We start from the raw sequence: 72089 nt of genomic DNA on the forward strand, positions 1-72089 counted from the left end.
TGTGGGTTGTTGCCTAGTCAGAGATCCCACATGCTGAGGGGCAACTAAGCCCATGAGTCTAAATTTCTGAGCCAGAGCTGTAGAGCCCAGGAGGTGAATCTACTGAAGCCAGCACACTCTAGAGCCTGGGCTGCAAGACAAGAGAAGCCACTGCAATGAGATGAGTGAGCATCGCACCTAGAGAGTGGCCACCACTTGCCAGAACTAGGGAAGACACTGAAGCAATTAAGTCAGAGTACAGGAAATAAATACATTTTAAAAATCATAATGTGATTTTTATAATTAATTTTAGGTATGCACTTATTAACAAAATTTTAAATGTATTATTTTATTCCATTAAGAAAATACTGAATCAAAATTAGTAAAGTTGGAAAATTCCCTCATGGTCCAGTGGTTAAGATCCCTACTCAGTGAACCAAGACCCTGTAAGCTGCATCATGTGGTCAAAAAAGAAAAAAAAAAAAAAAATTAGTAAACCTGATTTTACAGTTTAAATTAGATGGTCTAACAAAACACTCCCTAGCCCTGACATCTCTTTCTGAATGTCCTGTTCCATTCCCAAACACTTAAGCTTTCAAGGAGGTACTCATTTAGTTTTAAATGTACTATAAAAAGTCAGAACTGATTTCCCCTCATTGGCCTCTTTTGCAGAATTTACCGTGTACTGTACATGTTAATACCTGAGGTCCACCTACAGCTTCTTTACCCCGATTGACAGAGAGCAAACAGAGCATCCACATGGGTCTTAAGCAACCCCTGCTGCCCAACAGCACCGAGACCCCGTCTCCAACACGTGGGTGAGAAGCCCTGCCCAGGACGGTGCCCAGGGGAGCCTCCTCACAATGGCCAGGTCACCAGGTCATGGGGAGATGGGATCTAAGTGGAGACACCAGGCCCTGAGGGAAGGCCCCAGGTGAGTGTGCGTGTACAAGAGTCAGACAGGATACTGCAGAATCAGACATGATTAGCGAATCCAGAGAAGGGCAACTCAAGAAGGACAGACTGAGAATCCACTCAGAATATGACCTTACCAAAGAAAGAGCCATGCCTGACTCCTGTTCTTTCCTCTTCTGGGCTTCTTCGTCCATGAGTCTTCACAGTTCTGTCATGAAAGTGGAAAACATGCTGTTTAATGCTTAGGGACAACACACCCCCTTCCTGAGCCCCAACCACACATGCAGGGAAGCCGTCACCATGAGGAACAGACAGTCCTCCGTGCCCACTGTCTGAGGAGGGACTCAGGACGGTCAACTCCCATACAGAGTCCAACATGGGACTTTCCCACACTTTCCCGTGGATCACACTCCCCTCCCGGTGAGGCATCATGCACACAGCAGCAGGGGGTACCACTGCTCACCCCACGATGCCCTTCAGGTCACACAGCAGGCCCTGGTCCAGCCCCACTCAGAGCAGAACGCCCTTCCCTCCCCCAGGGCCTGATCTTAGTCTCAGAAGTGGAGGCTAAGACCCCTGGTGCTCAATGGAGGATCCAGATCAGAATCATCTGTGGCTCTGTGCACATTCCTGGGGTGAGGCCCCACACAAGAACCTGAGGAGTTTGTCTGATGAGGGAGGGGTACAAAACATGCCCGGACCCCCAACACATATCTTTCAGTAACAGCATTGCAGGCGGATTCTTTACCAGCTGGGCTACATAGCTCAAAACAGGTTCCAAATCTGGAAGAGCATCACATAAGGCCTCAGTCTGTTTATTTGTAGCTAGGCCCAGAACCTCAGTGTTTCATACTGCAGCGTCTATTAAGTCTTTTATCTCAGTTATAGAGTTAATCTGTTTTTTCGTTTTGTTAGTATCATTTTGTCATAAGGGTGGCTTCTTTGTCCCTCAAAAATCAGAGTGGAGCCTAATTTAACTAGTAAGTCACTTGAGTTAAAAGAGATGTGACACTCGTGTGGTGGATTCATGTTGATGTATGGCAGAACCAATACAGTATTGTAAAGTAATTAACCTCCAATTAAAATAAATAAATTTATGTTAAAAAAAAAAGAGAGAGAGAGAGGTGACAGGCACAGAAACTGATGTAGAAACCACTGGCCATTGTTGGAGCACAAAGGGGGTTCCTAGAAAGCGGGCTCTGTGTCGGTGCTGAAGTTCCCATTATGTATTTTTTATGGTTATTAAAATTTCCAGCCCTTCGGGTTAAGATGGAAAGGACTGCACTGGTGTCCGAGGAATTCCATCTCGACCCCCGCTTCAGTGACCCCCCGAGCTTCAGCACTAGTTATATGCACGGTGCTGTAGACAGAGCCACTTGTGACCTCAGGGCCCCTCAGTGTTGGGAAACCATCCAAGGCTGAGGGGCCTCATGGAATTCAGGTGTCTGGGGCATTCCCTCCTCCAGTACCCTGGCCGTCTATAAAAGGGCAAGTCTGCCACAGTCTCTCCTCCAGTGCCCTTCTGTCCACACAGGGCACCCTGGGTTGGTCTGGGTACCTGTGGGCTTTGTGGTCCATCATGACCAGCTTGGCCTGCAAAGGCTGACTTCCCCTTTGGTGGTCTCTAGGTGGACAAAGCTACAATCATCATTTCAGCCCTTTGTGTATTTCTCTGGGAGTGTTCAGCCTTTTCAACCATGCCCCTATTATAAAAAACTGAATAAGCCACTTGGAGCAAATCGCTCAGAGGGGTCTGAGGACTAGCAGTTGCTTTTTGAATCTCACTCCTGATGCCTGTGGCAGGGTAGGCTTAGTTGCCCCCAAAAGGGCCTGTCTCTCGAGGGAGAAGGGATCCACACTCCTATATATATATGTATGTGTGTGTATATATATATATATATTTTTTTTTTTTTTTTTCCCGTCTATGCTCTGTCTTTGTTGCTGTGTGGGCTTTTCTCAGCATGGGCTTCTCACTGCAGTGGCTTCTCTTGTTTCCGAGCGCAGGCTCTAGGGCCTGGGCTTCAGTAGTTTCAGCTTCCGGGCTTAATTGCTCCATCAAACATGGGATCTCCCTGGATCAGAGATAGAGCCCATGTGTCCTGCATTGGCACATGGATTCTTTCCCAGTGAGCCACCAGAAAAGCCCCTGCTATATTTTTTTTGAAGCTGCTACCAACCTCTCTTGAAATGCTTTCCAATTTTCATCTCACCCCTGTTGTACTACCTGCACTTTTTCATAACGGACAGGTTTTACTGTAAGGGTTTTCATAACCTCTGTTAAACAATCATGCAGCCACGGATCTGCCTCAGGGACAGTGGCAGTGCCCCCCACCCCGCGCGTGGCCCTGTTGGGCTCCGGTTGCCACTGGGTCAGCAGGTACCCTAGCTGCCTGTGGGAGAGAAAAGTCTGCAAATCTCCCTATGGATGAGATCAAAAGATCTCATTAACTGGGTAAACTCCCATCTTGGAAAGTTCAGTTCTCAGCAAAATGTATCAATTTATCTTCTGCTGACTATGGACAAGGAGATGGACAAGGATAAAGGCAGAGAAAGACGGACGTGGAGAAAGGCGCTTCTCACAGAGGCGGAGCCATGGGGCAATTGGTCCGTAACTTACATGCTGCAGGTGCTGTCTGGGCTGAGATTTGGCCCTTGGGCAACTCGGGGTACAGAGAAGGAGCTCCTGAATATAGTGGGCAGTCTCCTCACCCTTGGGTGCCCTTGACTCTGGGCTAGTGGCCTTGGCTGGAACCCCGGCCGAGACAGTCCTTGCCATTCCCATCCCTCGAGCAGTAGTTAGCTATGCAGAAGTTGCGTTCCTGTGTCGCACTTCACTGTGCAGTTTAATCAGGACTTGTGCTTACAGCTTTAGATGTTATCCCTTCCGAGTAGTCTCTCAGTCAGGTGTGAATGGCTGAGAAACTGTCCCAAAGGAATAGTACAGAGTGTGTGTCCAGTGGCATTGACAGGGAGCTTTCAGGAACTGGTCTGGCTGCAAATTGGAAGTAAAGGGTCAGGGGAGGAGGGTAAATCCTGGAAGCTGATTCCCTTCAGTATCCTTGTGCAGGATGTTGAGAATACCTCATAAGAGGCATTTATCCAGGCTGGACACAGTCCTTTAAATGATTTTTTTTTTTCTAGAACATATAATCCCTTGGTTATAGATTATGGGCATCTGATCTGCATCCAAAGATAGCTTACACTGCTGAGCTTCAGACCCAAGCCTAGAATATCTTCCTAACAACTCAATTAAACTTTACAATAATAAGACAAAAGCGCTATTTAAAAAGTGAGTTTTAGACAGTAGATACTGCTCTCAGCCAAACTAAAATTTAATATCTATTAAAACATAATTCCTTTCTTCTTAAATCACCCTCATTTGTCCCAAACGTAGCCAAGTTAAGATTAATTTGCTTGTAAAATGAGTCTGGTTAATTGATAACATAGGCTTGTAAAATTTGTCCAGGAAAGTGAGTGTCTTGATCACTAAAAGTTGTACAAAGTATACCCCAAGTGAAAAACACATTTCAAAAATATTTATTTATTTAATTTTGGCTGTGCTGGGTCTGCGTTGCTGCTCGGGCTTTCTCTATTTGCAGGCATGTTATTGTTTGCTGAGGTGCACTGGCTTCTCACTGCGCTGGCTTCTCTTTTGCAGAGCACGGGCTCTAGGGCACGTGGGCTTCAGCAGTCGTGGCTTCCAGGCTTTAGAGCACAGGCTCGGTAGTTGTGTTGCATGGGCTTAGTTGCTCCACAGCATGTGGGATCTTCCCAGATCAGGGATTGAATCCACGTCTCCTGCATTGGTAAGGGGATTCTTTACTGCTGAGCCTCCAGGAAAGCCATGAGTTAATTTTCTTGCTGACAAACTTTACAACAAATATACTTACTGACTTTGAGTAAACCTGGGTACCATAAAAACGTTGTGCTTAATAGTGATGTGTCTAAATGACATGTCTCTATTAAATTACAAGCAAACAACAAATTTTAATGCCACATGTTAATTTAATACTAAAAGTTTCTTGGGTCATATGAATCCAAAATCCGTTTAGCTTAGTTTCTGTTATATTTAGACATGTTTAATTTGTAAGCACTTTTTAAAAAGACAGTTAAATAGAGCTCACCTACAAATTAACCTGAGCAATACATATATCCCAATAGAGATCTCATAGTTTCATTTTAAAACTTAGTCACAAAACAGGCATTGCAATGCAAAACTTACCAGCTTAGAGATATTTGAGGACTTCCCTGGTGGCCCAGTAACTAAGACTCCATGCTTCCAATGCAGTGGGCCAAGGTTCCATTCCTGGACGGGAAACTAAATCCCACTTGCCACAACTAAGAGTCATTGCAGCCAAATAAGTAATAAATAAGTATTTATTTTTTAAAAATACACAAATACCAGGTAGAATACCTAAATTTACAGACTTGAGTTTAAACAGGGTTAGACTTAAAACATAGGCGAAAAATCCCCAAGTTAAGAAGAATGTCAATTTTCAGATCCTGTGAGCAGCACTCAGACAGGAAAGTTTCTTCCTCCTTACATACCATCTACCCTGTCTCCTGTGCTAGCAACAAGATCTTTTCTGTGTCTCTAGACATCTATATCATATTTCTATGGCAGCCTGTGCTGATTGAAAACAAATAAACAAAAAAAGATAGGACACTTGTGAGGCTTACAAGCAGAGGGGGAGAGGGTGCTGGCCAGAGTAAATAGTGGGCTACAGTTTTATAATAAAAGGAGAAGTGGGGAGGGGAGAGTGTCCTTCTCTCTCTTTTCTGCTTCCTCTTCTTGAGTTGTTGTTCAGTTGCTCAAGTTGTGTCCAAGTCTTTGTGACCCCATGGACTGCAGCACACCAGGCTCCCCTGTCCTTCCCATCTCCTGGAGCTTGCTCAAACTCATGTCCATTGAGTCAGTGACGCCATCCAACCATCTCATCCTCTGCCCCCTTCTCCTCCTGCCTTCAACTGTTTTCAGCATCAGGGTCTTTCCTAATGAGTCACTTTTTGCATCAGGTGGCCAAAATACTGAAGCTTCAGCTTCAGTCCTTCCAATGAATATTCCAGGTTCATCTGCTTTACGATTGACTGGTTTGATCTCCTTGCCTTCCTAGGGACTCTCGAGAGTCTTCTCCAACACCATCACTCAAAAGCATCAATTCTTCAACACTCAGCCTTCTTTATGGCCCAACTCTCACATCCATACATGAATCCTGGAAAAACCATAGCTTTGACTAGGTGGACCTTTGTGGGCAAAGTAATGTCTATGCTTTTTAATATGCTGTCTAGGTTGGTCATACTTTTTCTTCCAAGGAGCAAGTGTGTTTTAATTTCATGGCTGCAGTGATTTTGGAGCCTAAGAAAATAAAGTCTCTCACTGTTTCCATTGTTTCCCCATCTATTTGCCATGAAGTGATGGGACTGGATGCCATGATCTTAGTTTTTTGAATGTTGAATTTTAAGCCAGCTTTTTCACTCTCCTCTTCCACTTCAGTTCCTCTTCACTTTCTGCCATAAGGGTGCTGTCATCTGCATATCGGAGGTTATTGATATTTCTCCCAGCAATCTTGATTCCAGCTGGTGCTTCATCCAGCCTGGCATTTTGCATGATGTACTCTGAAGCTAAGTTAAATAAGCAGAGTGACAATATACAGCCTTGACGTACTTCTTTGTACTCCATTCCCAATTTGGAACCAGTCCATTGTTCCATGTTTGGTTCTGTTGCTTCTTGACCTGCATACAGGTTTCTCGGGAAGCAGATAAGGTGGTCTGGTATTCCCATCTCTTTAAGAATTTTCCAAAATTTGTTGTGATCCACACAGTAAAAGGCTTTAGTGTAGTCAGTGACACAGAAGTAGATGTTTTTCTGACATTCTCTTGTGTTTTGGATGTCGGAAATTTGATCTCTGGTTCTTCTGCCTTTTCTAAATCCAGCTTGAATGTCTGGAAGTTCTTGGTTCATGTACTGTTGAAGCCTAGCTTGGAGAATTTTGAGCATTACTTTGCTAGCATCAACACTATGAAAAGGCAAAAAGATACGACACTGAAAGATGAACTCCCCAGCTTGGTAGATGCCCAGTGTGCTACTGGAGGAAAGCAGAGAAATAGCTCCAAAAGGTGTGAAGAGGCTGAGCCAAAGAAAAATCAATGCCCAGTTTGGATGTCTCTGGTGGTGGAAGTAAAGTTCGAAGTTGTAAAGAACGTATTGAGTGGGAACCTGGAATGTTAGGTCCATGAATCAAGGTAAATTGGAAGTGGTCAAACAGGAGATGGCAAGAGTGAACATCAACTTTCTAGGAATCAGTGACCTAAAATGGACCAGAATGGGTGAATTTAATTCAGATGACTATTATATTTACTACTGTGGGCAAGAATCCCTTAGAAGAAATGGAGTAGCTATCATAGTCAACAAAAGAGTCCAAAATGCAGTACTTGGATGCAATCTCAAAAACTACAGAGAATGATCTCTGTTCATTTCCAAGGCAAACTATGCAATATCACAGTAATCCAAGTCTATGCCCCAGCCACTAATCCCAAAGAAGCTGAAGTTGAACAGTTCTATGAAGACCTACAGATTTCATAGAACACCCAAAAAAAGATGTCCTTTTCATTATAGGGGACTGGAATGCAAAAGTAGGAAGTCAAGAGATACCTGGAGTAACAGGCAAATTTGGCTTTGGAGTACAGAATGAAGCAGGGGAAAGCTAACGATTTTGTTAAGAGAACACATTGGTCATTGCAAACGCCTGTCAACTACAAAGTGGCACTGACCAAGAGCACTGCCAGTGACTGAACAACAAAGGTGTTTGCCGTCTGCCTCTACAGAGAGTGAACCCCATGATCCTATAGCTGTTGCCCTTCAACAGCTATGGAGTGAGGCACTTCACACTCCAGGGAATCTGGTGAGATGGGTCTTTAGACAGCTGGATTTTTTTTTTTTTTTTAATGTTTTTAGGAACAGATTTTATGGTCTTAATCATTGCATCTCCTCCTATCTAGAGTAGCCCTAAATCCCTTTATAGTGACATCATATCCTCATGACTAACAAAAAACCTTTTGTAAAATAAGTGCTTCATGGTATTGAACTTCCCATTCACCAAAACCTTATATATTGACCTTCCCCACTGCCACTTTGAAGCAGTCTCTCAGAGCTATCTGAGATGCTGCCTCCCGGGCTACAGTCCTCATTTTGCCCTCATTTTGTTTGGTGTCATCCTAAAATGTTCTAAGACAGCAAAGATTTTAGAAATTATCACTGGTATTTATGCTCACCAATCTATAAAATGCTAATATAAATGTCAGTTCTTGGCAGTCAAGGTGTCCTCCCGGGGGAGGCAGCATGTCTCAAGCATTCGTGAACAGCAAGATCCAGTCTGAGAAGTTGGTCGTGTTCATCAAGCTAACCTGCCCCTACTGCAGATGGACTCAGGAGCTCCTCAGTCAACTGCCCTTCAAACAAGGGCTTTTGGAATTTGTCGATATCACAGCCAACGGCGACACCACTGAGATACAAGATTACTTGCAACAGCTCACAGGAGCCAGAACGGTACCTTGGGTCTTCATCGGTAAAGAGTGCATAGGTGGATGCACTGATCTAGTAAATATTCATGAGTGAGGGGAACTATTGACACGGATAAAGCAAATTGGAGCTCTGCAATAATTACAGAGCAGATCCAGGCTGATATCCCCCTTGAAGACTGGATGGCACTGCCAATAATGACAGCAGTTTCTGAAGGATGGACCTGGGGCAAGTTTACCCAGTTACAGCAATGGTTTACTTAAAATTCTGAAATATGTTAACCTCAATAAAAAGGGACGGGGGGGGGGGGGGGGCCAAAAACAGATTTTTTTGACTCAGTATTAAAAATGGACCAACCTGCAAAAAAAAAAAGTCAATTCTTGGTTGCTTAAGGAAAGCACGAAGTGTGTTTTCAGTAAAGAAGGTATAAGGAATGGAATTGAATTTTGTGAAGGGAAAAGGAAGTAAGCCTGACTTACAGATGGCTTTTTAGGATGGAAGAACAAAGTAATGGGTACAGAAAGTAATCAGGTTTGTGAAAAGTGAACCATGAGAAGTGAGTTTTGTACATGGTTTAAAATAAGTGTAACATAAATTTAATTAAGTTTGCCTTTTAAATAAAGTAAAACTTATCTAGCTTTGAATTTTGCTTTTCTGTCTGTTGCAAAACTTGAATTTAGCTTTTCTGTCTGTTAAGATGACACCTTTTCTTCAGATGGTGAACTGCCTTTGATAACAGATTTAAATTTCTTTATCTCTTAAGTGATCTGTTCTGAAATCTTTTATTGTTACTTTAGCTATATGAAAAGCTATTGTTTCACAATGACCTATAATCCTATCTGGCGGAGTGTTCTAAACCTTTTTGATTTTTGTTGACAAAACTTCCTAAGTCATTGTAATGAAGAACTTGATTTCTAGCTGACTTTGGGATGCTTCAGAGGGCCCCTCAAACACCCCAAAGAGAGATATTACACTAATTAGGCTCATTTTCTATACAGAATGACATGGGAAGTATTCTCAAGTGAGTAATAAGTCTCGGGTTATATTGTATGGTAAATGTTACTAATACAGATATCATAGAAACCATACGGCACTCCTAAAATTCTGATATGTTTGGGGAAAATGTTATCAGGCATTATTCTAATTACTATGTCAAAATATTGTGAGCGCACTAATCAAGTTTCACAAAAATACTTGCTCTTCAAGAAGATGTACAGAAATGACTTTCAGATAAATACCACTTTCTGAACTGGGTAAGGATTCTAATGGAAAACCTGATGACTTCACAAAGCTTAACAGAAGGACTGATGAATATGCTTATAACTTTTATGGTTTGTGTCTGAAAAATTGCTGGTTAGAATATGTGCTTTCCAGGTGTAAGGAAAAAAAAAAACCTTCCCCTGAAACTAATTATGACAGCAATTTGGGAAAACTATATTTTATACACAAATTGAAACATTTATCTTTTCTCTCTATCTGAACCCTTCCAGAATGCAAAAGTAGGAAGTCAAGAAACACCTGGAGTAACAGGCAAATTTGGCTTTGGAGTACAGAATGAAGCAGGGCAAAGGCTAACAGAGTTCTGCCAAGAGAACACACTGGTCATAGCAAACACCCTCTTCCAACAACACAAGAGAAGACTCTACACATGAATATCACCAGATGGTCAACACCGAAATCAGATTGATTATATCCTTTGCAGCCAAAGATGGAGAAGCTTTATAGTGTGCAAAAACAAGACTGGGAGCGGACTATGGATCAGATCATGAACTCCTTATTGTCAAATTCGACTGAAATTGAAGAAAGCAGGGAAAACCACTAGACCATTCAGGTATGACCTAAATCAAATCTCTTATGACTATACAGTAGAAGTGACAAATAAATTTAAGGGACTAGATCTGACAGAATGCCTGATGAACTAGGGATGGGGGTTCGTGACACTGTACAGGAGATCAGAATCAAGACCATCCCCAAGAAAAAGAAATGCAAAAAAGCAAAATGGCTGTCTGCGGAAGCCTTAGAAATAGCTGTGAAAAGAAGAGAAGTGAAAAGCAAAGGAGAAAAGGAAAGATATACCCATTTGAATGCAGAGTTCCAAAGAATAGCAAGGAGAGATAAGAAAGCCTACTTCAATGATCAGTGCAAAGAAATAGAAGAAAACAATAAAATGGGAAAGACTAGAGATCTCTTCAAGAAAATTAGAGGTACCAAGGGAACATTTCATGCAAAGATGGGCTCAATAAAGGACAGAAATGGTATGGACCTAACAGAAGCAGAAGATATTAAGAAGAGGTGGCAAGAATACACAGAAGAACTGTACAAAAAAGATCTTCACGACCAAGATAATCACGATGGTGTGATCACTGATCTAGAGCCAGACATCCTGGAATGTGAAATCAAGTGGGCCTTAGAAAGCATCACTACGAACAAAGCTACTGCAGGTGATGGAATTCCAGTTGAGCTCTTTCAAATCCTGAAAGATGATGCTGTCAAAGTGCTGCATTCAATACGGCAGCAAATTTGGAAAAGTCAGCAGTGGCCACAGGCCTGGAAATGGTCAGTTTTCATTCCAATCCCAAAGAAAGGCAATGCCAAAGAATGCTCAAACTACTGCACAATTGCACTCATCTCACATGCTAGTAAAGTAATGCTCAAAATTCTCCAAGCCAGGCTTCAGCAATATGTGAACCGTGAACTTCCTGATGTTCAAGCTGGTTTTAGAAAAGGCAGAGGAACTAGAGATGAAATTGCCAACATCCGCTGAATCATTGAAAAAGCAAGAGAGTTCCAGAAAAACATCTATTTCTGCTTTATTGACTATGCCAAAGCTTTTGACTGTGTGGATCACAATCAACTGTGGAAAATCCTGAAAAAGATGGGAATACCAGACCACCTGACCTGCCTCTTGAGAAATTTGTATGCAACAGTTAGAACTGGACATGGAACAACAGACTGGTTCCAAATAGGAAAAGGAGTACGTCAAGGCTGTATATTGTCACCCTGCTTATTTAAATTATATGCAGAGTACATCATGAGAAACACTGGGCTGGAAGAAGCACAAGTTGGAATCAAGATTGCCGGGAGATATATCAGTAACCTCAGATATGCAGAGGACACCACCCTTATGGCAGAAACTAAAGAGGAAATAAAAAGCCTCTTGATGAAGGTGAAAGAGGAGAGTGAAAAAGTTGGCTTAAAACTCAACATTCAGAAAACGAAGATCATGGCATCTGGTCCCATTATGTCATGGGAAATAGATGAGTAAACAGTGGAAACAGTGTCAGACTTTATTTTTTTTAGGGCTCCAAAATCACTGCAGATGGTGACTGCAGCCATGAAATTAAAAGACGCTTGCTCCTTAGAAGAAAAGTTATGAGCAACCTAGATAGCATATTGAACAGCAGAGACATTACTTTGCCAACAAAAGTCCGTCTAGTCAAGGCTATGGTTTCTCCAGTGGTCATGTATGGATGTTAGAGTTGGACTGTGAAGAAAGCTGAGGGCGGAAGAATTGATGCTTTTGAACTGTGGTGTTGGAGAAGACTCTTGAGAGTCCCTTTTACTGCAAGGAGAACCAGCCAGTCCATTCTGAAGGAGATCAGCCCTGGGATTTCTTTGGAAGGAATGATGCTAAAGCTGAAACTCCAGTACTTTGGCCACCTCATGCGAAGAGTTGACTCATTGGAAAAGACTCTGATGCTGGGAGGGATTGGGGGCAGGAGGAGAAGGGAAGGACAGAGGATGAGATGGCTGGATGGCATCATTGACTCGATGAATGTGAGTCTGAGTGAACTCCCGGAGTTGGTGATGGACAGAGAGGCCTGGCGTGCTGTGATTCATGGGGTCACAAAGACTCAGACACGACTGAGTGACTGAACTGAAAGAACTTATAGACACACAGTTAGAATTAAAACATATTGAGGAATCTTACTCTCCTTGGAACTCTCATATTTTTGTTATGAAAAAGAAATCTAACAAATGTCATCTCTTAACAGGCCTTAGAAAAGTTAATGCATCCATGAAACCCATGGGTGCACTACAACAAGGATCCCATCACCTACTACTATTCCTCAAAATTGGCACATTATTATTACTGATTTACAAGATTGCTTTTTAAATATACCTTTACACCCTTTAGACCGAGAGAGATTCACTTTCTCTCTTTCTTTTCCTAATCACATTGGGCCTCATAAAAGATTTCAATAGACTGTGTTACCTCAAGGTATACTTAACAGTCCTACTATTTGTCAAAATTTTGTAGCCAAGGCTTTACATCCAATGTGACAGCAATTCCTTCATGCATATATCATTAATAATATACTGTAACTACCAAAAGTGGAAGTGATATTTTTGACACTGAATGGCCATGATATTCTTTAGACTCCAGAAAAAACTGATTAAAATAAAATCTTTTTTGAAATTGCAAAACCGGTTCTTCTTACATGTGCAGTTAGGAAAAGGTTAACTTGTTAAAAAATACTTTTCTGGAGCTCCAATTATGCCTGGGAAGCAAAAACAGGCCTAAGAAAAAACCTAAAGTTAACTCTTATCATGTCCTTGGGATACACAGCCCACTCTATCTGGGACTCCAGCCGTAAACAAATTGGTGGAACTCAGGAAAAAAAAAAAAAAATATATATATATATATATATATATCAAAAAGATATTTTAAATTTCAAGTGGAAAACTATATCTATCTGTCTATCTAAAATTATCTATGTTTCAATGTATGTCTTTGCTTTTGGATAATATGAAATTAATGAACTCTACTTAAATTCAAGTTCATGTGAACTGAAAAATATTCAATATTAAATATAATGTTTATTTAAATATAATTGTTTACTAATCTAAGACATGTCTTAAATCATCATTATATAATACTTTTATTGAGCCTAGATTTAAGGTAAACTAAGTTTGTCAACAAAAAAGTAACTCTTTATATATATATAAAAATATACAAATGAGATGAAAACTTTTAGATAAACTAATAAAAATAATTATATTTTCAAAATGTCTATCTAAAATAATCTCTTAGGATTGGGGTAACTTAAATTCGTAAAATTGTACTAAACGAAATAATACAAGTTTATTAAATAGCTAGGTCATTTCTAAATAAAGTAAGATTTTAAAACATTAATTACTGAACATTAACTTCCTCTTACAAAAAGTTTTTCTTACAGAAAAACTAAAGAGATTTTAGACTATTAATAAGTATATAGAAAAATATATACTTATATAAAAATAAATATATATTATAATAAATATATTCACCAATCTATAAAATGCTAATATACAAGACACTTCATAGTTGCTAAAGAAAAGTAAGATGTATGCTTTTAATAAAAAGATATAAGAAATGGCTAATAAAATGATGAATACAAACATATAAAAAAGGTTTCTGACAAATGAAAGAGAATTTTATGGCAAATGGATGTAACTCATTGCTCTGAACTTTCTTCCTCGTCCTTCTTACATGTCTCAATTGATACAAATTCTTCTCTTACATAGGCCACACCTCTCCGAGGTGAAACTACATGACATGTTATAATCCACCTGTTAGCTTACTTTGCAATAATGAGAACACCTAATTCTATAAAAACAGACAATGGCCCTGCCTATATTTCTAAGCAGTTCAAACAATTTTTACATTCATTCTCTATTAAACAGATTACAGATATTTCTTATAATCCACAAACACAAGACATAGTTAACCAAACACATTACACACTGAAACTACAAATAAAAAATTAAATAAAGGGATATACACAGGAACACTTTTATCTTCCTTATCCAGAGCAGACTTTACTAGATTCCAATGAAATATATTCTTTAAGCCTATAACTACTGTTAATATAGCTTTATTTGTTTTAAATTTTTTAAACTTAACGCAAGGAGATATCTTGACACGAGCAGAAAGACATTTAGAGGAATTGAAGGACTCTCTTCCTCTGCCCATTTGGTACCAAGACAGGTTGAATAAACAATAGAAATCTGGGAAATTAATCTTATAGGGAAAGGGGTATGCTTGTATTTCCCTAGATGGATCCAACGAACTCACATGGCTTTCTCTTTGGAAGATCCAACCCAAGGGGGCCCCCGGCCTTCAACATAGAGGCGAGACAACAAAAACACCAGGAGGAAGAAATTCCAATACAGGCCATGGCGGCTCTAAAGATCTCCAGAAAGCACCGCCCTCGGCGCCATCAACCTTATGATCTCCCCTCTTGGGGACAAATAAAAACCCTTACTAATCAAGCTGAAAATCTAGTTTCTCAATAGAGAATGCCTCGGAGTCCTGAAAATATTTTTTTGCCCTGCTTGCTTTGCTTGCTTGCGCCTCCCCTACTGCCCCCAACCCCCAACCCCCTCCTTCCCCCCGCCCCCCTGCTCAAGCTGAACTAATAAATCACACTTACTGGGCTTACATACCCAACCCCCCTTTACTTCAGGTTGTAGAATGGACGGAGAAAGGACCAAACCTATTAACCAATGACTCCATACATATGCCTTCTCCCTGGAGCCTTAAAGGGCCATCACACCCTGAATAAGAAGGGAAACTAATTAATATCTCTCTAGGTTATGAAGTCCTTCCTTTGTGTATGGCCCAGCAAAATTATGCATAAAAGTTAGCAGACAAACTTGGGGTTTTGCCCTGCCTCCAAAAGAGGACTTTCGGACGTTGCTTAGATTATTTACTGCCCTTTCTTTGTCTGTGAACCATGTTTATACTACTGAAACTTTAGGGAAAGAGTTAGGGAAAGAACAAAGAACACTATGCAAAGGGTTTACTAATAAGAACTTTAAATATACTCTGGTTCATTGGGACAAATGTCAGGCCAAATCAGGAAAATTAATGTTTGTGGCTAATCATACAATTGTCAATTGGGGACCCCATGGTATGTGGTTATCTAACTGCTCAGATGATACTAACAGCACTATGTGTGATTATGCTACTCAAGAAGCATAGGTTAGTAACACTACAATGGAACATTACCATGACAAAGGACTTCTTGAGTGGCTTGACGGTGGAATGGCACCCCCTCGTCCTTGAATCGTCCTCGAAAAACAGATTGGGCCTGAACAATGGGACACCTGGAAAAACTTGGGACTTGGACTGGACATTTCACAGGGACCAATCTTAGTCATAGAAACTATTTCTTTCGTTATAATCAATCATATTTCATACAAGCTTGTGTTCCCCTTCCTTTTGTTCTAGCTATAGGAAGCTTACAATTCAATAAGACTTTACGTTCTGCAACTTGAATAAATTGCAAATGTTATACTTGTCTTAACACTTCTGTTTCCTTAAGAAATGAATCCCTTTTGATTCTTTGATCTCGACATAGTCTGGTTCCCAATAAATCTCCAGCGGCCCTGGGAAGAAGGCCCCATAGCTGGACTTGCTTCCCGGTTACTTATTAAACTGCTCCAGTGATCTAAACGATTCTTGGCATTTTGGGATTAATAGCTATTTGCATCACTGCTGCCATCACTGGCATTGCTTTACAAACCTCAATTCAAACACATAATTTTATCCAAAATTGGACTAAAGATGCTCATACTATGTGGGCTACTCAGGCTCAGATAGATGAGGATATTCAAGATGAAATACAGGAACTAAAAATAGTCATCAAATGGGTTGGAGATCAATTAATAGATGTACAAAAATAGGTGATGCTAAAATGTGATTGGAATTCTACTCAATTTTGTGTTACTCCTGTTCAATTCAATAATAGTACCTACAACTGGGAACAAATCAAATTTCATTTACCAAACATACATGATAATGCCTCTCTGAATGTACAATTATTACAAAAATAAATCTTTGAAACCTTTTCTAAAAATCTGCCCTCTTCCACTAATTTGGAAACTTTTGCTGAACAACTAGCTGATCAATTATCTGGGTTAGACCCTCTCGGATGGTTTCAAAGCATTACTCACAGTACTGGGTGTGGAACTGTAATATTGGTGATTGTCTTGACAATTATATTTGTCATTCACCATTGCCTTCATGCAAAAATTGTTAAAACTAAACAAACTCAAATGGTCAGAACCCTTTTCACAAATATTATAAATAAGGGGGAATTGTCAGGGAATGTTTAACAGGATTCCAATGTGCTGTTCCTCATAAATCCTCTGTTCCTTATCAGTTTCTGTAGTCAGAAACAAGTGGAACGGCATGCCGCTCCCAGGACTGAGGTCATAGGATGAGACAGGCTTGAAATGACGTCAGTAAACATTCTCCTTACGACAAAACTGCTTAGTCTCGATCCTCTTTCTTGAGATATGGATTGTCTCCTGACCTTGTGACCATTATTAATCCCTTGTTCCCTTCGTAAGGGTTGCTATATGTTTGCTTTTCTGATCTTTATCATCATCGAAAGAAATTTCTTGTACAACAGCCTATATATACACTCACAGAAAGATCATTAAAGCACCTTTGCTCCATCAGTGCTTGGGTCCTTGTGTCTTTCTTTCTCTTTCTCTCTTTCACTTTCTTATCGTCGACTCCGGAGCACCAGGTTCCGGTCCATTAAAGGACCCCAACAGATTCCAACGCAATATATTGTTTAATCCTATAACTATTGTTAATACAGCTTTCTTTGTTTAAATTTTTTAAATTTGCCACAAGGGGATATTTTGACAAAGCAGAAAAACATTTTGAGGCATTGAAGGATACCTCCCTTCCTCTGCCCATTTGGTATCAAGATGGGTTGACTAAACAATGGAAATCTGGAAAATTAATATTACAGGGAAAGGGGTATGCTTGTATTTCTCCAGATCGACCCAACGAAATCAGTTGGCTCCCTCTTCAGAAGATCCGCCCCAGGGGAGACACCAGCATTCAAGATAGAGAAGAAACAGTGAAATCCCCAGGAGGAGGAGTTTCCGGTACAAGCCATGGCGACTTTAAAAATTTCCAAGAAATGCTGCACTTGAGGTCATCGACCTTATGATCTCCCAACCTGGGGACAGATAAAAACCCTTCTAATCAAGCTGAAAATCTGGTTTCTCAACAAGCAATGCCTCAGAATCCTGAAAATATTTTTGTCGCTATGCTTGCTTTGCTTCCCCCACTCAGGCTGACTTGATTAATCACACTTATTGGGCTTATATACCTAACCCCCCTTTATTGCAGGTTGTAGAATGGACAGATCTAAGACCGGTTGATCCACTAATGACTCAGTCCATATGCCTCCTCCTTGGAGCTTGGAGGGGCCCTCTCATCCTGAGGAAGAAGGAAGATTGATTAACATTTCTGTAGGCTATAAAATCCTTCCTTTATGCATGGGCCCAGCAGAATTATGTATTAAAGTTAGTCGACAAACGTGGGCTTTCATCCTGCCTCCAAGAAAGAACTTCCACACATTGTTTAGACTGTTTACTGCCCTGTCCTTTCATGAGAACCCTGTCAATACTACCAAAACTCTAGGAAAATGACAAAAGTTGGAATCCAAGGGGTTTACTTCTAAGGACTTTAAATATACTCCTGTTTAATGAGATAGATGTCAAGCTAAATCATGGAAATTAATGTTTGTGGCTGATTACATCATTGTTGATTGGGGACCCTATGGTATGTGGTTATCTAACTGCTCAGATGATATTAACAGTACTATGTGTGATTATGTTACTCAAGTAACATGGAAGATTACCAATTGTTCAATGGAACACTTGGATGACAAAGGACTCCTTGGCTGGCTTGATGGTGGAATGGCACCTCCTCGCCCTCAAATTGTCCTCAAAAAACAAATTGGGCCTGAACAATGGGACATCTGGAAACTTGCTCCAAACACTGAAAAACTTGGAACTTGGACTGATATTTCACAGGGACCAGTCATAGTCATAGTAACTATTCCTGCCATTATAATCATTCATATTTTATACAAGCTTGTGTTCCCTTTCCTTTTGTTATTGCCATAGGAAACTTACAATTTAATAAGACTTTATGTTCTGTGACTTGTATAGATTGCAAACTGTATACTTGTCTTAATTCCTCTATTTCTCTAAAAAAACGAATCCCTGTGATTCTTTGATCTTGACGTAGTCTGTGGTTGCCAGTAGATCTCCAACAACCCTGGGAAGAGGGTTCCATGGCAAGACTTGCCTCCCAGTTTCTCACGAAATTACTCTGATGATCTAAGTGATTAATTAGATGGTTGATTCTTGGCATTTTGGGGTTAATAGCCATTTGCACCACTGCCGCTGTCACAGACACTGCTTTACAAACTTCAATTCAAACACAAAACTTTATTCAAAATTAGACTAAAGATGCTCATACTATATGGGTCACTCAGGTTCAGATAGATACAAAAGTTCAAGATAAAATTCAGGATGTAAAAACAGCCATCCAATGGGTTGGAGATCAACTAATAGATTTACAAAAACAAGTATTATTAAATTGTGATTGGAATTCTACTCAATTTTGTATCACTCCTCTTCGGTTCAACCATAGTGCTTACAACTGGGAAAAAATCAAATTTCATTTGCAAGATATGCATAATAATGCTTCCTTAAATGTACAATTGTTGCAAAAGGAAATCCTTGAAACCTTCTCTACGAGTCTACCCTCTTCCAACTATTTGGAAACCTTAGCTGAACAGCTAGCTGATCAATTATCTGGGCTAGACCCTCGAAGATGGTTTCAAGGCATTACACATAGTATTGGATCTGGAACTATAATGCTGATAAATATCCTGGTGATTATATTTGCAATATATCGATGCCTTTCAACTAAAATTGTTCAAACTAAACAAACTCACTTGGTCAGGGCCTTTTTCACAAAAATATCTACAGTCATCCCCAATTATGAAAAAATAAAAAAGGGGGAACTGTCAGGGGACATTCAACTTTAAAGGATCCAACCTGATATTTTCTTCTTCTGTGTGACATTTCTCAAGGACTCTATTCCTTACCAGTTCCTGGAAAATAGGACTGAGCAAAACTGCATGCAGTTCTCAGGACTGAGATCATGAGAAATGGCATCTGCTTGGATTCCTTTCAGTGACTCCCTTCAGTGACCTTTTACTGAGAGGTAATCTATTCAGTTATGCCCCTCTTCCTCAGGATATGGAATGCTTTCTGGCCCTTTCAAGACTGTTATTTGCTTGGCTTTGTTTTTCCTCAATTTTTTTTACTATCTAAAGCTGCCTTGTATGAAGATATATAAACATGTGTTTCTGCAAATAAAGCACCCTTGTTTCACTTGAGACTTGGGTCCCCTGCATCCTTCTCGTCGACTCCAGTCCCCAGGTCCCAGTCTACAAAGACCATGACAGCTCTGTCTTCAATTTCCACAAATAAGAGTAACTCTTCTTTAATCATACATACAACAGTTATTTCTATTCAATGGAGAACATGACCCTTTTCCTAGGCATTGTTGCTAGCACACCATCAGTCCCTGGTAACTGTCCCTCTCCTCCTATGAAAAGCCCAGTCCTTTCAACATCTTGCCTACTCTGTTCAAGGTCAGGTGGTAGAACATTATGTTTTATAACAGGCTGGACTATGTATGGAAGGGCTTCCTGATCCTACTGACTATGATGAGTCATGTCCTAGTTTTACATTATTTTCCACCCTCCCTGTTGCTAATTCACACACACTATTGAATTTCATAATTCAAGCTATGTGTTTTTCGAGGAAACACGGATGTGAATGAATTTTATCTAATGAAGTCGGCCCCTTCATCTCACTGATTCCTTCACATAGACCATCATGAAATGCATGTAGCAAATGCATTTGATCAATGTATTACCAAAGCCAAGCTCTTAGAGCTCACCACACAACACACTAATAAACTGAGAGACAACTTGTTGGGCAAGGAATAGTGACTTTATTCAGAAAGCAAGGAGACCAAAAAGATGGTGGACTACTGTCCCAAAGAATCATCTTTGCTGAGTTAGAATTCAGGTTTCTTTTACAAGAAAAGATCTCTATAGCTTCTCTTCAAATATGGACTTACTGCAGTTGTTGAGTACCTGAACTAAAGTCATCAGAGAATACATATAGTGAAAAAGGTAAAGGATTTGCCACAACCACTGAGTCTGGGAAGTATGGCTCCACTATGTTCCTGTCTTGTGACTTTTGGGTAAGATCCTTGCCACACACATTACATTGCTGTGTGTTTTCTCCAGGATAAATACTCTGATACTACTGGTGAGATGTGAGCTGTCAGGATAGGGTGTTTTTTGTTTTTTTTTTTAAACATTTGTGAAATTGATGAGGAATCTTTCTAGAATGAATTCATGTTCTAAAGACCTGACTAATAAATACATATATATCTGGCTTCTGTCCAGTATGAATTTTCTCATGAAGCCTAAGATGTTGCCACACTCATATTTATATGGTTTCTCAGTAGTATGAATTCTCTGATCAACAGTAGGCTGTGAATTTTGAACTTTGAATTTTGAAGACTTCTACCATATACCACCGGAGAAGGCAATGACACCCCATTCCAGTACTTTTGCCTGGAAAATCCCACAGACGGAGTAGCCTGGTGGGCTGCAGTCCATGGGGTCGCTAGAGTTGGACACGACTGAGCAACTTCCCTTTCACTTTTCACTTTCATGCATTGGAGAAGGAAATGGCAACCCACTCCAGTGTTCTTGCCTGGAGAATCCCAGGGACAGGGAAGCCTGGTGGGCTGCCATCTCTGGGGTCCCATAGAGTCGGACACGACTGAAGCAATTTAGCAGCAGCAGCAGCAGCAGCAGCAACCATATACCACATTCACATAAGTTTTTCTCATGTATGGATTTTCTGATGTTTAGTGAGTGCTGAGACCTGAGTAAAGGATTTTCCACACTCGAAATATTTGAAAGGTTTCTCTATATGTATTCTCCAATGTCTTTTAAGGTGTGAATTTTGACTGAAGAATTTGCCACACTCATTACATCTGAAAGGTCTCTCTCCAGTATGAATTCTCCAGTGAAGTTGAAGATGCGCTTTTTGACTGAAGACGTTTCCACACTCATCACATTTGTAAGGTTTCTCACCAGTATGAACTGTCTGATGAGTTAAAAGGGTTGACTTTACACGAAAGGCCTTGCCACACTCATCACATTTGTAAGGTTTCTCTCCAGTATGAACTGTTTGATGCCTTAAAAGGATTGAGTTTACACGAAAGGCCTTGCCACACTCATCACATTTGTAAGGTTTCCCTCCAGTATGAACTGTCTGATGCCTTAAAAGGATTGACTTTTCATGAAAGGCCTTGCCACACTCATCACATTTGTAAGGTTTCTCTCCAGTATGAACTGTCTGATGCCTTAAAAGGATTGACTTTTCATGAAAGGCCTTGCCACACTCATCACATTTGTAAGGTTTCTCTCCAGTATGAACTGTTTGATGCCTTAAAAGGATTGACTTTTCATGAAAGGCCTTGCCACACTCATCACATTTGTAAGGTTTCTCTCCAGTATGAACTGTCTGATGAGTTAAAAGGGGTGACTTTACACGAAAGGCCTTGCCACACTCATCACATTTGTAAGGTTTCTCTCCAATATGAACTGTCTGATGCCTTAAAAGGATTGACTTTACACGAAAGGCCTTGTCACACTCATTACATTTGTAAGGTTTCTCTCCAATATGAACTGTCTGATGCCTTAAAAGGATTGACTTCTCATGAAAGGCCTTGCCACACTCATCACATTTGTAAGGCTGCTCTCCAGTATGAACCCTCTGATGACCAGCAAGGTGTTCATTTCGGCTGAAGACTTTGTCACATATATCACATTTAAATAATTTCTTTCCTGTATGAATTTTCTGATGTCTCCTGCGGCTTGAACTGTCAGAAAAGGCCTTGCCACACTCATCACATTTGTAAGGTTTCTCACCAGTATGAACTGTCTGATGAGTTAAAAGGGTTGACTTTACACGAAAGGCCTTGCCACACTCATCACATTTGTAAGGTTTCTCTCCAGTATGAACTGTCTGATGCCTTAAAAGGATTGACTTTTCATGAAAGGCCTTGCCACACTCATCACATTTGTAAGGTTTCTCTCCAGAATGAACCCTCTGATGACTTATGAACTGTGAAGCCCGACTAAAGTGCTTGCCACACTCATCACATTTGTAAGGTTTCTCTCCAGTATGAACCCTCTGATGACCAGCAAGGTGTTCACTTCGGCTAAAGACTTTGTCACATATATCACATTTAAATAATTTCTTTTCTGTATGAATTTTCTGATGTCTCCCGAGGTTTGAGATGTCAGTAAAAGCCTTGCCACACTCATCACATTTGTAAGGTTTCTCTCCAGTATGAATTGTCTGATGCCTGAAAAGGATTGACTTTACATGAAAGGCCTTGCCACATTCATCACATTTGTAAGGTTTCTCTCCAGTATGAAATCTCTTATGACTTATGAACTGTGACGGTTGACTAAACTGCTTGCCACACTCATCACATTTGTAAGGTTTCTCTCTAGTATGAAATCTCTTATGACTTGTGAACTGTGAAGGTTGACTAAAGTGCTTGCCACACTCATCACATTTGTAAGGTTTTTCTCCAGTATGAACCCTCTGATGAACAGCAAGGTGTTCATTTCGACTGAAGACTTTGTCACATATATCACATTTAAATAATTTCTTTCCTGTATGAATTTTCTTATGTCTCCTGAGGTGTGAGCTGTGAGTAAAGGCCTTGCCACACTCATCACATTTGTAAGGTTTCTCTCCAGAATGAACCCTCTGATGACCAGCAAGGTGTTCATTTCGGCTGAAGACTTTGTCACATATATCACATTTAAATAATTTCTTTCCTGTATGAATTTTCTTATGTCTTCTGAGGTGTGAGCTGTCAGTAAAGGCCTTACCACACTCATCACATTTGTAAGGTTTCTCTCCAGTATGAACTGTCTGATGACTTAAAAGGATTGACTTTACACGAAAGGTCTTGCCACACTCATCACATTTGTAAGGTTTTTCCTTGTGTGCTTTGAGTTCTTGTGTTATTACTGAAGGATTAATAAAATCATTCCCATATATATTAGAAACACTGGGTTGGACACAAGGAGGAATTCTTTGAAGTGGTGAAAATGAGAAACTGTTGTTGACAGACCTCTTAGCTTCATCATATTCAGAAATTATCCCACCAGTTTGAAATATCTGCAGCTTATCCTGAAAGTTAAATCCAAGTCTGTTTCCAAAGGGCTTGATTCCTGCATCCTTTCTATCATGCAAATCTCTTCCATCAGGCATATTTCCATTAAGGCTTACAGGTGTTCCTTTGTAATTTCTTTTGTCGTCTCTCCCCTGACACTCAAAGTCACGCATATTTTCCTGACTTTCCCAAAGATGAAAATGTTTGATTTCACAGCTTTCAGGTCTTCCCAGCATCGATGTTTGGAATGTTTCTAGTTTCTCACTGTTCGCTTTGAGTTGTAAATGCTTGATCACATGTGTAGGAGAGATATCTACAAGATAAAAAGAATCATAGGTATCCTGCTCACAGTAATTCAAAAATAAATGTTTCATGTTGAATATATATTACACCAAGAGTAATACTTACACCAAGTTATGAAACACCACAATGATGACCTTAAGTTTTTAGAAACACTAAAGGAATAGAATTCTTAACTTAAGAAAGTGTAAAATAAATTCACCGTTAAGGTAGTCTAGTTTTAAAAACCATATGCCAAACACACTCACATTGGATAATCCTATGCCAACTCTCAAAAACAGAGTATTTTTCTACCAGAACTCTTAGGAATGTATCAATCAACAGTTGTCTCAAATTGAAAAGAAAAATATTACACTATCACTGTATTCTGCATACTTACTGTACATAAATAAATTCTAAACAATATATTATATATTGTAACAGTAAATAATCCAAAACCAAAATAATCCAAAATAAGCTTACCCAATTAATAATTAACTAGTCACAATTGTTTGTTTACAATTGAAAACAAATGAGAAAATGAAGAATATGACAAAAACAATTTTTTGGAAACAATATAGTTTTCTAAATCTGCTATAGAACTACGTACCCATAAAGAAAGTCGTTTTACAACACTAACAAGCAGTATGTGTCAGCTGTATTGCAGAATACACACTAAAAGACCGTCATCTGTAAATGACACATAAATTAAGACGTAAAATAGTCACCACTTTTCTAACAGCCAATAAACAAAGCAATCCCTACCTATGTTATTGTTCTTCAGTCGCTCAGTCGTGTTTGACTCTTTGCGACACTGTGGACTGTAGCCCACCTGACTCCTCTGTCCATGGGATTTCCCAGGCAAGAATAGTGGAGTGGGTTGCCATTTCCTTCTCCACGGGATCTTCCTGACTCAAGGATCAAACCTGCATCTTCTGCATTAGCAGGTGAATTCTTTACCACTGAGCCACCAAGGAAGGCTAATCTCTAGCCATGCACTATTCTTAATTCCCTGGTTTAATGGCACCAAAATACAATGAATAAAAAGTGAATGCTTTGTGTATTTATTGACTAGGGTCAGACACAATACTGCTGAAAAATGTTGCAAGTGAAAAGCATACAAAATATAATGTAGTTGAGGTTTGACAGAAAACAAAATTCTGTAAAGCCGTTATCCTTCAATTAAAAAATAAATAAAATTTTAAAAGATATAATGTAGATAAAGTCGTATCATAAAGAACATGACAGAATATAGATATTACTTTTTTTAAACAAAAATAAATTTTGAGTATTTACTATAAAACATGTACTACTTTAAGCCAACTGACAGCACTAATTTGCTTTAACAGGCTTGAGGTAAATTAACATGTTTTTCTCTAATCAGAGCAGGAGACACACCCAACTGGCACACAAAGTGGTAAGAGAACCAGGATATGAATCTGAACCTATAGACTGAGAAAACTTATTTGTAAACATGACCACCCACCGAATGAATAGATAAGAAAAGATTAGAAAATATTAAAAATAATACAAGGAACTTAGAAAGAAAATATCAAAGAAGATACAAGACAGAAGTAGTGTGTTTAATTATTATTCAACCATCCCATCTCAAAATGGGTTGTGAATCATTATGGATGCACAGAGTGATTTAGGTCATGTCCTGAGACACTTGTTCAATAAATGACCAGATATTATCTTTACAGTGAGAGTATGTAGAAGGTGGAGAGATGTGATAAGTAAGAACAATGTTTCCATCCATATCAACATACTATGTGAGGAATGGTCAGGACTAAGAAAGGGCCTGCGTGGAGCATAGGGCACACAGGTTTATGTCAGATATCAGCTTGTGACTGCAAGTCTTTGTGAAAATAACTGAGTGCAAACTAATATACTGATATTAAAGGAAAAGAACTGGTTCAGCAAGTTTATGGGCATTATACTATGGGTATGGGACAGAAACAAGAGAGATTTTTAAAGTGACTGTGATATATGGAGAAAGCAGGATAATACCTGTTATACTATTTACAATGCAATGTATCCAACTGTGAATTTTGTAAGGTACAATGGAACGCTTATATTCGAGAAGAACATACAGAATATTCCAGGATATTGTGTAAGAATCCTATTAGCAGAAATCAGAAGGAAAATCCAGGAAAAGTCTATCTAAACCTAGGTTCCTCTGACAAGTACGATTAATCTCTCCATTGGACATTTCAGGATTTGGAATAGCTGAACTGGAATTCTATCACCTCCACTAGCCCACTCCAGTGCTCTTGCCTGGAAAATCCCATGGACGAAGGAGCCTGGTGGGCTGCAGTCCATGGGGTCGCTAAGAGTTGGAGACGACTGAGCGACTTCACTTTCACTTTTCACTTTCATGTATTGGAGAAGGAAATGGCAACCCACTCCAGTGTTCTTGCCTGGAGAATCCCAGGGAAGGGGGAGCCTGGTGGGCTGCCGTCTATGGGCTCGCACAGGGTCGGACACGACTGAAGCGACTTAGCAGCAGCAGCAGCTTTGTTTGTAGTGATGCTTTCTAAGGCCCACTTGACTTCACATTCCAGGATGTCTGGCTCTAGATCAGTGATCATACCATCGTGATTATCTGGGTCATGAAGATCTTTTTTGTACAGTTCTTCTGTGTATTCTTGCCATCTCTTCTTAATATCTTCTGCTTCTGTTAGGTCCATACCATTTCTGTCCTTTATTGAGCCCATCTTTGCATGAAATGTTCCTTTGGTATCTCTGATTTTCTTGAAGAGATCTCTAGTCTTTCCCATTCTGTTGTTTTCGTCTATTTCTTTGCATTGATCACTGAGGAAAGCTTTCTTAACTCTTCTTGCTATTCTTTGGAACTCTGCATTCAGATGTTTACATCTTTCCTTTTCTCCTTTGCTTTTCCCTTCTCTTCTTTTCACAGCTATTTGTAAGGCCTCCCCAGACAGCCATTTTGCTTTTTTGCATTTCTTTTCCACAGGGATGGTCCTGATCCCTGTCTCCTGTACAATGTCACGAACCTCATTCCATAGTTCATCAGGTACTCTATCTATCAGATCTAGGCCCTTAAATCTATTTCTCACTTCCACTGTATAATCATAAGGGATTTGATTTAGGTCATAACTGAATGGTTTAATGGTTTTCCCTACTTTCTTCAATTTAAGTCTGAATTTGGCAATAAGGAGTTCATGGTCTGAGCCACAGTCAGCTCCTGGTCTTGTTTTTGCTGACTGTATAGAGCTTCTCCATCTTTGGCTGCAAAGAATATAATCAATCTGATTTTGGCATTGACCATCTGGTGATGTCCATGTGTAGAGTCTTCTCTTGTGTTGTTGGAAGAGGGTGTTTGTTATGACCAGTGCCAAGAAAGGTTCATCTAGTCAAGGCTATGGTTTTTCCTGTGGTCATGTATGGATGTGAGAGTTGGACTGTGAAGAAGGCTGAGCGCCGAAGAATTGATGCTTTTGAACTGTGGTGTTGGAGAAGACTCTTGAGAGTCCCTTGGACTGCAAGGAGATCCAGCCAGTCCATTCTAAAGGAGATCAGCCCTGGGATTTCTTTGGAAGGAATGATGCTAAAGCTGAAACTCCAGTACTTTGGCCACCTCACGCAAAGAGTTGACTCATTGGAAAAGACTCTGATGCTGGGAGGGATTGGGGGCAGGAGAAGAAGGGGACGACAGAGGATGAGATGGCTGGATGGCATGACTGACTCGATGGACGTGAGTCTGAGTGAACTCCGGGAGTTGGTGATGGACAGGGAGGCCTGGCGGGCTTTGATTAATGGGGTCACAACGAGTCGGACACGACTGAGCGACTGATCTGATCTGATCTGATTGGACATTTACTTCGTTTCTTCTTCCACGCATGTTCATCTCAAGATCGAGGAGTATCAAAGAAAAGGAGGGACTGAAATTGACTCTGGAGGACCTTCCCAGTTACAAAAGCCTTTCTGAGGCATCCAACTCTTTTTTGTAGAAAAACACTTTATTCTCCTAGACCTTCCCTGAGTTCAAAAGAGCAGATTCAAACAGACACTAATACATAAAACGATATAAAAGAATCATACCATGATCAAGTGGGATTTATTGCAGGGATGCAAGATTTCTCAATATCCGCAAGTTAATCACTATGATACACCACATTAACAGTTTAAAAGACTAAAAACCATATGATCATCAATAGACGCAGAAAAGACTCTGACAAAATTCAAGTGCCATTTACGATAAAAACCCTTCAGAAAGTCAGCACAGATGGACCTTACCTCAACATAATTAAGACTGTATATGTCCAACACACAGCTAACATAATACTCAACAGGGAAACACTGAAAGCATTCCCCTTAACAACATGAATAAGACAAGAATGTTCACTATTGCCACTTTTATTGAACATATTTTTGGAAGTCCTAGCCACAATAATCAGAAAAGAAAAAGGAAAGGAATTCAAGTTTAAAAAAATAAAAAAAGAAGTAAAACTGTCACTATGATGCTACACACAGAAAATCCCCAAGATGCCACCAGATGACTACTAAACTTCATCAATGAAGAGAGTAACTTGCTGGATACAAAATATATAGAAAATTGCTGCATTTCTATACACTAATAACGATATATCAGAAAGAGAAATTAATGAAACAATCCCATTCACGATCTCATAGAAAAGAATAAAATTCTAAGAAATAAACCTACCTAAAAAGTCAAAAGAACTGTACTCATAAAACTATAAGATGCTGATGACTAATACCAAAGATGACACAAACAGATGGAAACACATACCATGTTCTTGGATTGAAAGAAGTAACACTGTCAAAATGACCATACTATTCCAAGGCAATCTACATGTTCAATGCAACCCTTATCAAATTAACAATGACATATTTCATAAAACAAAGAAAAACTTAATTTGTACCAAAATACAAAAGACTCTGATATCTAAAATGATCTTGACAAAGAACAGAGCTGGAGGAATCATGTTCCCTGAGTTCAGACTACACTACAAACTGACAGTCAACAAAGTGAAAGTGAAGTCGCTCAATCGTGTCCAACTCTTTGTGACCCCATGGACTGTAGACTACCAGGTTCCTCTGTCCATGGGATTTTCCAAGTAAGAATACTGAAGTGGGTTGCCATTTCCTTCTCCAGGAGATCTTCCTGACCCAGGGATTGAACCTGGGTCTCCTGCATTGTAGGCAGATGGCTTTACTGTCTGAGCCACCAGGGAAGTGGTATGATGATGGCACAAAACAGAAACACATATCAGCAGAACAGGATAGAAAACCCAGAAATAAACCAATTTACTTATAGTCAATTATTCTATAACAAAGGAGGAAAGAATATAGAATGAAGAAGTCTCTTTAATAAGTGATGCTGGGATAAATGGATAGTTACATGAAAAAGAATGAAATTACAACATTCTCTAACACCACATACAAAAATAAACTCAAAATCTGTTAAACATCTAAATGCAAGACCAGATACCATAAAATTCATAGTGGAAAACAAATGCAAAACACTGACATGAATGTCAGCAAAATTTTTTTGAATTTATCTCTTAGAGTCATGGTAATAAAAGCAAAATCAAATAAATGAGATCTAATTAAATTTAAATCTTTTTGCAAAGTAAAGGAAACCAAAAAAAGAACAAAAATTCAACTTTTGGACTAGGAGACTATATATGCAAATGATGCTACCTTATATAAGGGATTTATTTCCAAAATATACAATATTGTATATAAAATATACAGTTCATACAGCTTAATATCAAAACAAACAAACAACCCAGTCAAAAACTGGGCAGAAGATCAAAACAGGTATTTCTCCAAAGGAGACAAACAGATGGCCAACAGTCACGTGAAAAGATGTTTGACGTCTCTACTTATGAGAGAAATGCAAATCAAAACCACAAAAATGTATCACCACACTGGTCACAATGACCACCATCAAAAAGTCTACAAACAATAAATGCTTGGGAGGGTGTGAAGAAAAGAGAACCCTCCTACACTGTTGGAAGGAACATATATTGGTACTGCCACTTTGGAGACTAGCATGGAGGTTCCATAAAGAACTAAAAATAGAGCTATAACATGAACCAGCAATTCCAATCCTGGGCATATATCCAGAAAGGATGAAAACTAATTCAAAATGACACATGCACCCCAATGTTGTTAGCAGCACTATTTATACCCGGCAAAACATGGCAGCAACCTAAATGTTCACTGACAGACAAAGGGATAAAGAATGTGTGGTACATATATACAAGGGAATATTGTGAAGTGCAAGTAGCTCAGCCGTGTCCAGCTCTTTAAGACCCCATGGCCTGCAGCCTGCCAGACTCCCCTGTCCATGAAATTCTCCAGGAAAGAACACTGGAGTGGGTTGCCACCTCCACCGCATAAAACACAATGAAGTAATGCCTTTTGCAGCAATATAGACAGACTTAGGGATTATTCTAAGTGAAATCAGACAGAGAAAGACAAATATCATAGGATATTATATGTTGAACTGAAATAAATGATACAAATGAACTTATTCACAAAATAAACTCACCAGCATAAAAAACAAACTTATAGTTACCAAAGGGGAGAGTACAGGATGGTCGTGGGGGCAGGAAAGAGAGAGATAAATTAGGAGTCTGAGTATATACAAACTAATATGTATACAAAATAGATAAACAACAAGAACCTACTATAGCTCAGGGAACTATATTGAGTATCTTGTAAACTGCTGTATACCTGAAACACAACACTGTAAATTAACTATACTTAAAAAGTGGTGAAGGAAATGGCAACCCACTCCAGTATTCTTGCCTGGAGAATCCCAAGACAGAGGAGCCTGGTGGGCTGCCGTCTATAGGGTTGCACAGAGTAGGACATGGCTGAAGAGACTTGGCGTGCATGCACGCATGCACTGGAGAAGGAAATGGCAACCCACGCCAGTGTTTTTTCCTGGAGAATCCCAGGGACAGAGGAGCCTGGTGGGCTGCTGTCTGTGGGGTCGCACAGTCAGACACAAGTGACGTGACTCAGCAGCAGCAGCAGCATACCTTAAAAGAATGGTTAAAACAAAAACACCTCTTGTGGAGATGTTCAAAAGATGTTTCATAAGGGTGTAAAAACTACTAAATGGGGGAAGCAGTCTATGAAACAAGACATGTTGACAAAACTGAATACCCACCAGCAAAAGAATTTACTTGGAACATTATCTTACACTACAGACAAAAATGAACTCAAAATGGTTCAAAGACCTAAACCTAAGTTCCAAATGTATAAAACTCCTAGAAGTAAATGTGCAGGAACTGTTTCTGGAAATTGGACCCACAAATGATTTACCAGATATAACACCAAAAGCACAGGCCACAAAATAAAACCAGATATTAATAAATTGAACTATATCAAAATTATAAACTACTGTGCATTAAAGTGCAGTGAGTTTGAAAAGACAATCAACAGTAAAAGAAAAAATATGTGGAAATCATACATCTGATAGTAAATGAGTACAAAGAATATATCAAGAATTTTAAGAGGGACTCATCACCAGTTCCACCATAGGGACCATCCCCCAATCAACCATCCAACGCATTGCAAATACAAAACAGAAACACTAAGAGTAACACAGAAATTTGAACTCAATGATAAAATAAAAAATACCTACAATGCCCAGAACAACAGTGCAGCCAATAGCCTCATAGATATGAGAATGTGAACTTGGACAAAGTTGTCCTGGGATAAATTCCCATACCATTTACAGAGGCTAAAATATATGGTCCTTGATACGCATGAACAACACTGTCATGGTGCCCTTGACGGAGTCTCCAAAGCCAGAAAATAATCTGGAAAAGTGTATCAGGCTCTCATGATACTTTCTGTCTCATAATCCTAGAACATACTGACCACTCTACTGGATACCTTCAAGTGGTGACTTTGTGCAGAGCAAGAAAATAACATTAGGAATAGTGTCTCCATCACAGTATTCTGTTACCTAGTAAATCCACTCCACAGAGACTCAGCAGAGGCTGCCAATTAAACATAGGTGGATTATCACAGCAAGGAAACCAGATAAAATTTCAGACCCTCAGGAATATATTTCAAAGAAATTTAAGAGGTAAAATATACAAAGTAAGGAGAATGTAACATCAGGAACAGTTGACATTCCCAGACAGGTAGAGCAGCACAAGAGTAAAAATAATACAACATGAAGGTCAGACATTACAGGATCTTGAGATGGGACCATGCACTCGATCTACAGATGGCAAGCTAAGAGCTTGCGATATTCACATATGCTCCCCTCGTAGGATCTAGGATCAAAAAGACAATCTCTCTACCCACTCTCCTTACATTTTCCTAAGTAACCACCAGAGGATCCAACCCACCAGCTTGTCCCAATCCTAAACAGAAAAAAACACCCCTTTTGAAATACTCATTTTTCTTTATACATTGTATTTTTGTCTACTTTTACATCATTCCCCACTGTCCAGAGCCTTTTCTCATGCTCCAATGTGGAGATTAATATTCAGATCAGAAACAGAAATTCTGGGACTCCCCTGGTGATCCAATGGTTAAGACTGCATTTCCAATGCAGAGGGTGCAGGTTTGATCCTTAGTCAGGGAACTAAGATCCCACATGCAGAATGGTGCAGCCAAAAAAAAGTAAACAAGCAAGCAAAAACAAACAAATAGATATTCAGCGTTATCAGAAGAAAGAAATCTAAAGTGCTGTGGATTTCTTAAAACACTGAGCCAAAAGTCAAAAGATAGAAAATAGGAAATTGGGTTTTTCGGTATTTTTTTTTAACATTTGCCAGTGAGCTTTGTACATAATTAAGCTCTGGGACAACCTTAGATATGACATGAAACAGACACAGCATCTGAAGAGGGTCATTTTAACCTTGTGAAGCTGTGTCATGCCCGAGTCACAGAACTCTCAGATGAAAGACATCAGGGCCTCCCAAGGGGCACACAGGGAAAATGCAGATACCCAAGGGCAGCTCTGGAAGGAAGTCATCCTCACCCACAGACAGTAGGTTCCTGTAGGTCTCCAGCATCACGTCCCTGTACAAGGCCCTCTGAGCAGGGTCCAGGAATTCCCACTCCTCCTGAGTGAATTCGATGGCCACATCCTCAGAGGTCAGTCGTTCCTGAAATGAAACCACATGTCACCAAAAGGGCCATGAAAAGTTCTCATTTTCATGCAAAAGAGAAAGGGTAGTAAGGGCTAAGGATTGACTTGAAGTATGTGTTCTAACAGATCCACGCAGGGGTATCTGGAGAAATTATGCATCTCTATTCTTAATTTTTTATGCTTTTTCATAAGACCTTATGAGATCCTCCAATTAATATGGATTTTTCATCACTGTTCAAAATCCATGAAATATATAAAAATAAAACTCAACACTGTTTTGGCTATACAGAAGTGTCAGATATTATGTTCTACCCAGTGAGTGCAATTCATTATCTAGATGAGGTACAGCATGAGTGGTGTCTACAGAGATGACGAAGTCCACGGCACTTTTAATGGAAAGATCAAAAGTTTCAGTTATGACGTTGATAACAGCAGCAAGGACCAAAAGTGTCTGAAGGATTCCTGTTGCTCTAAATTACTGTAGTATTACTCTAAACATTAAACAAGTACTTTACAGGCAAGAACCTGTCATCAATGTAATAGCTCATTAAAGAATGATTTGTTCCCACCTTACAGAAGAAAACCTATGTCACAGACACTCTGAGAAACTCGACTCAGATCAAGAAGGTAAGAAATGTTACATGAAGCACCTGAACTCAGAGGCTTGGGCTCAGCAACTGAAGCTTAAGCATCTAACAGTTAAGTAATACAGAGAACAATAAAAGTCCTTTGACAGAGGGCTCCTAAAGAAAACTTGAACGAAGTCTAAGGTGAGCCTCCTCCCTGCCCCTCTGTCTTCTCTGCAGGGAGAGCAGCTCTCGGGCCTCAGGCCTTCATCCCCTGAAAATGGACACCTGTGCCAAATTCGTCTACCCTCTCCCTGATCGGGAGAACCTCCCCCCTGTTGAGTGATCACTGTCTGCAGTGGTGAAGGACTGGAGACACTGACCCATGAGAGCCACGGCAGCTTGGGAGCCCCAGATCCTCAGACCATCTCACTTATTCCTAGCCACAGCTTCCAAACCAGTGCCATTTCAAAGGACTCTGACACAGCAGCCAAGTTCCCTGGAGCTGGAGCTGCCACAGCAGGGGTGGCTGGCTCCAGGGCTGGAAGTGGGACTGTGTTCGGGAGCTTCATCACTGTTATGCTAGGAACCCTTCCCGAAAACAGTAGCTCTTCCACGCCATGGGCTTGGACCTCCCAAAGGCCATTGGGCTCTTTTGCCTGATGGTGGTCTAGCTCATCTTCTTCACAATGTGAAGGAGCTGTTTCCACCTCCCATAGTTCTTTCTCCTGTGTCTGCCCTGTATGTTCCCTTTCCCGTAACTCCCCAGGCAGCCTGGGGAAAGTGGTGGGCTCAGGGTTTGACAGAAGGAAAACAAATAAATATTGTATTAATATGATAAAAAATGTCCAAGGTGAACAATGTGCAATGGCATGAAAGGTCATTACAGACGTGGATACAGGAACACAACTGTTAGTAATTTACTACTTAAAACACTAACAGGATTGTTTAGAAAATTTCAAGGCCACAGATTATACTGATAACATAATTTCAACTGAAAAAAAAAGGTGATATGTAGTTTTTAAATCATGATGTCTTCTATTGCACATGCATGCATGCTTATCTATAAAAAAAATTAACTGAAATGACAGGATTCGTCTTTTGGAAGATTTTTTGGACAATTTTATATCATCCTTTTATTCACATGTATTTCAGCATCTTTCAGATGATAAAAATGTATCCTTTGTACTCAGCTGAGTTTGTCAACAGGATTCTATACTAGGCTACCAAAAGAAAACTGGTAAAAACATTAAAAAAAAAAAAAAGAATACTTGAACTCAATTCATAAAATTACCATATACAAAAATACAAATACAATTTTATCCATTTAAATTTACATAGCAAGGCATTAACAGAAGTCAAAGACTTTCTTTGCTTTTTTTTCCATTAATAAAACAGTGATTTGAAATTACAAGAGTCATTAGATTATGACAAAAAAATATTATCACAATAGCAAAGTAAAAAAAACTTCTTGGAGAATTAAAAAACATAGCAAAAAAGAATATGGAAAAAATATAGTTATTAAGCAAGACTATCTCAAGAAACATCATGATAGGAAGGAAGCATTCAATACATTCCTTCTGAAATTACAGTGGCATGAAAGGAGCTGTCCTGGGGGCCTGTCTTTCACCACAATACGATGCGCATGAGCAGGGGCCACTAGAAGAAGGAACAGGAGGAAAAACACAGGGCAAGAGACACAGAGTATGTCAGAGAGTTGAAACAGGTAGTACTCACAAACCTAAGGACATGGAAAGGTGAAAAGTGAAAGGATGGAAAAAGACAGTCCATCCTAAAGAGAGCAGGGGAGACTGTTATATCAAACAAAATAAACTGAAGGAAAAAAAAGTGCAATGAGATAAATATTGTATAATGATAAAATGGTCAATTTACCAAAAAGCTGGAACAAGTAAAAATATATATACATCTAACATTAAATATCTCAGAAAAATGAAGCAAACATTGAACAGGCATGTACAGATCACACGACCCAACAAAAGCATAAAACACATGCATCTCAAGGACACATAAAACATTCTCTATGAGAAACCACATGTTAGGCCAAAATTAACCATTTTAAGAGACTGATACCAGAAAAGTATCTTCCCTAACAACAACGAAATAAACACAAGAAGAAAAGAAAATTCCTCAAATGTGGACATTAAACAACTCACTCTTACACCACAAATGGGTCTAAGAAAAAAATCACATGGAAATTTTTAAATACATGGATGAAAACAAAAAGACAACATTACAAAATTTATAACACACAGAGAAGACTGTACTAAAAGGAAAGTCTGAACCGTTAAATGCTTACAGTAAAAAAGAGAAAAGATCTTAAATCTGAAATCTATTTTTAGACCTCTAGGACACAGAAAACAGAAAACAAACTAAACTCAAGTTTAGCAGAAGGAAACAGGTAAATAAGAAAGATTAAACCAGAGATAAAATAGAAACTAGAAAAATATAAAAATCAACAAACCAAGAGTTGATGTTTTGAAAAAACTGTATAGGAAAACCCCCACCTAGACTAAGGAAAAGAGAAAAAAGATTCAAATAACTAAAAACAGAAATGAAACAGGAGTGATTACAACTGAGGTCAAAGAAAGTTTCTAAAGATAAGGAAGTACTATGACCAATAATGCCGATAAATGACAGAATATAGGAGATACTGGCAAAGTCTCAGAAACACACAAACTCTTTTACTTATTAAGAAATAAAAAAATTGAGACGTGTTGAAAGTGAAAGTGTTAGCTACTCAGTCATGTCTGACTCTTTGTGACCTCATGGACTGTAGCCCACAAGGCTCCGCTGTCCATGGAATTGCTCCAGACAAGAATACGGGACTAGACAGCCATTCCTTTCTCCAGGGAATCTTCCGACCCAGGGATAGAACCTGGGTCTCCCTCACTGCAGGCAGATTCTTTATGATTTGAGTCACCAGGGAAGCCCATTATACCTAGAGAGATTTAATAAATAGTCAGAAGCCTCTAAAAATACAGGACCAAATTTTACCAAGCATTTACAAAAGAATTACCACTAATCCTGTAATTCTATGGAGCAAGCGTGATTCTAATAGTTTGCTAATTTCCCAAAGACACAAGAAAGGAAAACTAGAAACCAATACCCCTGACGAATACTGATGCAAAATTAAAATACTTGCAAACCAACTTCAACACATATTAAAAAGATCTGGAGAAACAGACATAGAGAACAGACAGAGGCAGGAGGGGAGGAAAGAAAGGGTGAGATGTATGGAGAGAGTACCACGGAAACTTACATTACCATATGTAAAGTACAGAGCCAATGTGAATTTGCTGAATGACTCAGGGAACTCAAACAGGGGCCCTCTAACAACCTACAGGGGTGGGATAGGGAGGAAGATGGGAGGGAGGGGACACAGGTATACCTATGGCTGATTCATGTTGGTATTTGGCAGAAAACAACAACTTCTGTAAAGCAATTATCCTTCAATTAAAAAAAATAAATAAAAAGATCTGACACCATTACCAAGTGGAGTTTATTCATATAAGGCAAGGAGAAGTCAACATAAAAAAATCAATTAATACGACACACTACATTAACAGATTAAAGGGGAAAAAAAAACAGGATCATCTTGACGCAGAAAAAAACCATTTAACAAAAATTTGACAACCTTTCAAGATGGAACACTCAACAAACTACAAACAATACATTATACCAACATCAACATAATAAATGCCATTATGAAAAGAGCACAGCAATGGGGAAAGAATGAAAGCTTTTCCTCTGAGGTCAAGAAGGCAAGGATGCACACTCTGCACTACAGTTCAGAAAGCACTGAAACACTTAGAGCAATTAGATGAGAAAAAGAAATCAAAGGTCAGCAAATTGAAAAAGAAGTAAATTTATCTTCTTTCCCACGTGACAAAGTTTCATAGGTAAAAGCCATAAAGATTACAAAAGAAACATGCTTTATCAAAAAACATTCTTTAATAACCACACAAAGGATCGATCAACCAATTAACTCATTATCAAAACTGCCATGACAATCTTTCTAGAAGCAGAATAAAACATAGTGAAAGTCACAGAACTATTCAAAGAGCAAACAGCAAAACTCTTGAAGAAGGAAGATGGAGGTCTTTCTATTTCAACACCTAACACAAGGTAATCAAGGTGATGTGGTACAGGTATAAAAACAGATAAATAAACCAACTGAACAGAACACAGTACTCAGAAATAATTCTTTGTGTATATGTAAGGTATATTCACAAGGATGTCAAGATACACAAAAGGGAAAGGACAGTCTCAACTGATCTGATTCCCAGGTTTTACCAGCTATTGTGCATACTAACACCTGTCTTCCATGTGCAGTTTCCTTACCCTGGTTGACAGAGCAGACAGCGCATCCAGATGGGCCCTAAGCAATCCCTGCTGCCCAACAGCACTGAGACCCCGTCTCCAACCCATGGGTGAGAAGCCCTGCCCAGGACGGTGCCCAGGGGAGCCTCCTCACAAGGGCCAGGTCACCGGGTCATGGGGAGACGGGATCTAAGTGGAGACGACAGGGCCAGAGGGAAGGCCCTGGGTGAGTGTGCGTGTACAGGAGTCACACAGGACACTTGAGAGTCAGACACAATTAGCGAGTCCAGAAAAGGGCATTTCAGGAAGGACACACTAAATATGACCTTACCTGAGAAAGAGCCATGCCTCACTCCTTTTCTTTCCTCTTCCTTAACTTCAGGGCTTCCTCAGGCAACACGAGTCTTCAGAGGTCTATCATGAAAGTTTAAAACATGCTGTTTAATGCTTAGAGTCAACACATCCCCTTCCTGAGCCCCAATCACACACACAGTGAAGCCTTCACCATGAGGAACAGACAGTCCCCTGTGGCCACTGTCTCAGGAGGGACTCAGGACAGTCAACTCCTGCAGAGAGACCAACTGGGACTTTCCCACACTTTCCCTCGGATTACACTCCCCTCCTGATAAGGCCTCATGTACACCGCAGCAGGAGGCACCTCCGCTGACCAGGCAGTCTCCTTCAGGTCACACAGCAGGCCCTGATCCATCCCCACTCAGAACACAGCATCCCCTCCTCAGCCCAGATCTCAGCCCTCAGGACTGGGAGGACTCAGACTCCTGATGCTCAGTGAGGGATCCAGACTGGAATCAACTGGGGCATCTTAAACATTCTCGAGCCGTGGACCAACACAAACTACCTGAAGGGGAATCTGTGGTCAGAGGGTACAAAACATGGGTATGCAAATGCCTCATGAATGAAACGTGAAGCCTGGACAGAGCACCATTCAGAGGAGAAAAGCACCCCCCAACTCTCTTTCCAAGTCTTACTAAGGTGTAACTAACAAAAATGGTATAAACGTACTGTGTACAAAGTGATCATGTGATAGATTCATACACTGAATAATTATTATAGTCGAGTAAGTTACACTTCCACCTATGAGTACACTGTATTATTTCTCTCTAGGCGAATTTCAAGTATACAGAAACACTACCGGCAGCATGCAGTACCTCAGATCCCCAGAACTTCCTTATTTTACAACTGAAAATCTCTACTCTTTGACTACCAGTGCCCCCATTTCCCTCTCCACCCAGCTCCTGATAACAGCCTTATCACTTGATGGCTCTGTGAGTTTGACAATTTTACTTTCCACATACAGTGTTTGTCCTCCTTTGTCAGGCTTATTTAACTTGGCATAATGTTCTCTAGGTTCATTCATTCTGGCATAAATTCAGGATCCTTGATTTTTATATTTATATACAGAGAAAAAATAGTTCATGAGTATACAGTATATAATAAATATTTCTATTCCACACTTTTGTACCTATTCTTTTGTCAAGAGACATCTGGCTGTGTCTATGCCTTGGCTACTGCAAATCCAGTCACACTCATGGGACTGTGGACATATCTCTGAAAAACTGATCACTTTTCCTTTGGATATCTGTCAGAAATGGGTTTGACAGACTGTAGGCCTGTTCTATATTAATTTGTTAAGGAACTTCCACTTTATTTTCCAACATAGCAGTACCATTTACATTACCACCATCAGTGCAGTTAAGACTCTCTGTTTTCTGTAATGTGCCTGTATGTGTGCTTATTTTGGGAGGGACAGGAGTGGATAACAGAGAACCCAGCCTGGCAGCAAGACAGCTGCAGCTGCATCTTCTAGAGGACAAGCCTCCAGGCTGCAGATCACTGTGGCATCGCTGACCTCTGATTTTTTGGAGCCATCCTCCCCTATGTCACAAGACTTTATTACTCTTCTTAGCTTGGGCCCACAGATCCCTACTGAGCAGGACCACCTTATAACAAGCATTCTGTGATCTTAACCTTAGTACTCCTATTTTCCCAGAGGGACTCAAACAAACTTACAAACTTTAATGGTGTCCAACAGAGTGTCCACAGAGCCCATGATGAGCCTCTAAGCCTCTTATACAAACACAAAGCATTCCAAGCCCTGATAACTCATGCATGAAGCAAAATACAAAAGAGGACACCCAAGGATCCACAGACACAAGACACCGTGTTTTCATTTACAGTGAGTGATCCAGGTCAAACACCAAAATCTCCAAAGACTATGAAAAAGAGGGATAATTCCAGTGATGCACATGGCCCACTGAGACCTCAGCATCTTCCAAGGAAACACTCCAGATTCTCTTGGTATCTTCCCAAATGCACATGAACCTTTCTTCACCGGCAACCCCAAGTACACAATGATACCAAAGTTGATGCAAAAAATGACCTGAGATTTTCCCTGTTACTCTATGGTGCCTGCCTGCTAAGAGAGCCAACAAAAGCAAAAAAAAAAAAAAAAAAAGAGCCAACAAAAGCCAGGGCGTGGAGTGGATGCTGGGGCCATCTGCTAGAACCAACCCCTCAAGCCCAAGGCTCCCATCCTCCTGCACCCACAGATGTCTGCGGGCTCAGCCCAGGCCACAGTTCTAACAGTGGAAAAGGCTTCTCCTGGCTGAATTCCACATTCTTTATTGCTGCTCATGTATGGTCACGAGTTGTCAAATCAAACCTGTGCAGGCAAGTGTCAGCCTCAGCACTGCTGTCCCGGGAACATGAGCTAAGGCACTGGAACCTCAAACCATTCCATGCGGGCTCGCCAACAAACCCGCTCCCAGGTTCTCCAGCCTGAACTGAGACATTCTTTTCCAACAGATCCACACCCACCTTGTCCCTGCAACTACACTTGGGATGGGCGCACGCTCCATTCACTGGGCTCACCTTGATGCCCCCAAGTACTGCCACAAGCCTCCTGCAGACCCCACCAGGCTCCCTCCGCTTTCCCCATTTGTCTACCTCTCCTCCCTGCATGACTGGACTAAGCAAGACTAAAGTGCACCAGGGTTTCTTGGCAAAGGGGATCACAAGAGGAGTGCCCACCAGCTACCACACAAAGGACACTGCACGTGCAGTATGAAAATCAAGAGACTGGCCCTCCTGGGAAAGTCTGCCACCACCTGGGGACACTATGGAGTCCAGGTACAAAGGTATTTGAGATGAGGAAGTCTCAAAGCAAGGGTCTCCAGGTCTCACTCTCTCCTGTTTTCCCCACCCACACCTACTTGGAAGATATTCTAGCTCTTGGTGAGGGAGTGGAGGGGCAACGTCTCCTTCCTGCCCCGTTAGGTTTTGCATTTCTGCTCATCTTCAGTGCACTGAAATCACAATCGGTGACACTGAGCACATGAACTCCTAGAAGGCAAAGCTGCTGTCCATGATGGTGACTGGTCCCTGGATGGACAGAGCTTAGATCTGGGGGCTGCAGAGGACTAAACCCAGCAGACTAAACATGGGGACATCTTAGCCCACTGCTTGAGGACACCAGCTCTGTAGGGCTTTTCAGGACTTCCTATATTTCTCGGCTCATCTTTTGAGTAATTAAGTAGTCACATGGGGTAAAGATCAATTACAGCTGAAATGTCCAGAACATGGGAAACATCTTCATCACCTGCCCTGTTCTCTTGGTCTTCCCTGAGAATTATTCAGCCCAACCCATAGTCCTGTCATCTAAAGACATTTCCAGTATCAGGTACTGCAGCGACACTGGGAAGAAGAGGAACACTATGAGCCCTAAAAAGAGGGGAACCAGGAAGGACTCAAAATAACCCATGAAGAAGGGCATTAATTTCTGCTTATGGCAACTGATACAGAGGCAATAAACCTGGGTAACGTGAGAGAGACTGTTAGGAGGGGACGGGGAGACCTCTCTGAACCTAGACTTGAAGGGTAACAAAGAGCCTGAGCCAGGGTGACCTGAAGGTGAGAAAAGGAAGTATAATGTCAGACAGAAATGGTTTTGGTATTTGGAAACAGAGAAAAGGTAAATGAGACCAGGACAGGCTGAACCACGAGCAAACGGTCAGCTCCCAGGATGAGGCTGGAGACTCTTACAGAGCCCTGAGCTTGACAGAGGCCTGTGGAGCCACAGCAAGGAGTCAAGCTTTTGTCCCAAGAACAAATAAAAGCCAGTGGAGGTCTGAACGTCAGGACGTAAAAAAAATCTCCCTTCAGATTTAGCCTTATTCATAGAAGTCATCTAATTCTGAGCCTGTGATCCTGCCTCCATCCTACAGTTTTCCTTTTCATTTTTCATTGAGGGAGGACTGGGATCTATTTAAAATTCTAATTACCGCCAGACACTCCCTCCAAACCAGAACTGCCACACACAGACACACAGCCTATTTGGCTAATCATTTCAGGGGTCAGTGTTGCTCACGCTCAGAGTTTCCGGTCTAGTCTCTCATCTCCATGTTACAAATGGGCTCCCTCAGGCCCAGAGAGAAGCCGTTTATGAGAAGAGTGAAGAGAACCAGGTATAACTGAATAATGAAATAGGAGGCTGAAGGACAAGGGGGCCAAGTTTGTCCTTAATGCCCATCCCATTTAAGACCAGGAACATCTGTCATGTACCTGAGCAAAGGAAACTTTTCTTTCAAGATTGGGTCAAATTGATACCAAGCAGGTAATTCTTTATTATAAGATTGCAGTAAAATATTTTAAAAATACAGAACTGAAAATGTATATCCACTGGTACAAAAAACATTGTAAGGAGTCAGCTTAGAAATAGGATCTGAGCAATCTTTTTCATTATGAATAGAGAGGCTCTGTTGGAAGGTTCCAGGTCAATCCAGCCCATCCTTCCTCATTTGCACAGAAAAGTCAAAAAGGGACCTGAGGGAAACATCTTCATATCACCTCACAGCTCACTTGTTTCACTGATCATAGAAAATGGAGAAAACAGACCATTACACTAACCAGTTAAAATAGGTGGTTTTTTTTTCTTTTTTTGAAAGGAAAGAATGAAGCATTTTATTTTGTTGGTTTTATCATGTTAAATGTTCTTTTATTTTCCCATTTCTCAAAGAAATGCCTTTAATTTCACAAGATCTAATGTCATACCTCCATTATTCTCTGGTAAAGAGCTGAGACCAGAAATATCCATTTGTGTGTGCACACATAAACATATACATACAATTCATGTCCTTGGTAAAACCACAGTTGAAAATATGTCTATTTCATTACATGATGTCCCATACATAAAACCCTCCAAGATGTATTTCCCTTTGAATTCAGAGAAAGGGAGGTGAGGTGATCTTTGCTTATTAACTTTTATTTTTTCAGTTTCCTCATTTTTATTTTTAAATTATTTTAATTGGAGGATAATTACTTTATAATATGTGATGGTTTTTGCCATGCATCAACATGAATTGCACATGTGTCCCCTCCATCCTGAACCCCCTTCCACCTCCCTCCTTGCCCGATCTCTCTGGGTTGTTCCAGAGCACTGGCTTTGGGTGCCCTGCTTTGTGCATTGAACTTGCACTGATCATTCCATTTTACATATGGTAATATACATGTTTCAGTGCTATTCTTTTAAATCATCCCACCCTCACCTTCTCCCACTGAGTCCAAAAGTCTGGTCTTTATATCTGTGTCTCCCTTTGTTGCCCAGCATGTAGGATCGTTGGTACCATCTTTCTAAATTCCATATATATGCATTAATACACAGTATTTGTCTTTCTCTTTCTGACTTATTTCACTCTGTATAGTAGGCTCTAGATTCATCTACCTCATTAGAACTGATAAACGAGGTGACATTTTTGCTAAGTATGGCACAAAATAGTCTAAGATGATTTACTACTTACCAACTGCTGCTGCTACTGCTAAGTCGCTTCAGTCGTGTCCGACTCTGCGCGACCCCATAGACGGCAGCCCACCAGGCTCCCCCATCCCTGGGCTTCTCCAGGCAAGAACACTGGAGTGGGTTGCCATTTCCTTCTCCAATGCATGAAAGTGAAAAGTGAAAGTGAAGTCGCTCAGTCGTGTCCGACTCTTAGCGACCCCATGGACTGCAGCCCACCAGGCTACTCCGTCCATGGGATTTTCCAGCCAAGAGTTTCAAATGTACGAGATGAAGGGAAAAAAACACTCAGGCAAGGAATGAATCTGAAAAAAAATTTGAAAAAAAAAAATTGTGAACTATTTTTAATCTAAAAATCTGGTGTCAAAGTTTAAAAAGCACTGAGAATAATCATATTTAGAAAAGCATGATAAGAGTAGAATACTGGAAACTAAAAAAGCTTATTTCTGAAGTTAAAAATGATTACAGAAACTGAATGAATGAAGAACTATTCCAAGCTACAAAAAGAAAGGAGAAAATGTGAATCCATTAAAAAAAAAAAAAAGTGTTTCTTTTAAACTGCTACCCAATAGTGATACAGTGGATAAGAATCTGCCTGACAATACAGGGGACATGGGTTCTATCCCTGGTTCAGGAAGATCCCACAAGTACAAGCAACTAAGCCTGTGCACAACTACTGAGCCTGTGCTTTAGAACCTGGGAGCCACAACTCCTAAGCCCACGGCACAGAACTGAAGACAACACAGCCAAAAAAAATTAAAAAAAAAAAAAAAAGCTACCACAGAGTGACAGAGTCAGTCATTTCTTGCCCCAGGTCTCTTCTTCCCTGACCTCTATCTCATGATAGGACAGGGGAAGGGGGTCACTCACAACTCAGTGAATCAAGCCACTGCCCCAGGCTCAACAGGGTTTGCAAATGAAAGTCATCTTCTGCCACAAGTAATAAAAAAAGACACAAGCCTTATAGACAGGAGTTTTGAAATTCTCAGCCTCCTCTGTATAACTAAAAAAATCATCTGTACCCAAACAACTGGCCACACCTGGATCGAGCTTACCCCTCTGTTCACCTATCTCCCTATTTCATCTGAGTCTCCGTGTCTCTTTTTCTCCCCCTCTGCTCTCCTGCTGTCCCTGTCCTATTTCCTCCCTCACACGTGTCCTGTCCCAGGCTGCTGCAACTCGTCCCTCCTCGACATGCTCTCTCTCCCCAACCTTCCTTAGTCTTTCAAAAATCCATACCTATGTCTGCCTCTTTCTTCCCCCATTTCGGCTCCCTCTCTGCGCTCCAGATTACTCCTCTTCTCTCGCTGTGACTCTCCATTCCTCCCAACTCTCTGGCAGTCCATGTGGCTATGCTTCCTTCCAGCCCTTTCTTCCTCTGCTCCTTACCCTTTGGCCTCTTTCTCTGCCAGCACCATGATAAAACCGGCCACTTCACATTGAGACTTGAACCCATGTGGCGGGACTCCAACCGGGTGAAAACACAACTCCGGACTCTAACCCAAGAGGCCTGGACTCAAACCCGGCCAAAACCCAGTTAGGGACTCTCCACCTGACGTCCCTCATCGCCCTTCGTCTCCCCGCTCCCATCACTGATACAGGGCAGTTGTCCCTATGCTGCTTTCCAGTCCCTGGAGATCTGGCTTTTTAATTTATTAATACTTCTCTATTTTACTCACTTGGCTATTTTCAAGGCTTAACCTCTTTGACTTGACTATCCCTTTACAAGTCCCTCAGCCATTCTCAGTGTTCCCATTGGTTCTCCCTGACGCTTTTCTCTCAGTTACAGTTATTTCTCTCAGTCCTTCTGACTCTGCTTCTCCTGATCCTCCAGCCTACAGTTAAGTACTGAGTGGGCGACAGAACGAGACGCCCCCGGACCGGAAGACCACCTTTTCCGACCGAGTTGAATTGGGCATGGAACAGCACTGGCTGTCACATGGCTGGCCCAGGTCACCTACCCTACGCGGGGTGAGGAGACAGGCTGACAGGAAGGGGGGGGGGGGGGGCGGAGAGGGTTGCGGGGCAGAAGGACCGGCCTCAGGAGACGCGAGGACAGAGGGGCTGGGGGGGAGAGGGCTCAGGAGCGGGGCGGGCTCTCCGGAATCCCGGGCCCAGGGAGAGGGCGAAGCCTCTCCGGGAGCGAGGACGACGGGCTCTGCCTCCAGCGGTCGAGAAGGCGACGCGAGAAGGTTGGAGACGCGGTGGGGCGCGACTCCAACTCGCGAGAGAGGGCTTTACTTGGAGAGGCCAGAGGTAAAAAAGGGTTTTAAGCAGGAAAATGTCGCCAGAGGCGGTGTCCTCAGCAACACTTAAAACCCAAACGAAAAGATAACTGGGCCGAAATGGCAGCGGCAGCGTTTATTCGGGGCCGAGCACCGGGTGCCAGGGTTTTCAGGTCGCTGAGAATTCCCACACCCTGAGGACGAGTGAGCCGGCGCGGGGGCGGGGGGTGGTGGCGGGCTCTGCAAACTTACTCTAGAAGGAAGCTTAGGCGCCGCTCGGGGACCTCGGCTCCGCGCTCTCCAACTTCCGGCTCTGTGTGCAAGGGCTTTCGGTATTAGAGCCGCGGCTTCCGACCAGGGGCGGGGCGAGCACCCGCTGTGCGCACCGCTCGTGGGAGGGGCGGGGCCTGTTAACCTTGATAGGATTAAGCTACTGTCTATAACACTGCTCAGGTAAAAGCTTCAAGTTATGCCGGAAGCCAAGATACTTCCTCTTAAGACTAAAAGGATTTATTCTCAATAAAAAGCTGTTTTTCACAGCATATTGTGCTCAGATCCTGCTAGTGAGGCTGAAGCAATTCAGGGATCTGGGAACTTGGGCACTTTCAAGAAACAAGAATGGGACTAGTCTCTATATTACAAATACAAAACTCTCCCTGGGTATAAATGGGCTATTCCCTACTGACGCCCTACAAAACAGCAAACTCAGCATAGTGCTGAGTTCAACAAACTCAGGGTCAGTACCTGGGTGTCTGAGATCGAGGACTTAAGGGATGTGATCATTTGGGTCACTAACCACAGCCTTAAAGAGCAAGACAATTTCAGTTCAGTTCAGTCGCTCAGTCGTGTCCGACTCTTTGCGACCCCATGAATCGCAGCACACCAGGCTTCCCTGTCCATCACCAACTCCCGGAGTTCACACAAACTCACGTCCATCGAGTCAGTGATGCCATCCAGCCATCTCATCCTCTGTTGTCCCCTTCCCCTCCTGCCCCCAATCCCTCCCAGCATCAGAGTCTTTTCCAGTGAGTCAACTCTTCGCATGAGGTGGCCAAAGTACTGGAGTTTCAGCTTTAGCGTCATTCCTTCCAAAGAAATCCCAGGGCTGATCTCCTATTTAGAATGGACTGGTTGGATCTCCTTGCAGTCCAAAGGACTCTCAGGAATCTTCTCCAACACCACAATTCAAAAGCATCAATTTTTCGGCGCTCAGCTTCCTTCACAGTCCAACTCTCACATCGATACATGACCACTGGAAAAACCATAGCCTTGACTAGACGGACCTTTGTTGGCAAAGTAATGTCTCTGCCTTTCAATATGCTATCTAGGTTGGTCAGAACTTTTCTTCCAAGGAGTAAGCGTCTTTTAATTTCATGGCTGCAGTCACCATGTAGATAACCTAAAAAGAGAAAGCAAAATAGGAGAAAAAAACATTTTTTTTTTCTTTTGATGAGAACTGCATTATTCTTTAAAATACTCTATTCTATACTTTGGAGGAAGTGCTTAGTCGCTCAGCTGTGTTGGATTCTTTGCGACCACATGGACCATAGCCTTCCAGGCTCCTCTGTCCGTGGGACTCTCCAGGCAAGAATACTTGAGTGGGTTCCCATGCCCTCCTCCAGGGGATCTTCCTAATCCGGGGATCGAACCCAGGTCTTGTGCCTTGCAGCGAATTCTTTACTGTCTGAGTCACCAGGGAAGCCTGACTGTTAAGTATCTTTCCCAAAAACTTGTTTAGGAAATTACACTAAACTAAATAATATCCATAATGTAATTTCAAGTTGATTATATGTTCAGTATGAACATAATTAGAATTTTTCACTTTTTATTTGCAAGTTGTAATATATTTTAGGTCTTAATTTTCTAAAGCTATGACAAATCTAGACAGCATATTAAAAAGGAGAGACATTATTTTGCCCACAAAGGTCTGTATAGTAAAGCTATGGTTTTTCCAGTAGTCATGTTTGGATATAAGAGCTGGACCATAAGAAGGCTGAGTGGTAAAGAACTGATGCTTTTGAACTGTGGTGCTGGAGAAGACTCTTGAGAGTCCCTTGGACTGCAAGGAGATCAAACCAGTCAATCCTAAAGGAGATCAATCCTTAATATTCACTGGAAGGGTTGATGTTGAAGCTGAAGCTCCAATACTTTGGTCACCTGATGTGAAGAGCTGACTCATTAGAAGAGACCCTGATGCTGGGAAAGATTGAAAGTGGAAGAAGAAGGGGACGACAGAGAATGAGATGGTTGAATGGCATCATCAACTCAATGGACATGAGTTTGAGCAAGCTCTGAGAGATGGTGAAGGACAGGGAAGCCTGGCCTGCTGCAGTCCATGGGGTTGTAAAGAGTCGGACATGACTGTGCAACTGAACAAAAACAACGTTTTCTCAAATGTGGGTAACAAAGTCTGAAAAATACAGTCTTCCGAAGATCTGGGATTTATGGATGAACTCCATACCCCCATCAAATCATGGGATCTAATCAACATTTTCAGAACATTCAAAAACGGCAGATTACACATTATTTTCAAAAACACATGTCAAAATATATCAATCTTAGCAATATCTTCTTAGATGCACTGTAGTAGCCAGCTCCCACACTTAGGTTTGTTTCAGAGCAGGCTGTTTGATACAAAATCTCATAGGCATTCTTTTCTTTATAGCTCAGTCAAAATCCTCAGCATGATTAGAAACTCGCATCACTATGACTTGGCACCTGGGATCTGTACCCAGTCCATCCCAATACTCATAAACTGAGCTTTCATCATGGCTAGGCTTCATGGTCAGAAACTGAACACTCTCATGATCAGATGGTTCAACTCCTAATGCCTGAACTCAACATAAAAGTTTTCCCATACTCATTGCATTTGGGAGGTGTTGCTCCAGTATGTTCCCCAACTTGTGATCTTTGGGTAAAAGCCTTGCCACACACTTTACATCTGTGTGCTTTCTCTTCAAGATAAATATTCTGCCATCTAGTGATAAATGAACAATAACATGAAGCTTTGCCATATTCACTGCAATTTAAATCATGAAGTATTTGGTAAGTCTAAGGGGAAGTGGGGAAGTCACTCAGTCGTGTCCAACTCTTTGCAATCCCATGGACTGTAGCCCACCAGGCTACATCCATGGAGTTTTCTAGGCAAGAGTACCAGAGTGGGTTGCCATTTCCTTCTCCAGGGGATCTTCCTGACCCGGGGATGGAACCCGGGTCTCCTGCGTTGCAGGCAGACGCTTTACCACCTGAGCCACCAGGGCATCCCTGGTAAGTCTAAGGCACAACCTAAAAGCTATTCAAAATTCAGTTCATTCGTACTGTTTGGTGCAGTACACACAACTTGATTACTGGTGCAAGGGGACCAATGAGAAAAGGTTGCTCATGTTCCTGGCACTGGTGATGAGCTTTTTGAGAATGAGTAGATTTTCTATGGCCTGACCACATTCAATATCATCTGCGCTCGATCCAGTGTGAATATTCTCATGAAGCATAAGATATGAACCACTGCCAAAAGCACTGCAACCTCAATTATATTTTCAAGGGCTCTCACCTCTATACATCATCTGATGGCAAGTTAGGCCTGAAAGTACACTGAAGAATTTACCACACTCATTATATTTCTAATGTTTCTTTCCAATATGGATCATAAGGTATGCATTCAGACTAAGTACTCTGAGACACTCACTACATTTGTAATGTTCCACTCTTCTATGAATTATCTGATTGTGAGGCTTCCACACACAAAAGCTTTGCCACACTCATGACATTTGTATAGTTTCTTTTGAACTCTGAGAGTTAAAGATCAACATATATCACACTTGGATGATGTCTCTCATTTATGGATTTTCTGATGTTTAGTGAGGTTTGAGACCTGAGTAAAGGCTTTTTTACACTCAAAACATCTGAAAGGTCTCTCTACAAAATATACTCTCCAATGACTTGTAAGGTGTGAATTTCGACTGAAACACATGCCACACATTACATTCGTAAGGTTCCTCTCCTGTATGTATTTTCCAATGAAGCTGAAGATGTGCTTTTTGACTAAAGGCTTTTCCACACTCATTACATTTGTAAGGTTTCTCTCCAGTATGAATTATTTGATGCTTTGCAAGGGTTGCCTTTTCACTAAAGTCCTTTCCACACTGATTACATTTGTAAGGTTTCTCTCCCATAAGGATTTTCTGATGAATTAAAATGTGTGAACTGTAAGTAAACAGCTTACCACAAAAATTACACTTATAACCTTCTCCCACTTTTCTTCGCTTCTATCCACTATGAACTCTCTGATGATCTGTAAGGTTTGGTTTTCGACTAAAGACACTGTCACATACATCACATTTATATAATTTATTTCCTATATGAATTATCTGGTGTCTAGAGATTTGAGAAGCGATTAAAGCTTCTGCCACACTCATTACATTTGAAAGGTTTCTCTCCGGTATGAATTCTTTGATTATTTGCAGGGCTGTTTTATGACTGAAGACCTTGCCACACTCATCACATTTGTAACGTTTCTCTCACTTATGAATTCTCTGATGAACTGCAAGGTGTGAATTTGTACTGAAGACCTTGACACATATGTCACACTTATGTAATATCTCATCTGAATAAATTATCTGATGATTCCTGAGAGTTGAGACATGACTAAAGCTTTTCCTACACTCAATACACTTGGAAGCTCTTTCCCGGTATGCTGTTGGATCTTGTGTCAGTAATAAAGGATGCAAAATATCATTCCCAAATATATTAGAAAGGTTAGTTTGGACACCAGGAGGTATTCCTTGAAGTGGTGAAGGTGACTACTGTTGACAGACTTTGTAACTTCATTACATTCAGAAATTATCCCATCAGTTTGAAATATCTGCAGTTTATCCTGCACATTTAATCCAAGCCTATTTACAAAGGGCTTGATTTCCACATCCTTTCTTCACTGTTGACCTCTGCCATCAGTGAGATTTCCATCATGAGTTATAGGCATTCCTTTGTTATTTCTTCCACCACTTCTCCAATGACACTCAAGGTTATACATGTCTTCCTGGATTTCCGTGAGGTAAAAATGTTTGATTTCATGACTTTTAGGTCTTCCCAAGATCGCTGTTTGAAATACTTCTCCTGTATCACTCTCTGCTTTGGGTTGTAATTGGTTGACCACATGTATCAGATAGATATCTACAAGACATAAAGAATCCATTCACTAAAATTAATCAATAAGTGTCTCAGTGTCTATTACACCAAAAGTAATACTTATATCACAGTTACAAACTTTTTCCCAACTATGTAATATTTTTCATTTTCAAAAAATTTTGAAACTTTCCAAATATGATCTTAAAATTCTGAGAAACACTAGAGCAATAAACTTCTTTACTAAAAATAAGAGTTGTAAAAGATAATTCAAATTGATTTTAGGGACGAATACTTGCAAACAGCCTATGACAAAAACACGTATACTAGAAAAACATGTCAGCTCACACAAAAAAAATGCAATTTTTCCACCATGACTTCAAAGCATGTACCAATTAACAGTAAACATGCTGCAGTCTCATAATTGAGGAGAAAAATGTATTCTACTACAGATATATTCTGCATACTTACAGTACACAAAAAATGCCAATGAACATACAATATATTGTAATGCTAAAAAATCCAAAATGAGTTTATCTAATAATATGTTGCTATTTAGAATTATAATATATATACCATAGAGAAAAAAATTCAATAGTAGTTTTTATGAAACAAAATATCTTTCTAACTATGTCCTACAAAATGACATACCCATAATAGACATTTTGCAACATTAATAAGTAAAAAAAAAAAGTATAGAAATAAAGACTTCAAAGAAATTACAAGATACAACATCGGCATGCAAACCCAACTAGGTTTCTAAACATTAAAAATGAACAATCAAAGTAATTCCATTGACAAGAAAATTAAAAAAGAATACTTAATCCTAACATTATACAAAAAGGGAAGAATTTTTATACTGCAAACTAAAGACTTCTGAAAAATATTAGAGAAGAATCAAATAAATGTCAATACCCCAGGCTTCACGGATGTAAAGTTGATATTGTCAAGATGTCAATACTAGTCAAAGCTAACAAAAGATTCAAAATGATCCCTAGTGAAATCCAAATTCTGCTTTTCTTAAGAAGCAGATGAATCAATCCTGCAATTCCTATGGAATCGTGGAAGACAATGAATAGTAAAAACAAACTGGAAAGCAAAGTCAGACATCTCATGTCTCTTTATTTCAAAACTGATTCCAAAAGTACACTAATCAAAGCAGTATGGTACTGATATAAAGGCAGACACCTGCAGAACACAATAGATTCAGAAAAATATTTTTGTCTGTAAGGTCACATGATGTTCCACAATAGTGTCAAGACCAAGTAATGGGGGAAGGGCAATCTACGAATCAAAAGGTGTTGTGAAAACTGGATATTCACATATAGAATTTAGCTTGAGCATTATTATACACTATAAACAAAAATTAACTCAAAATGCTTCAAAGACCTAAAACTCAGTCCCTAGTGTATAAGGCTCCTATAAGTAAATGAACAGAAAATGATTCTTGATAGTGGATTCACCAGTGATTTATCAGATACAACAGCAAAAGCTCATGCCACCAAAATAAAGAGATAAATTGCACACATCCTAATTATCAAAAAAAGAAAACAACATACACTATAATACAAAGAGTTTGCCAATCATATATTCAATAATAGTTTAACATCAAGAATACATAAAGAACTCTAAAAAGTACTGATCACCAATTCCACCATAGGGGTGAGGGAGCTTTCTCAACCAACCATCCCACATATTGCAAATAAAATACAAAGAGTAACATAAAATAGAAACTTTATAAATTTCATTTATAATGCATAAAAATATTAAAAAAGGAAAGTAGCAATGCCTTGGAAAAAAAAAAATGATGGTTCATCACTGAAGTTATCACTCCACTACGTAAGCTCTGTCATTAAGTTACTACAAAATTAAGTGTGGAGGCAGAATGATCAATAGCACCCAGGTGACAAGCATGCAGCATCAGCAACAGTTTAGTCAACAGCCTCACGAATATGAGGGTGTGAACCTGGACAATACCCTTGTCAGGAGAAGTTCCTACACCTCTTGGTGAGGCTCAGAGGGCATGGTGATAGTACACGTGAACAACACTATCACAGTGCCCTTCACGCAGGCTTTTCTGACATCAATCAAAGCCAGAAAAAGATGTACAGGTCAAGGTCTTCAGATGCTTTCTCATATCACAGAACACGCTGACCACTATACTAAGTAGCTTCAAGCGGTAATTCTGTATGCAGCGGTAAAATATTACAACCAATAAAGGAGAGTATTCTCCTTTAAAAATTTTCTCTTACCCAGTAAATCCACACCGCAAAGAATCCATGAGGAGCTGCCCCTTAAACACAGGTGGATTACCACAGCAAAGAAACTGGACATGACTTCAGACCCTAGAACCACATACTTCAAAATCAAATTTAAAAGGAAAAATTATACAAACTAAGGAGAAAGGGGGCTTCCCTGGTGGCTCAGAGGTTAAAGCGTCTGCCTGCAATGTGGGAGACCTGGGTTCGATCCCTGGGTCGGGAAGATCCCCTGGAGAAGGAAATGGCAACCCCCTCCAGTATTCTTGCCTGGAGAATCCCATGGATTGAGGAGCCTGATGGGCTACAGTCCACGGGTTGCAAAGAATCAGATATGACTGAGCAATAAGAAGAAGAAGAAGGAGAAAGAAAAGTCAGGAAGAGTCTACACTCTCAGACTAGACAGACCAGACCAGTACAAGAGCGGAAAACTACAAGATGTGGGGGTCTCATGTCATAAGACCTTGAGATGGGACTATTTGGTCCACCCAGAGATGCCAAGTTAAAACCCTGAAAGATTCACACATTTTCCCTTTGTTGGACTGCTGTCCTTACAGTTTTCCTAAGTAACAGTCACAGAAGATCCAATCCACCAGGCTATTCCACACACCCTAACGTGTATGGCAGCAAAAGGAGAACAGCAGAAATGGCTGAGGGATCTCAAGAAGCAGACAGGAACTGAGACAGTTCTATACAGGTTCTGAGGTGCCAGATAAAATTAGAGAGCAGCCAGTATTTTCCCATTTTCTGATTATATCTTCCAAATATGACAACTGTGATGAAAGTAGTTGTCTTCTTTTCTTTCTTCTTCTTCATCTTTTGAGCTTTTCCCTCAGGTATCATGAGTCTTTAGAGGTCTGTCATGCAAGTTGAAAAAATGTTGTTTAATGCTTACAATTAACACATTACCTTGCTGCGCACCAACCACACACACAGGGAAGACCTCACCATGTGGAACAGACAGTCCTCTACTGCCCACTGTCATAGGAGGGACTCAGGATAGTAAACACCCACACTGAGAAAAACAAGGAGTTTTCACACACTTTCTTCAACCATACTTCCCTCCAGATGAGGTCACACACACACAGCAGTGCTGGGGACCTCAGCTGACCCAATAATTCCCTTGAGGTCATAGACCAGGCCCTAGTCCATCCTCATGCAGAGTGGAGCACCTCAGCCTTCAGGAGTGAAGGACTCAAAAATCCTGATGCTCAAGGCTAGATGCACTGGGGCCCCTTAAATATCACTGGGAATCAGCCCCACCCAGACTTTCTGAAGGGAAATCTCTAATCAGGGTACAAAGGTATTTGCAAAATGCCTCACTGGTGTAATTTACAGCCTGGATGAGTACCACTCAAGAAATCAAGCCCTGCATACTCCCCACTTTTCCAGTTTTATTGAGGTTGAATTGTCTAATGAAAAGGGTATGTGTACATATAACGTGCACAATATGATGATATGACATATACACACGGTGAAATATTTATCACAATCCAGTAATCAAAATGGGCTTCTGTGGTGGCTAAGTAGCAAACAATTTGCCTGCCAGTGCAGGAGTTTAGGGTTCAATCACCACCTCAAAAAGATCTCTTAGAGAAGGAAATGGCAACCATACCAGTACTCTTGCCTGGGAAAACCCATGGACAGAGGAGCCTGGTGGGTCCCAGTCCACTGGTTTGCAAAAGAGTTGCACATGACTTAGCAACTCAAAACACACATCAACTCCCAATTCCCATGTTTATTTTGTGTGTGGTGAGAACACAAGATTTCCTCTCTCGGCAAATTTCAAGCTACAGTAACAAAGTAGGATTAACTATAGTCAGCAAGCTGCACAGAGCTCCCCGGAACATACTCATTTTACATCTGAAAGTCTCTACCTTTGGACCAAGATCTCCCATATATCTTCACCATGTCCCATTTCCAGATAACCACCATCCTACTGTCTGGTATTACTAAGTGTCACTTCTTCATATTCCACATGTAAGCTAGCACATACATGTTTTTCTCTGTCTTAATTCACTTAGAATAATCTTCTCTACATGCATCCAAGTTGTCTTAAGTGACAAAAATCTACATTTTTATGGCTGAATAATATGTCCTTATATATGTGTGTGTGTGTGTGTGTGTGTGTGTGTGTGTGTGTGTCTACATAACTTACCTGGAAACTTGGGGTCTTTAATCAATAGAAATAATTAACAGACCAGAGGACAAATACAGACAAGGCTTTATTGGGGCTCCTGTTGCAGTAAGAGCAAGAAAAAGTAGGTGCCCTGGCTATTTTCCAACAGGTGGGAGGGGGAGGTAGGCCAGTCCCCTAAATGGTGTGAGGGTAGGGGGGGATTGGTGGGTTAGGCAGGACGGAAGCTGAGGTGATCTGCCCCTCCCCTCCCCTTCCTTTGGGGCTGTTGTGGGCAGAGATCATGGGCACAGCCCTGCTTTTGCTTCTGGAACCTCAGAAATAGCAGATGGTCTGTGGCCTTTTAATTTCTTTTTGTTCAGAATTGCCCTGACTGCACATGTGCGTGATTACAGTTTCTCTGGTCCCTTACAGTGTCTTTGTGTTCTGTAGCCCAAGAAGGCAATGGCACCCCACTCCAGTACTCTTGCCTGGCAAATCCCATGGATGGAGGAGCCTGGTAGGCTGCAGTCCATGGGGTCGCTGAGTCGGACAAGACTGAGTGACTTCACTTTCATTTTTCACTTTCATGCATTGGAGAAGGAAATGGCAACCCACTCCAGTGTTCTTGCCTGGAGAATCCCAGGGACAGTGGAGCCTGATGGGCTGCCGTCTATGGGGTCGCACAGAGTCAGACACGACTGAAGTGACTTAGCAGCAGCAGCAGCAGCAGCCCAAGGAGACATTTGTCCAGGAGCAAGCCTTGCGGTAAAGGGCCTCAGGTCCGTCTGTCTCATGTGCTGTGTGCTCAGACACTTCAGTCGTGTGCTACTTTTTGTGACGCTATGGACCTTAGCCCACCAGGGTCCTCTGTCCATGGGATTCTCCAGGCAAGAATACTGGAGTGGATTGGCATGCCCCGCTTCAGGGCAATCTTCCCAACCCACGGATCAAACCTTCGTCTCATGTCTCCTGTAGTGGCAGGTGGTCCTTTACCAATAGTAATACCTGGGAAGGCTGTCACACACACATTTTTATAATTGACTTATTTGTCAACAGACATTTAGGTTATTTCTACAACAAATGATTGTTGTGAATAAAGAAATATTGGTTATACAAATGCAGGTATCTCCTTCAAATCACTGATTTTTCACAGGACATTCCTGGTGGTCACAGGAATTCCAGGTTAAGAATCTGCCTTGCAACAAAGAGAACTCGTGTCCAATCCTTTGTAAAAGCAGGGTGACAATATACAGCCTTGACGAACTGCTTTTCCTATTTGGAACCAGTCTGTTGTTCCATGTCCACTTCTAACTGTTGCTTCCTGACCTGCATACAAATTTCTCAAGAGGCAGATCAGGTGTTCTGATATTACCATCTCTTGAAGAATTTTCCACAGTTCATTGTGATCCACAGAGTCAAAGGCTTTGGCATAGTCAATAAAGCAGAAATAGATGTTTTTCTGGAACTCTCTTGCTTTTTCAATGATCCAGCAGATGTTGGCAATTTGATCTCTGGTTCCTCTGCCTTTTCTAAAACCAGCTTGAACATCAGGAAGTTCACGGTTCACATATTGCTGAAGCCTGGCTTGGAGAATTTTGAGCATTACTTTACTAGCGTGTGAGATGAGTGCAATTGTGCAATAGTTTGAGCATTCTTTGGCATTGCCTTTCTTTGGGATTGGAATGAAAAATTGTAATACCTATTAATACATCTCAATTTGAGAATGCACTACAAACTTCTACTGATTTCCAAATAGCCTTTCTGGAATATTTTAGAGAAATTTCATTTCATTATCCTTTTAACGAACTGGAATTTCTTCAAAAATACTGAATTTATTATCTCTCACATTGTCACATCACAACCTATACCTCAAACTGATGTTTTCTATATAAATGGGACTAAAAACGCCAAAGCCTCATTCTGGTCTCTCAAGAATATATAGTCTTTTATACTAAATTTTGGGGGGGCTCCAAAATCACTGCAGATGGTGACTTCAGCCATGAAATTAAACGATGCTCACTCTTTGGAAGGAAAATTATGACCAGCCTAGATAGCATATTCAAAAGCAGAGACATTACTTTGCCAACAAAGTTCCGTCTAGTCAAGGCTATGGTTTTTCCAGTGGTCATGTATGGATGTGAGAGTTGGACTGTGAATAAAGCTGAGTGCTGCAGAATTGATGCTTTTGAACTGTGGTGTTGGAGAAGACTCCTGAGAGTCCCTTGGACTACAAGGAGATCCAACCAGTCCATCCTAAAGGAAATCAGTCCTGGGTGTTCATTGGAAGGACTGATGCTGAAGCTGAAACTCCAGTACTTTGGCCACCTCATGCGAAGAGTTGACTCATTGGAAAGGACCCTGGTGCTGGAAGGGATTGGGGACAGGAGGAGAAGGGGATGAGATGGCTGGATGGCATCACCAACTCGATGGACATGAGTTTGGGTAGACTCCAAGAGTTGGTGATGGACAGGGAGGCCTGGCATGCTGCGATTCATGGCATTGCAAAGAGTCAGACACGACTTAGTAACTGAACTGAACTGATACTAAAGTTCATTCTGCTCAACAAAACGAATTATATACTCTTATTCACGTTATTCACCTACATCCTTACCCTATTAATATAGTCTCTGACTCCTTATATTCAGTTTTTATATTAGGAAATATAGAAATTTCCAGTCAACCTATTATTCAACAACTTTTTCTCGAACTACAATCTCTTATTAGGGACTGCACTTCCCCCATTTATATTACCCATATTTGAACACATTCCTGCCTTGCCGGCCCTATGGCTCATTGTAATGAACAAGCTGATTAACTTATTTCTGTTGCTACTCCTGAGGAACAACATGCTCTATTGCACAATAATGCTGGCTACTTAAACCAAATTTAGAAAATTCCATACCGCCATGCTAAAGAAATCATTAATAATTGCTCTACTTGTAGACCCCTACATCTTCAACCTATTTCACAGGGTGTTAATCCTCGAGGATTACAACCCAATGAATTATGGCAAATGGATGTAACTCATTGCCCTGAAGTTTCTCCATCTTCTTTCCTACATGTCTGTATCGACACAAATTCTTCTTTTATATGGGCCACACCTTTTCAAGGTGAGGCTGCACGGCATGTTATAACCCACCCATTAGCTTGTTTTGCAATAATTGGAACTTCTAACTCTATAAAAACAGACAATGGCCCTGCCTATACTTCTAGGCAATTCAAATAATTTTTACAATTTTTTTCTATTAAGCATGTTACAGGCATTCCTTACAATCCACAAGCACAGGGCATAGTTGAACGAGCACATCAAACACTGAAACTACAAATTAAAAAATTTAAAAAGGGGGAATACACAGGAACATTTCTATATTCCTTATCCAGAGCAGACTTTACTAGATCTCAACACTATATACTCTCTAATCCTATAACTATTGTTAATACAGCTTTATTTCTTTTGAATTTTTTAAACTTACCACAAGGAGATATCTTGACACAAGCAGAAAAACATTTCAAGGAATTGAAGGATACCTCTCTTCCTCTGCCCATTTGGTATCAAGATGGGCTAACTAAGCAATGGAAATCTGGGAAATTAATCTTACAGGGAAAGGGGTATGCTTGTATTTCTCCAGATGGATCCAACAAACTTAATTGGCTTCCTCTTTGGAAGATCTGCCCCAGGGGAGCCTCCGGTGTTCAAAATAAAGACGAAAAGACAAAACCCCCGGGATGAAAAAATTCCAATACAGGCCATGGCAGCTCTAAAAATCTCCAAGAAGCACCGACCTCAATGTCATTGACCTCATGATCTCCCTACTTGGGGACAAATAAAAACCCTTACTAATCAAGCTGAAAATCTGGTTTCTCAACAGGGAATGCCTTGGAATCCAGAAAATATATTTGTTGCTATGCTTGCTTTGCTTGCTTTTGCCTCCCCTGCTCAAGCTGAGTTAATTAATCATATTTACTGGGCCTTTATACCCAACCCCCCTTTATTGCAGGTTGTAGAATGGACAGATAAAGGACCGATAGTATCCACCAATGACTCAGTACATATGCCTCCTCCTCAGAGCTTGGAGGGGCCCTTTCATCCTGAGGAAGAAGGGAGAATAATTAATATTTCTCTCAGGTATGAAGTCCTTCCTCTATGCATGGGTCCAGCAGAATTATGCATTAACGTTAGCCGACAAACATGGGCTTTCATTCTGCCTCCAAAGAACTTTCAGACATTGCTTGGACTGTTTACTGCCCTTTCTTTCTATGAGAACCATGTCAACACTACTGAAACTCTAGGAAAAGGACAAAAATCATTATGCAAGGGTTTACATATAAGAACTTTAAATATACTCCTATTCATTGGGACAGATGTCAAGTTAAATCAGGGAAATTAATGTTTGGGGCCAATTACACCATTGTTGATTGGGGATCCCATGGTATGTGGTTGTCTAACTTTTCAGATGATATTAACAGCACTGTATGTGATTATGCTACTCAAGTAGCATAAAAGGTTCCTAATACTATGATGGAACATTACCATGACAAAGGACTTCTTGGCTGGCTTGACGGTGGAATGGCACCCCCTCATTCTCGAATTGTCCTCAATAAATGGATTGAGGCCTGAACAATGGGACATCTGGAAACTTGCCGTGAGCACTGAAGAACTTGAAACTTGGACTGGATATTTCATAGGGACCAGCTGTAGTCATACTAACTATTCCTTTTGTAATAATCATTCATATTTCATACAAGCTTGTGTTCCCCTTCCTTTTGTTATAGCTATAGAGAACTTTCAGTTTAATAAGACTTTATGTTCTCTGACTTGTATAGATTGCAAATTGTACACTTGTCTTAATTCTTCTATTTCTTTGAAAAACGAATCCCTTTTGATTCTTTGATCTCGACATAGTCTGTGGTTGCCAGTAGATCTCCAACGACCCTGGGAAGAGGGTCCCATGGTAGGACTTGCCTCCTGGCTAATTACTAAATTGCTTCAACTATCTAAACAATTCACTGGATGGTTAATTCTTGGCATTTTGTAATTAATAGCCATTTGCACTACTGCCACTGTCACAGGCATTGCTTTACAAACCTCAATTCAAACACACAACTGTATTCAAAATTGGACCAAAGATGCTCATACTGTGTGGACCAGTCAGGCTCAGGTAAATGAGGAAGTTCAAGATGAAATACAGGAAATAAAAACAGCCATCCAATGAGTCACAGATCAATTAATTGATTTACAAAAACAAGTTACACTAAAATGTGACTGGAATTCTACTCAATTTTGTAAAACCCCTATTTGGTTCAACTATCAGTTCAGTTCAGTCGCTCAGTCGTGTCCAACTCTTTGCGACCCCATGAATCAGAGCACGCCAGGCCTCCCTGTCCATCACCAACTCCCGAAGTTCACTCAGACTCACGTCCATCGAGTCAGTCATGCCATCCAGCCGTCTCATCCTCTGTCGTCCCCTTCTCCTCCTGCCCCCAATCCCTCCCAGCATCAGAGTCTTTTCCAATAAGTCAACTCTTTGCATAAGGTGGCCAAAGTACTGGAGTTTGAGCTTTAGCATCATTCCTTCCAAAGAAATCCCAGGGCTGATCTCCTTCAGAATGGACTGGTTGGATCTCCTTGCAGTCCAAGGGACTCTCAAGAGGCTTCTCCAACACCACAGTTCAAAAGCATCAATTCTTCGGTGCTCAGCCTTCTTCACAGTCCAACTCTCACATCCATACATGACCACTGGAAAAACCATAGCCTTGACTAGACGAATCTTTGTTGGCGAAGTAATGTCTCTGCTTTTGAATATGCTATCTAGGTTGGTCATAACTTTCCTTCCGAGGAGTAAGCATCTTTTAATTTCATGGCTACAGTCACCATCTGCAGTGATTTTAGAGCCCAAAAAAATAAAGTCTGACACTGTTTCTACTGTTTCCTCATCTATTTCCTATGAAGTGGTGGGACCAGATGTCATGATCTTAGTTTTCTGAATGTTGAGCTTTAAGCCAACTTTTTCACTCTCCACTTTCACTTTCATCAAGAGGCTTTTGAGTTCCTCTTCACTTTCTGCCATAAGGGTGGTGTCATCTGCATATCTGAGGTTATTGATATTTCTCCTGGCAATCTTGATTCCAGCTTGTGCTTCTTCCAGCCCAGCGTTTCTCATGATGTACTCTGCATATAAGTTAAATAAGCAGGGAGACAATATACAGCCTTAACGTACTCCTTTTGCTATTTGGAACCAGTCTGTTGTTCCATGTCCAGTTCTAACTGTTGCTTCCTGACCTGCATACAAATTTCTCAAGAGGCAGATCAGGTGTTCTGGTATTCCCATCTCTTGAAGAATTTTCCACAGTTTATTGTGATCCACACAGTCAAAGGCTTTGGCATAGTCAATAAAGCAGAAATAGATGTTTTTCTGGAACTCTCTTGCTTTTTCCATGATCCAGCAGATGTTGGCAATTTGATCTCTATATTGTTCAACTATAGTGCCTACTATAGGGAACAAATCAAATTTCATTTGCAAGACATACATGATAATGCTTCCTTAAATGTACAATTATTACAAAAGGAAATCTTTGAAACCTTCTCTAAGAGTCTACCCTCTTCCAACAGTTTGGATACATTAGCTGAACAGCTAGCTGATCAATTATCTGGGCTAGACACTCGAGGATGGTTTCAAAGCATTACACATAGTATTGGATCTGGAGTTATAACACTGATAATTATCCTGGTGATTATATTTGTAGTATACTGATGCCTTTCAACTAAAATTGTTCAAACTAAACAAACTCAATTGGTCCGGGCCTTTTTCACAAAAAGTATCTACAGTCACCCCCAATTATGAAAAAATGGGGGATTGTCAGGGGATGTTCAACTTTAAGGGACCCAATATGTTGTCTTTTCTTCATTTCTGTGCCGTTTCTCAAGGACTCTATGTTCCTTATCAGTTCTGGAAAACAGGAACGAGCAGAGCTGCACGCCGGTCTCAGGACTGAGATCATGGGAAAGAACACCTGCTTGGATTCCCTTCAGTGACTCTCTTCAGTGGCCTTTTACTTACAGGACTATCCATTTTTTTGCAACTGATGGAATTTCATTAATGGCTGAGTAATCATTTTATTGAAGATATATAAGAATGCGTTTCTGCAAATAAAGTACCCTTGTTTTACTTGAGACTTGCGTCCCCCACATCCTTCTTTTCTTCACCTTCTTTTCATCGACTCCAGTCTCCAGGTCCCAGTCTGTAAAGACCATAACAGATAAGGAAGATAGAAGTGTTCCTGTGTATTCCCCCTTTTTTTGATTTTTTTATTTGTAGTTTCAGTGTGTGATGTGCTCGTTCAACTATGCCCTGTGCTTGTGGTTATAAGGATTACCTGTAATATGTTTAATAGAAAATGACTGTAAAAATTGTTGAATTGCCTAGAAATGTAGGTAGGGCCATTGTCTGTTTTTATAGAACTAGGTGTTCCCATTATTGTAAAGCAAGTTAATAAGTGGGTTATAACATGTTGTGTAGTTTCACCTCAGGAAGGTGTGGCCCATTTAAAGGGAGAATTTTTATTGATTGAGATATGTAAGAAGTAAGAGGGAGAAAGTTCAGGGCAATGAGTTACATCCATTTGCCATAGTTCATTGGGGTCACAAAGAGTCAGACACAACTGAGTGACTGAACTGAACCGAACTGAACTGATTGGGTTGTAATCCTTGAGGACTGATACTTTGTGCAATGGATCGAAGATGTAGGACCCTACAAGTAGAGCAATTATTAATGATTTCTTTAGCATATCCATATGGAATTTTCCAAATTTGATGTAATGAGCAAGCATTATTGTGTAATAGAGCATGTTGCTCTTCAGGAGTAGCAAAAGAGACAAGTTTATCAGCTTGTTCATTGCCATGAGCCATCGGGCCAGGAAGACAAGAATGTGTTCGAATATGGGTAATATAAATGGGGGAAGTGTGGTTCTTAACAATAGACTGTAGTTCAAGAAAAAGTTGTTGGATAATAGATTGATTAGAATTTATGGTAGAAGTTTCTATATTTCTTAATACAAAAACTGAATATAAGGAGCCAGAAACTATATTAGTAGGATAAGAATGTAGGTGAATAACCTGAATGAGAGCATATAATTCGTTTTGTTGAGCAGAGTGAAATTTAGTATAAAAGACTCTTTGAGAGACCAGAATGAGGCTTTGACGTTTTTAGTCCCATCTATATAGAAAACATCAGTTTGAGGTATAGGTTGTGATGTGACAATGCGAGAGATAATAAATTCAGTATTTTCGAAGAAATTCCAGAGTTTGTTAGAAGGATAATGAAGTGAAATTTCTCCAAAATATTCCAGAAAGGCTATTTGGAAATCGGTAGAAGTTTGTAATGTGTTCTCGAATTGAGATTTACTAACAGGTACTACAGTTTTATGAGGATTGGAGCCAATTAGAGTCTTAGTTCTATTTCTTCCATTGATAATGATTAGAGTGATCAAATCAAGATAGGGTGTAAGTGACCTTGTCCCTCTAAAATGGGTATAAATCCATTCTATTGGGTATTCTTGTTGGGTAGAAAGTCCTGTGGGAGAATGGAGAGAGGGGAGTATAAATAATTCTAGAGGTAAATCAAGTCTAATATGAGTAAGAAATTCTTTTTGCAATTTATTTTGTATTAAACAGAGTTTTTCTCGTGCCTCTTGTGAAAGTGAAAGAGGGCTATTTAAATTGGGATCTCTTTTTAAAGTGTTAAATTAGTCAGTTGATAATTTGTAATGTCTAAAGAGGGTCTAATCCAATTTATATCACCTAAAAGTTTTTGGCAATGCCAAAGAATGCTCAGACTACTGCACAATTGCACTCATCTCACATGCTAGTAAAGTAATGCTCAAAATTCTCCAAGCCAGGCTTCAGCAATATGTGAACCGTGAACTTCCTGATGTTCAAGCTGGTTTTAGAAAAGGCAGAGGAACCAGAGATCAAATTGCCAACATCCGCTGGATCATCGAAAAAGCAAGAGAGTTCCAGAAAAACATCTATTTCTGCTTTATTGACTATGCCAAAGCCTTTGACTGTGTGGATCACAATAAACTGTGGAAAATTCTGAAAGAGATGGGAATACCAGAACACCTGACCTGCCTCTTAAGAAACCTATATGCAGGTCAGGAAGCAACAGTTAGAAGTGGACATGGAACAACAGACTGGTTCCAAATAGCAAAAGGAGTACGTCAAGGCTGTATATTGTCACCCTGCTTATTTAACTTATATGCAGAGTACATCATGAGAAATGCTGGGCTGGAAGAAGCACAAGCTGGAATCAAGATTGCCGGAAGAAATATCAATAACCTCAGACATGCAGATGACACCACCCTTATGGCAGAAAGTGAAGAGGAACTCAAAAGCCTCTTGATGAAAGTGAAAGTGGGGAGTGAAAAAGTTGGCTTAAAGCTCAACATTCAGAAAACTAAGATCATGGCATCTGGTCCCATCACTTCGTGGCAAATAGATGGGGAAACAGTGGAAACAGTGTCAGACTTTATTTTTGGGGGCTCCAAAATCACTGCAGATGGTGATTGAAGCCATGGAATTAAAAGACGCTTACTCCTTGGAAGAAAAGTTATGACCAACCTAGATAGCATATTCAAAAGCAGAGATATTACTTCGCCACCAAACTTCCGTCTAGTCAAGGCTATGGTTTTTCCAGTGGTCATGTATGGATGTGAGAGTTGGACTGTGAAGAAGGCTGAGCACCGAAGAACTGATGCTTTTGAATTGTGGTGTTGAAGACTCTTGAGAGTCCCTTGGATTGCAAGGAGATCCAACCTGTCCATTCTGAAGGAGGTCAGCCCTGGGATTTCTTTGGAAGGAATGATGCTAAAGCTCAAACTCCAGTACTTTGGCCACCTCATGCAAAGAGTTGATTCATTGGAAAAGACTCTGATGCTGGGAGGGATTGGGGGCAGGAGGAGAAGGGGATGACAGAGGATGAGATGGCTGGATGGCATGACTGACTCAATGGATGTGAGTCTGAGTGAACTCCGGGAGTTGGTGATGGACAGGGAGGCCTGGAGTACTGTGATTCATGGGTTCACAAAGAGTCGGACACGACTGCGCGACTGAACTGAACTGAACTGAAAAGTTTTTGAAAATCATTCAAGGTTAATAATTTATTAACACGAATCTGTGTTAGTTGGGGAGTAATATGTTGTCTATTAACAACAAATCTTAAGTAATAGTAAGGTGTAGATATTTGAATCTTTTCAGGGTCAATGATTAATTTAGAAGCTTTTAAGCATTGTTGAGCTATGTCAAACATCTGTTGAGTTTCTAAAATAGATGGAGCTGAAAACAATGTATCATCCATATAATGAATAATAAGAAAGTCAGGAAATTGTTTTCTCACAGGCAAGGGCTTTGGCTACATAATTTTGACACATGGTGGGAGAATTCATCATTCCTTGAGGCAACACAGTCCACTGATACCGTTTATGAGGCCCGAAATGATTATGATAAGAAAGAAAGCAAATCTGTCTGGGTCTAGAGGGTGTAAAGGTATAGTAAAAAACCAATCCTGTAAATCTGTAATAATAATATACCAGTTTTGAGGAATAGTGGTAGGTGATGGAATTCCTGGATGTAATGCACCCAAAGGTTTCATAGATGTATTAACTTTTCGAAGATCTGTTAAAAGATGTCATTTGCCAGGTTTCTTTTTTATTACAAAAATGGGAGAATTCCAAGGGGAACAAGATTCCTCAATATGTTTTAGTTTCAATTGTGTATCTATAAGTTCTTTAGCAGCTTCAAATTTCTCTTTTGTAAAGGGCTACTGCTCTGTCTAAATAGGCTCGTCATTTTTCCAAGTTATTTTAATAATTGTATTGTTTGTTAAATGAGTGGTAGCCCCTAGGAAAAATGTGGAATATATATTTGAGTTTGCCATTGCATAAGTAAATCTCTTCCTATTAAATTAAGGGGTTCATCTATCTCATAAGGTTGTAATGTTGCAGGCTGGCCTACTGGTCCCTCATATGGATATATTTGGACATTTTGATAAACCTCTTGTATTTTGGTTTGAGAAATCCCTGCAATTTGGTGAGAAAGTCTCTGTATAGGCCAAGATTTGGGCCATAAATGTTTGAAAATAATGGTAATATCAGATCCAGTATCAAGAAGACCAGAAAATCTTCTGCCATTAATTTTGATATTTATATTTAGTCATGCATATTCAAATACTATTGATGTCCATAAGGATTGCTTTTGATCTGTACTCCCAAATCCACCTTTTCGATTACCATTAGAAGAGTTAATACAAACGTAAGGTAAAAGAAGTAATTGGGCAATTCTGTCCCCCTTTTTGAATTGTCATAGTATCTGTGAGGACATCATAATTTGAATATTTTTTCTTATAATCTGAATCAATTATTTCAGGGTGGATACCCATTTCCTTAGAAGTCAGACTAGTTTGGCCAAGTATAAGGCCGAAGGTTTGTGGGGGTAGGGGTCCATAAAGTCCGGTAGGTATTCTAGAAGGGACTGCTTGAGGAAAAAGAAGAAAATCATTTAGGGCTGGTATATTGATGGCAGCATTGCTGGATGTTGAAGGTTTGAGGGAAAAGATGGAGTTTGCCCCTGGTTTTTGTTGATGGGGACCCGGGGAGTTCCCATCTTTGAGTTTCCTGAAATAGGGTTCCCTTCAACATCATACTTAGATCGATATTTTTTAGCCCAATGTACCCCTTTATGACATTGAGGGCAGACTCCTGGAAGTTTTTTAGTAGTTTTATTTGTGTGTGTGTGTGTTTTTAGGGCAGTTCTTTTTTAAATGGCTCTTATCTCCACAAACAAAACCACCTTCATTCCCCTTTTTAAAGGCAGCAGCCATTGCTTCAGCTAACATTTGCATTGTCTGAGTTTCTGATCCTAAGTTGCGACAATCCTTCAAATAATCAATAACATTCCCGGTCTCATGAATTGGAGTGGTGGCTCTTTGACACTCCTGATTCACATTCTCATATGCAAGTAGTTTTTCTAATTGCATTCTTGTCTCTTCTCCGACAACATTATGGACAACATTATGGGAGATAGCAACTCCCAGTCTAGGTAAAAAATCAGCATAGGCTTCATTAGGCCCTTGTAATATCTTTGTGTAGTTACTTTTAGGTTCCCCTTGATGAGTAATTTGATCCCAAGCTTCAAGGGCAACTTCTTTCAATTGCTCATGCAACAAAGGAGGGCATTGTATCTGAGCTTTCACCAAATCAAATTGCCCCATACTGGTTAACATTTTTAAAGTAATTTGGTTTTGGGGAGTGCCAGCTCAAGCATTAGAATTGGCATGATCTCGGGTCACATCATGAAACCACATTATCCATTGAAGTTATTTTTGTGGTTTAAGAAGAGCTTTTCTCAAAATTCACCAATCATAAGGAATAAAATTTCCAACAGAAGATGCCATAGCATTTAGAAGTTCTTTCGTAAAAGGTGAATGAGGGCCGTACATAGTTACAGCATTTTTCATTTGTTGCATGTGAGAAAAATCAATGCCTTCATATTGCAGTATTAGTTGCCCTTGAGCATAAACATTTCCTAACCAGGAAAGGCAAAAAGATCATCAGCCTCATAGACTCGAGATTGCAAAGCCAGTAAATCAGAAAGCCTTCGTCGTGAAAGAGAATGAGTGGATCGTCTGTTTTCATAAATATGAGTGTGTGTTAGGGGCTTATCATTGTCATCAAAAAAAGTAATGTTGGCTTTAGTGTCAGAGAGCATCAGAAGAATCATCATCAGATTAATTTTGTCCTCTAATTGAGGGGACCTTCGGTTTCAGGACCATTACAAGAGGAGGAGGAGGAGCGCTTGGGACAGCCGGAGCAGGGATGGTGGGACAGTTTTGAAACATTTTATGTTGCTCTAATTGGGCCTTCTGTAAAGTCTTATCATCTAATTCATATTCGTATAATGAGCATTCCGCCTGCTGACGAATATCAGGGGGGCTAGAATTGCCTTGAAATGGCAAGATCACAGCTTTAATGCTGGTCTACAAGGGCCAGAAATTTATTGGAATATTTTCTCCCCATCTTGCAGCTTGTTCAACATTTTCTTTAACCCAGTTCCAAATTTCTAAATCGAAACTGCCTTCATCAGGGAACCAGGGATTATATTTAACCACTGTTTGGAGACAAGCCTCTATCCATTGACACAAAACCAAAAGTCCTTGAACCTTAAATAAATGATGAAGTAAAGTAGAAAAGTGGTGGGGCTTTCCTGCCGTTTGCTCTATAACCCCTCACTTACCAACCTCCATAGGTCCTAACAGTCACTCCATCCACTTGCCAAGGGCGTTCACCAGGTCCCTGTTCGGGCACCACTTGTCATGATCTTTGTAGACTGGGACCTGGGAAATGGAGTCAATGAGAAGGAAGCAGGGGACCCAAGTCTCGAGTGAAACAAGGGTGCTTTATTTGCAGAAATGCATGTTTATATATCTTCATACAAGGCAGCTTTAGGCAGTAAAAAAAAAATTGAGCAAAAACAAAGCCAAGCAAATAACAATCTTCAAAGGGCCAGAAAGCATTCCATATCCTGAGGAAGAGGGGCATAACTGAATAGATTACCTTTAAGTAAAAGGTCACTGAAGGGAGTCACTGAAAGGAATCCAAGCAGGTGCCCTTTCTCACAATCTCAGTCCTGAGAACTGAGTGCAGCTCTGCTCGTTCCTGTTTTCCAGGAACTGATAAGGAATAGAGAGTCCTTGAGAAACGGCACACAAAAGAAGAAAATAACATATTGGATCCCTTAAAGTTGAACATCCCCTGGCACAGAGCAATTATTTTGAGCATCAAATTTGATCAGAACCAGGGTAATATGTGTATGTGTATGAATCGCATTTAACAGCTGTCATTACCATTTGCTACTGTTGTATTCAAAGAACTACATTCTGAATGTATCAGTTTCCTGTTTCCATGAATAAAATATAAACATTGTGTCACAACCCTGGATGAATCATGTTTATTCCATCAACACAGTTTTGTCTCACTTCAGTACTTTATAACAGCAGCTAAGAAGGTACCATTAGGCTCTCAGGTTTAAATAAATCTAGAACAATTTCTTGTCACCATGGAATCAAACAACATAAAATTTGGGGGTTACATAGTCATAATTTGTAACTAAAGTTACTCTCTCTACACTCTATACCAGAACATTCATATGACTGTAATCCAAATAGCACAGCAGTGCATTTTAGACCAACTTCCATTAATGTACAAAAATTGCATCAAATAAACTTGAAGGACTAATTTTCTTTTTCTTTTTTTTCTGCCTGTGCTGGGTCTTCGTTGCTGCATGCAAGCTTTCTCTAGTTGCTGTGTGTTGGCTTTTCTTGTTGGGGAGCACAGCCTTTAGGTGCGAGGGCTCAGTAGTTGCAGCTCACAGGCTCTAAAGCATGGACACGCTGTTAATTGCCCTGTGGCATGTGGGATCTTCTCAGACCAAGGATGAAACCCATATGCTCTGCATTGACAGGCAGATTCTTAACCACTGAACCATTGGGGAAGTCCCTAATTAGCTTTATTGAATGACTGATGCATTGGGCAGAATTCAACCTGGTAAATGGGTGCACCAAGGAGCCTGACACAGTGGACAGTCTCAGGATGTTGAGGGTTTTTTCATGTGCATTTTGATTGTGTATCTATTACAGATTTTTGGCTTCTCCTTACTATGAAGTTTTTATTTAGATATGGGCGCTTGGTGTTTCTTAGACTTGGGTGATTGTTTACTTTCCCAGATTAGAGTGGTTTCAGCTGTTTTCTATCTTTCCTGTCTTCTTCTGGGACTCCTACAGGGCAAATATTAGTGGCTTGTTGTCCCAGAGGTCTCTTAAAATGTCCTCCTTTTATTCTTTTTTATTGTGTTCAGTAGTGGTGATTTTCAGTACTCTTTCTTCTAGCTCACTGATGTGTTTTCTGCCTCATTTAGCCTGTTCTGATTCATTTTAGTTTCTGTTTTTTGGGGTGTTTTTTTTTTTTTCATTTACTATATTCCTCAGTTCTGTTTGGTTGGTTGTTATATATTTCTAAGTCTTCATTAAAGACTTCCCATTTCTCAGGTCGTGCATTCTTCTCCCAAGTTCTTTGATCATGTTTACTATCATTACTCTGGACTCTTTCAGGTAGATTGTCTATCTCCATGTTATTTAGTTCTTCTGGGGTTTTGTCTTGTTCCTCCCTCTGAAACATATTCCTCTGTCACCTCCTTTTGTGTAAATTTCTATTTGTATTTTAATCTATCTGGTAGCGTAGTTACGTTTCTTGACCTTGGAGAAATGGCCCCCTGCAGGAGATATCCCAGGAACCCTTCTCCCAATCCAAGGGCCAGAGGACATCTAATCCCAGGGTGGTGTCCCACGTGTTATTTGTGGACTCTGTTTTCAAGCTGTGGGGCTCTACTTTTCTTGCTTTTGGTGTCTGCCCCCTGATGTGAAGAGCCAACTCATTGGAAGAGACCCTGATGCTGGGAAAGACTGAGGACAGGAGCAGAAAGGGGCGACAGAGAACTAGAGGCTTGGATGACATCACCGATTCAATGGATATGAGTTTGAGCAAACTCCAGGAGATGGTGAAGGACAGGGAAGCCTGGCGTGCTAGAGTCCATGCGTTCACAAAGAGTCGGACACGACTGAGTGGCTGAACAACCTTGATGGCTTAGGCTGGTCTGGAGGCATGTGCCTGCACAGTGGTGGTTAGAACTGGGTCTTGACCCTTTTGTGGGTAGAATTACGTTGAAAGGCATGTGTACAGGAAGTCTTTGGACAGCCTGTCTGCTGATGGTTAGAGCTGCATCCTGGCCCTTTCATCCTTTGGCCTTAGGGGCGCCATTGCTGTAGCCTACAGGTTCTGAGTGGAGCTAATGTCAGGCTAAGATGGAGACCTCACGCAGATGAGTGCTCTCTCATAGTTCGCCCTCAGGATCTGGGTCCCCACAGTGAGCCACAGCACACCCCACAGCCCCCAGAGATCCTTCAAGACCAGCAGGCAGGTCTCACCATCCAGGATCCTAGCAAACGATTGTTTTGCCCTTCATCTCAGCTTTGTCTCAGTGTGCATGAGCCTTCGTCTGCACCTGTTAAGAGTGAAGTCTCTGTTTTCCCTATTGCTGTGGGGCTCCTGCAGTCAGGGCCCACTGGTCTTCAAAAGTAAATGTTAAAGATCTCTTTGCCCTTATTCATTGATTCATAGGTTGGTCAGCATCCCATCTGGTAAATCAACAGGTGCTCCCAGAAGCTGTCTGTCCTCTTTACACCAAGGCACGTATGAATCAGTGGGTTGTTTTCAAACTTTCGTGACATGATGCTCGTAAATGCCATGACGTGCACAAAGTAGGTGCAGCATAAACACGAAGAAGCTGAGTTTCTTTAGGGGTGGGGTTCACTTCCATGAAAAAAACTGAAATGGCAAAATGGTGAAATGAAATGTTTAATTTGGGAGTTGGCTGTGATCAGGTGCTTGAAGGTCAAGTGATTAGAGTTGAACAAGCAGACAGTGAAGGGAATGACTATGGATTCCAACTGTATTTTGTGACTGCAGCCATGAAATTAAAAGACGCTTACTCCTTAGAAGGAAAGTTATGACCAACCTAGACAGCATATTAAAAAGCAGAGACATTACTTTGCCAACAAAGGTCCGTCTAGTCAAGGCTATGGCCTTTCCAGTGGTCATGTATGGATGTGAGAGTTGGACTGTGAATAAAGCTGAGCG

General features: G+C 40.7%; 3 protein-coding genes across 4 annotated transcripts in view; 1 reads left to right on the top strand and 2 right to left on the bottom strand.

The window, feature by feature from the left end:
• Nucleotides 1-8233: 8233 nt before the first annotated feature.
• Nucleotides 8234-8641, top strand: LOC107131447 (glutaredoxin-1-like). Its single transcript, XM_059877182.1, has one exon. It carries the CDS (start codon nucleotides 8234-8236, stop codon nucleotides 8507-8509), a length of 276 nt encoding a protein of 91 aa, XP_059733165.1. The 3' UTR covers nucleotides 8510-8641.
• A 12742-nt stretch (nucleotides 8642-21383) lies between these two features.
• LOC515089 (zinc finger protein 665) lies at nucleotides 21384-46157 on the bottom strand. The gene is given in 5 exon segments (XM_005219591.5): nucleotides 21384-21493; nucleotides 21496-23823; nucleotides 32794-32920; nucleotides 38143-38225; nucleotides 46101-46157. Coding segments are annotated over 4 exon segments (2496 nt in total). The 5' UTR covers nucleotides 38158-38225; nucleotides 46101-46157; the 3' UTR covers nucleotides 21384-21467.
• Nucleotides 46158-50189: 4032 nt separating this feature from the next.
• Nucleotides 50190-72089, bottom strand: part of LOC787858 (zinc finger protein 160) — a 45814-nt gene continuing 23914 nt past the window's right edge. Inside the window, exon 4 of one of the 2 annotated variants that reach the window (XM_059877178.1) lies at nucleotides 50190-51017. In XM_059877178.1, coding sequence (XP_059733161.1) covers nucleotides 50776-51017 — 242 coding nt within the window. In that variant the 3' untranslated portion in view covers nucleotides 50190-50775. Of the gene's footprint in view, nucleotides 51018-68774 lie in introns of those variants that run through there. The other variant, XM_059877177.1, reaches the window with a different exon arrangement.

The sequence above is a fragment of the Bos taurus genome, chromosome 18 (assembly GCF_002263795.3).
Source record: "Bos taurus isolate L1 Dominette 01449 registration number 42190680 breed Hereford chromosome 18, ARS-UCD2.0, whole genome shotgun sequence".
In the NCBI taxonomy this organism is placed as follows: domain Eukaryota; kingdom Metazoa; phylum Chordata; class Mammalia; order Artiodactyla; family Bovidae; genus Bos; species Bos taurus.

Coding starts and splice junctions, on each gene's coding strand:
- LOC107131447 (XM_059877182.1), top strand. CDS start 8,234: ATGTCTCAAGCATTCGTGAACAGCAAGATCCAGTCTGAGAAGTTGGTC.